Source organism: Triplophysa rosa, linkage group LG4, assembly GCF_024868665.1.
Source record: "Triplophysa rosa linkage group LG4, Trosa_1v2, whole genome shotgun sequence".
NCBI lineage: Eukaryota > Metazoa > Chordata > Actinopteri > Cypriniformes > Nemacheilidae > Triplophysa > Triplophysa rosa.
In genome coordinates this window covers 17,121,031-17,177,463 of record NC_079893.1, presented here as the reverse complement: position 1 = coordinate 17,177,463, position 56,433 = coordinate 17,121,031, and the positions used below count along the sequence as shown (strand labels likewise).

At 39.4% G+C, this 56,433-nt stretch overlaps 1 protein-coding gene across 2 annotated transcripts; it reads right to left on the bottom strand.

The window, feature by feature from the left end:
- Positions 1-15,877: 15,877 nt before the first annotated feature.
- anos1a (anosmin 1a) lies at positions 15,878-40,249 on the bottom strand. Of its 2 annotated transcripts, XM_057332471.1 has the most exons (14): positions 39,886-40,247; positions 35,973-36,020; positions 25,101-25,163; positions 23,198-23,420; positions 22,715-22,899; positions 22,449-22,578; positions 22,062-22,258; positions 21,224-21,365; positions 20,961-21,077; positions 19,519-19,607; positions 18,886-19,057; positions 18,473-18,690; positions 17,996-18,140; positions 15,878-17,777 (listed from the first exon to the last, which is right to left on the bottom strand). In XM_057332471.1, exons 1-14 carry the CDS (start codon positions 40,063-40,065, stop codon positions 17,728-17,730), a joined length of 1,959 nt encoding a protein of 652 aa, XP_057188454.1. In that variant the 5' UTR covers positions 40,066-40,247; the 3' UTR covers positions 15,878-17,727. The 2 variants fall into 2 exon arrangements, with proteins under 2 accessions (XP_057188454.1, XP_057188455.1); XM_057332472.1 differs by lacking the exon at positions 15,878-17,777 and having other exon boundaries at positions 18,023-18,140; positions 18,460-18,690; positions 39,886-40,249.
- Between the last annotated feature and the right edge of the window lie 16,184 nt (positions 40,250-56,433).

Genomic DNA, 56,433 nt, shown 5'->3' with positions numbered 1-56,433 from the left:
ACAGTACTTGCCAACTGCCTTTTATGCCGTCTTTACGTTTTTTGTGTAGGCTAGTCTAGTTCTTCAGACGTGATGGATTCTGTCGTTCAAGTTGTGAAAGTTATTGATAGATGAATGATCCAAGTGTGTTAACAACCCACTGGTGAAATAGTTGTACTGGTTTAACCTAACTAATAACGCAAGGGTAAGGCAAACAAATATTTTGTGAGTACTAAAAGAAATTTGCTTCCCAAGACGTTTGGGCTTGTTTTTTGCATTAAACACATCTTATACGATATATACTATCATATGTTTTCATATCCAGGGTAATAATGTGAAACAGTCAATGTAACACATTGTCCAGTCGATGGCAGTATCAGCTTTCTGACATGGGCGGTCGGTGTGCTGGTCATTATTTGCTATGTGTATTTTACTATATGCGTTTTTTTCCAACCTGACACACTGGTGCATCTTAAAAATATGCTAGCAATAAATCACTGAAGGTGAGTTCGGTAGAAGAAAAACTCTGCTTTACCATTTGCAAAAACATAACTACAATTAATTAAATATCTCAAAGAATGTGCATTGAAACAAATCTATAAAAACAGAGCACATCTTAAATATTCCTGCTCAAATGAATAAAAACAATGTTAATAATCATTAGCAGTTTATCTCTTCTCCAGTATTACTCAATGCATGGGGGTCTAGAGGCTTTCCTGTGGAGGCTATCATCTCAGCAGGTAACAGGTAGACCCCTCTAGCTCATGTTTGTGCCTAAAACAGCCCACCCAGGTGGAAGAAACCATTGTATATCATGTTAGGGTCCTGCACCACCTTCATGCTTGGTGATCAATCTTATCAGAAAAATGCTGTGAAAGACTGCGCACCTGCACCTGAGGGCCATGAATGAAAACAGGATAGTTAAAAAACATTTACAACAGGTTAGTAGTTTACCAGTGCTTATTATATTTAAGAAAATTACATTTAGTTCAAGAAATTGTGTTCAAATAATCAGTTTGGTTTTGTTTTCTCATTCATTGAATAGAAATACATGCTTTGTTTTTCCTCTTTCTTCAACACTCTGTCTAAACAGACCCTAGCCCACATCCTCACACTCCAATATACACTGATTGAATAAAAGCAATTTGTCAAACATAAGTGAATGCTTTGGGGGAGATAATAAGGTAGAGATAGAAAAAACAAAGCATCTAATACAGGAGCCCTCACAATGTGCTAGAAAAGGGCTTTTAAAAATGATCAGATGGTTTAATCTTGTAGTAACATGTCTTTATTGTACTGTACTGTATAGTCTGTGGAGAACTTCTTGGTACAATATTGTTATGAGATAGATTGTCTATAGTACTTGCAATGTTTGAACATCTGTTTAAAACATCTTTAATCAAAATTCAGTCAGTGCTTATTCAACTGAAAGACAATGATGCATGTTTTTTCCCCTTTGAGGTAGTAGGGCTTTTAAATATAATTTTCTGTGATTACTGTCAGTGTTGCATAACGATTTTGGTATCTTTTCAGTGAAAATCTTGTTTTGAATAGAATTTTGAACTTTTTTTATATACTGTAGATAACGTCCACATTTTCCCTATCTCAGATGACTTTGGGGATTCATGTGAAATAAAACCCTTAACTTGGGAAAAACAGCAGCTAAACAATTTGCACTAACAAAATGCTATTTAACAATTTTGTAAAATAAATAGCCATATAAAATGTTTAGTCTTGGGCAAGCTATTGGCCCGCATGTTTATGTTGCATTTCACATATTTCACAGAATGAATAGTTTGTTCTAATAAAATAAATTGGGCATACAATGGTTTTGTGGCTCTCATGGGAAACATTTGTTGTGTATGGGCCTTTGTGACTGGTAGGCACAATACTGGCTTGCATCCATAGCTGTGACTTACAACAGGAACCTACTCCATTAAGTGTAACAACAGATGTCAAAGACGTCAATTCACTTGATGAGCTGGGAATTTTGTAATTTTTTGACTCAAACCAGATATTGTTTGCCACCCACTGGTGCAAAAACCACAACCAAAATGTCTGTATGGTTTTTGTAAAGATCTTACAAAAGGATAAATGCAATCATACTGTCATTTATCCTTGGATTAGAAGGGAAAGCAAGCATGGGCCATCACAGGTGATTGATCTCAACTACTCAAACTTGTGCACACAATAATTGTTATTCCTAACTTGACAATGCCATACAGTTTTCTTAGAACAAGCCTTTTTTTATATTTATTAATTATTTGAGACTGAACACTTTCTCAAGCAGTTTATTTGTGTAACAATGCGAACTGGAATCAAATGAATGGTCATAGAAAGGCCCACTCTCTTTCAGGTAAAGCATCTTGTGAGTTATAAACCTAAAAGAGAAAGACTAAAGCAAGCACAGTCACTTCTTTTTCTCGCAAAAAGAATAAGGCAGAGACAGACAAGCCTTTCTGTCTCTATTAGATGTCATGTCATCACTTGTCACTTCTTGTTGGTTCTGCTTGGGCTGAACTCTCCCTTTGCTGCTTTCTCTTTATTTTTCGTTGTTTCTCATGTCCATTTCTGCAATTTGTGCAAGGCACCTTACCCCTACTTGCTCCCTGGGCGCTGCAGTGATAGCTGCCCACCGCTCCGGGTGTACGTGTGTTCACGACTTGCTGTGCGTGTGTTCACTACTCACTGGATGGGTTAAATGCAGAGGTCACATTTCGGGTATGGGTCACCATATCTGACAAATAGGTCACTTTCACAGCTTGTTAATAGTGAGAAATGGTCCCTATACTAAAGTGTTACCGAAGGTTATTGCAGTGTTAATGCAGGTCAACATGCCTGGACAATTGTGTGACACATAATCAAATAAATAGGGCAGCAAAGTCAATATGCTAAATATCAAACGATTTCGGGCTATAAACAGTAACCCGTGCCCACCTCTGGGACCCATTTTTAGTGTTTTCTAAAAATGATGCAATTTAGTGTTTTTCAAGCTTGGACTTGTATTTATTATATTTTTATTATTTGTCATTATTTTTGTTGTCTGTTATTTGTAATTAGGATTGACCCACAGCATGTCAGTAGTCGGCCACCAGTAGTTTCCGGCACACGTCCAACATTAGCCAAAGCAAACCACTTGACTTGAGGAGACATTTCTGGATATCCCTTTGAAAACAAGTGGGTTTCTCCCCCATATTTCCTCTCCACAGGGCCATGCCACAATCACAGCACTTGAAAGTGACACCATTAGCACAGCATGACATGCAATTCATATTTTTTCTTGTATCCTTTCTCGTACCCTTTGACTATTGAATTTTCTTCTCTGTGTCTTTTTGCAATTTAGACTACTGGGTTTTATTATTTAATGTTGTCCACTCATCCAGGAAGCTAATGATCCATTCATTCTTTCATTAATTCATTCATTCAATCATTTGCAACAAATGCTGGCCATGTCCTTCTCTCCGAGCTGAGATGGAACAGAGGTGTAGCTGTACAAGTGACAGAGCCTGTCACGCTGTCAACTTTGACAACACATGTTTCTTAAAGACACATGTGAATTGATCCAATGAAAACTGCCAATGAGGTCTTCAAAGCTCAATGGGCTCTTTGTTACTTTTACATAAATGCTCTAATTGTCAGTGTGTTTTGCCTAAGGTGTGAAAGTTGTTAAGTTTTTTTAAGAGTATAGAGGTTCTGATGCTTGCTAGAGGGCTAAGATGTTGTGTGTACATGTGGTCCTGGTGAAACCACATAGTATTACCAGTAGTTTTTTTTACCTTGTGGGGACATTACAAAACAAACTAAATTATGTTTATTTGGAAATGTAAGAAAGGCAGGATGCTATCTGTGAGGTTTAAGAATAGGGTTATGCTTAGGAAATAGAAAATACAGTTTATAAAAATCATTACGTCTATGGAAAGTCCCCATAAGACATGGAAGCCCAACTTAAGTGTGTGTTTATTCCTCACTATGCGTTTTTCAAAATGGACATGAGGTTGTGAGAGATTGTAGAGTCTAGATACTTGAATATGGCTCTATGGCTGGCGCAGTGCTGTTCTGTAGGCTTTCTCCAGTCTTTTGAGTTTGTTTAGCTTCGGGTTGTTTTGACTGCACCTCTCCTCTATTATTCAGTACACTCTGTCCCCAAAAATGTTTCACCAAGAACACTGCCAAATACTGTAATCTATTTGGTCTGAAAAGATTAACAAATATATTAATTGTATTATTATTTTAGTGACAATGTTGACACTACATTGTTTATTTTCTCCCCCCACGGCTCTAAACTTTAAGAAGTTTAGAACCGAGACTGATTCCTTTTATGTACTGTAGCTTTTCTAATGTCCTAAGAAGTTTCTAAATTCCCAGGCTTCATTTCCACCGCATTTTTGCCTCCAGCAATGCTAACTGGAACAGCATACAGAGTATGCCAGTTTTGAGTGGTGACTGGCACACATGTTGACGTAGTATTATGTTTTCATCACCTCAAACCTCTGCCTTCTCGCAGCTTTAGCAATTCTATAAACAATCATACAGGTGTGGAAAGAACCAGGTGCCCATCATCTAAACAGCTTGTCATCAGTTCTATCAGGTGTATATACTTTGATGTTTTTGGAGAGCGCTTCCTCCCATAATGCTGATCTGTTACTTGTTGCGAGGTCAATTTGGCAGTAGTATTGATTGTCAAAGTCAAGCTTCTGAAAAAGTCCAGTACAATTGTTACCATTTTGCACAGAAACAATACTTTTCAGAAGCATTTTTCTTTTAAACATCGCAAATTCTCCTCTTTTATTTTTTTTAATGTCTGCTTTTCGTGTAAACCTTGGTGAATCTGACTACTGAACAGTCTTTGGTTACTCTACACAATGTGCTATTGATCATTACAAAACAAGCTAAGCTATATGCTAAAAGTTAGTGAAGGATGGCCATCTTCTTTACAGAACTTACAGACTTCAAGGCCAGACTGAAATCATTCATCGGGTCTGCTTTTACAAACCTTATTGCTTGATCTGAAATCGAGATGGCCGTTCTTTTGACCCACGTTTCCAAGCTATGTTGACTACATTGAAAATCCCGAAAAGTTGAGTGCAGGCTACTTAATTGATTGAGTTAACCCGTAATGAAGTCTCCCCAAAAGGGTATATTTTAGTTCACTTTGTGCTTATTTGAAGCTTAATAATTTAATAACAAAAATTATTGAACAAATTCATGCCCAACTCTGTCAACCATTGAAAGAACAATTCTCCACAGAACTACAAATAAAAATGCATTTTTTGTGGGCAATTCAAGCATTATGGATGTGACATTTTGCAATATGGATGTGACATAAACTATCTCTCAGAGAACATATTTGTTATATTGAATCATCTGTTTATATTTTACTAAACCCCTGTTGATAGAGTGTAAAGGTCAGAAAAATATCAGTCTTTGCACTAGTTCTCTATTTAAAAAAGAGGAAATAAACATGCATTATGGATATGACAAAAAGGATAATTTTTGAGAGACTACGTTGAGAGAAAGCTCTTCATAGAATATAAACTGTTAGATGTTGCTTTAGATTTAGCAGCATATTACTGTAAAAATGCACAGTTCAATACCGCATTTCTACATTACAGTAAAATTCTGCAGTTCGTTATGCATTCTGGGTAATTTTGATTGAGCGGGAAAATTTTACAGTATATTTTGATCTTGCTGTAACCATGCTGTAGCCTTGCTGTAATATGCATGGCAATAATACAGGATTGACTGCGAAAGTGCCCCACCCATCGTCAAGTCACACAGAGCACAACTCCTGGCGGCAGCTGAAGGAGGATGTTAGATTTCTGGTAGTTTGGTTTATTTTATGTGTTTCATGCAAACTTACATGTGTATCATTTAGTTTTAGTATTTTGCACAATAGTTAGTCACAGTATTGTTTTAAACGTGGACTGAGACAGAAAAGTTTGCCAATGAAAGTTGCAATCTCCCTCAGAAATGAAACCTATAGAGTTAGGTGTATATCTGCTGCTTATACCCACTTTTCACATCTTAATCAATGGATATAGGGTTATTTTAACCTATTGAGGGATTTGGTAAGTTTATTTTCTGTCGAATTGTTTGAAGTGTGTTTACAAAGGTAAGCAAGATAAAATGACTGTCTTTGTTATTGGATAAATGCCTGTTTGTGTTTAAATGTATTAGTTGCATCTTCTTTTAAATGTACAAAAAAAATACTGTTTGGATATATGTATATATATTTTCAGTAACACTTACAATAAGGTTCCATTTGTTAACATTATTCATCTTAATACATTTCAACATTTTCTAATACATTTTTTAATCAATTTGTCTCTGTTCACATTAGTTTCTGCACAATGAATATGAATTAACTAACATTAACAAATAATATTAAAGCTAAAAAATATTGTTCTTCATTAGTTCATAATAGCTAAAGCATTAACAAATGTTAAATAAAACCTTATAGTAAAGTCTTACAGATTTTACTTTCACCATTTCCTACACAATTTGTACTTAATTCTACTACTTACATATTTTGTTAAATGTGTCCTTTTGTGTTACAGTCTCACCATTGCTTGTTTAGCTGGATTTGGTCATCTGTAATGTTCCCAGGCAAGTCATCCCAGGTTTAGGATGTCCAGCTTCGACTGCAAGTCATGCAGTTTCTTGACTACGTTTCAATGAAATGATTTATTAAAAATATTTTTGATACAAACATTGCTTGGATTTCCTTTTGATTCATAATGTAATTCTGAAGTATAGTAGTTTTACAACATCAAAACTATATATTTATATACTTAACTACTTATAATATATAATATTATTTGTAATTATTGCAATAAGTAATGATTAGTAGTAATGTGTCAATATAGGTATGACAGTAAATTACAGTATTGTAAAAATGCAGTACAAATAGACCAAAATACCAAAATACAATTAAAATACAGTAAAGTACAGTTTTGTAGCCATACAGTAATATTTTGTGTACCGTATAATATATTACAGTACAGGTACTGTAAATTGAAATAGAGTAACTTGCTGGCAACCCTGCTGCCAGTAACTTACTGTAAAAATACAGGGAAATCGTTTACAGTATGAATATGTACTGTTATGGATGTGACGATTCTAAAAATGGCACTTACCTGACTAGGGAAAATCATGCTTTAAAAGGGGGATTCAACAGTGTTTCATGCATCCTAACATCTTTATAGGTTTAGTAAAGTTTTTTTTTCAAAAATGAAATTTCATTACGTAACAACTTTTCTTAGTCACTTATTGGACAATTCTCCCGGAAAAGCCTCTTTTCGGAAATAATTGTACAGATGTATTCGTCTTTTATAAATTTGATCAAACTAAATACTCTTCAAAGATACGAAGTATGCAGTACAACTCTATAGGTACTCAAGATTAATATGAGATTGAGTGTGTTACATCCGCTTTAAAAATAAAAAAATGCTTCAAAAACTTTGAGACCTCACGTGATTAGTTTAACCACCAAACGTTGACATTTGTGCTATCAGCATGTTGAAAACCTTTGGTATAAACTGGTAAGGTTGACATTTGCATGAAATTACCCATGTACAGTATCTTCAGAATGTATTCAACAGTGTGTATGTTTACCAAAGCAAACACAAATTATCTGAGCCGTGACTTCACAGAAAGCTACTTATCAACAAAACTGAAATGAGTTTAAACTTTATTACCTGTTATAAACAACAAATGTCCCATTGGTTCTTAACCTTTGAGGAAATGTCATGGCTCTGCTTCCTTTAGTCATGTTTTTCTTGGTCCTGTAGCAGAGCCATGACAAAGCCTTTGGTTATGTGTGGAGAGAAACATATTATTGTCCTTTTGACAATAATATACGTTCTCTCCAGTGTCTCGTCATTGGCCCCGCCCCTCTCATTTCCTGTATTGTTTCCCGTCCGTGTCTGATTACCCTCACCTGCCCTGTGTCGTTACCCTTCGTTTGTCTTCCCTATTTAATGCCCTCTTGTTTCATTGTCCTGTGCTCTTGCGTTGTGTATGCATGTATACCGTGTACCTCGTTCGTGTGCTCCTTGTCTCGTAAGTCCAGCCTTGTGTTTTGATGTTTTGAAGTTTGGTCGTGTTAGTTCTTGTTATTTTGGTCCTGCTGTTTTTGCCCCCTCGTGGGAAGTACTTTTGTTTCTGTTTTTATATTTAGTTCGGTCTTTGTTACTCCATTGTGGGTTTTTGTTTTGTGTTTATTTGTTATTAATAAATATGTGTTTAACCCCTTCACCACCGTCTGCGTGCATTTGGGTTCTTTCCTGCTTTCCGTGACAGGAAACATAAATAATCATAACATTCAGTGCATTTTGCATTGATAATTTTAAGGTCATTAGACTTACAATTTTACAAGTTAAAAAAACTAGTATTTTTTAAATTACGGGTCTTAAACAAACTTTAAGTGATGATTACTTCAAATTTTTAAACACAAAAAAACATGAGGGCATACAGTTTAAAAAACAAATCAATTTCCACAATACTGATGGCATTGGGACATAAAACAAAAATCTTGAAACAGTAAATATTTTCAGCTGTTTTCTGGATTGGCAATATTAACCCGTTTAACCGGTATTTTAAATATGGGATGAAAGAAATATGATCAACCTGGATGGATGTCAAAAATATATCTTTTGAAGAAAACTGGAACATTAAACCACATCTTTAGCATACAGGAAAGAGAACTATGGAGTAAAATCATAGAAGCATTAATCATAAAGAGTTTGACAGCAGCACCAGCCGTGAGTGAATGATGATGAGCCAACATAAATTTGATCTCTGCTCTCATCACCGTCTGGAAATGTCAAACTTGTGAACTATGATTGTTTGGTATACAAAATAGCAATATTGTGACAAGCGTGCAGTCTTGTGAGGTCATAAATGACACATGCACTACAAGAAAGACTGATTAGACTGAACTATAAAAAATATACACTTTAAAAAAACGTAATTGTTTTTATAGATTTATAGACGTATAATGTCCAAAAACTATAATCTTACAGAATTTTTGTTGATTTTTAGAATACGGTCAAAAACCATCAAACCACAGAAAAGACTGCACATTTACAAAAAAAATTACATTTTTACTGTATTTTTCTGGCGCCCCAGCTGCTGGAAAAATCCTGTTTTTTTACTGGATTTTGTATATCGTCTATTTTTGAAAAACTTAAAATTACAGAAAAACACTGCAAATTTACCAACAAAAAAAAACCAAACATGGAAGACGTAATTTTACAAAACAAAAACATTTATTTTAGTTATTTTACAGTATATTGACCTTTTTACTAAATTTTTCATTTTTTTACAGGATTTCTTTACAGTGACAAAGAACCATTTAGTCAAAGGTTCTTTAAAGAACCATCTCTTGCTTACATTTTAATGATCTGAAGAACCTTTTTTTGCCACAAAGAACCTTTTTGTTAAACAGAAAGGTTATTTGGGTGTTAACGGTTCTTTATGGAACCATTTAGACAAAATAGGTTCTTCTATGGCATCGTGAAGCACCTTTATTTTCAAGAGTGAAGGTGGCAATTTTGTATGAATTGATATAATGTGATTTGTACAAAACATACAATTATTGGAAAAAAGCAAGAATGAACCCCAACACCACGCCTAAGCCTAACATCACAGGGACTAAAGCATATTGTACTCTAACATACAGATTGTATAAATTCGTTCAATTTAGCAAAATTGTTATGATTGCCATGAGTGTGTTAAATTTCTGTATTTTTCGTGTTAAAATTTCTCTCAGCAATAATGTGATGCGCGACGTGATGAACCACTCATCTTTCAATCAATGATGCTAAATAACCTTTACATTTGTTACGTGTACCTGCAAAAGCCATAACATTTTTCACAATTTTTTTAAAATCATTTAAATCACAGTGGTGTCAGACTTTCAACGTGGAGTCAGATGTCAACTGCAGTGGTGAAATCGAGATGCTCCCTTAGTGTCTCATAAGTTAGTTTTAGCACTGTTCATTTTCCTGGGCTTTGGAGGTAGATGTCCAACGGGAGTATCTCAGTGCAAAGCTTCTCACTCACTTTAACAGAGTCTGAAGCTGGATTTCCCAGGAGCAGTGCTTTCAGTAGGTTTGCCATGAAGTCTGGACGGGTATCTAGGTGGTTGCCAAAGTCTCCGACTTATTTCAAAGGATCCAGCAGTCTCTGATGAGTCAAAGCACGCAATATTCATGAAAGTGTGTGCATGTGCGTCTGTGTGCGCTTTAACACATAGCACTCTGTTCCTGTTCACAGCCCATCTGCTGCAGTGTTCTTCATAAAATCCAGAGCAGCATGGGGAAGATGGATTGAGTGTCAGATGGTCTGTATGTATGTATGTGTGCATGTGTAAAATAAAAAAAATCTGCTGTGTAACTGAATAACAGTCTGGGAATACATAAAATAATATTAAAATGATTTATTATGATTAAAATGATCAAGAACGTCCATCCTTCACAGGCTGTTAAATCTGAATCAACAGTCTAGATTCTATGTATTGAAGAGGATTGCAGAAATAATCACATTTGAGTAAGCTCATGAAATCGTGAAATGACAGCGTCTCAATGGAAAAAGGTTTTTGATTTGATGATAACTGACATTCGAGTTTATTAGGTTCTTCAGGATAGAATAACTTCAGCTCTTTGCTTCATATGTCCATCAGCTTTTCTATTTCTATGGAAACATACACAAACGCACAACATTATGTTGCCCCACACTGTTCTGCCCCAGACTGGGCTTCATTCTCTGCCAACACCTGCACTGATCAATACTAATCCTAATATCATTTGGTTTGAAAATTGATTTGCAGCCTTGTTTGCTGGTTGTAAAATAAATTGGACGATGGATCAATGCTTTCAAGGTTGGTCCAAACTCCATGTTCCATTAACTGACATTAGCTGAGAAAATCTCCATTTATAAAAGGCATTTATGCTTGTTGAATATGTCTCTATAAAAATACTTTAGCCTCAGACCAATAAAATCAGGTGATTGTATATTTATACTTAAAGCCATTAAAAAATTGACTGTGGACATTGTGGAGTAAACATACAAAAGAAACGGATTAACTGGGTTTTTTATAAGATACATCTGATATAAGTCTATGGTCCTGTGGAAAGTGCCCTTGATTACATATTGATTTTCTCCACACATTCAAGCTCTTTGTAATGAGACTCATCTAGATTGTCAATCACAGTCCGGGTTCACGCCAACGATCCTAAAACCTGTATCTGTTTCACAACATTTGATGAAATTATTCATTTAAATGTTATTGGTATGATTTCAACACAACTTTAATCTTAGTTTTCAAGAATCATTATTGTGCTTATTCATACAGAGTGCAGATGTCTGTTTATGAAACCAGGTCGCGTAGCATTTGCATTATTACGTAAAATGCTAATGCAGGCTATAAATATTGCACATAGCAATGTTCAGGTTTCTGTATATACATATAGAATTAGAAGGTTCTATCTGACATATTGTCAAAATTTAGCTATTTACATATATTGATTAAACTAAATTACATATATAGTAATATACTAAAATTAACATCTGTACAAAATATTTGGCACTGCCTTTTATGCTTAACCTGAACAAGACAAAAAAAATTCATCCTAAAACATGAAACAAATGTCATAGACAGCAACTTTTTGTCAACATAGTATTACAACATTGTTTTAAAAAAAAACAACCGTTTGTGATTCTTGAAAATTATTGCGTCAGGTGATGTTTTGCAAGATAGAACCTTATAATTCCAAATAAGTGGTTTTTAGAATTAAAAGGTTCTATCTGCATTTGGCCTGTTTAAAAAATCACCATTTACAAATTTGAGAGGAGTTTGTTATTGTATATTTAGAAAACATTTAGAACCTCAGGCTTTTTTATGTATGAAAGAGATTTGTTCTAAATATAATTTTTGCGATATGCAAAAACTTTAAAGCTCAATATCTCAAAACTGCTCAGAATTCAGCCTTATAGACAGTTTCATTGGACGCACGCACAGTTTAGACACCCAAAGTTAACTTTAGGTCTGTGTTAAGTTATAATGCAAAAAATATTTTGGGTTTAATTTCTATTAACATTTTATTGAATATTAATTGTATTAAATAAATAAATAAAACTACTCAACAGTTATATTCTTTGCGAAGATCTACCTGAAGTTACGTTTGGGCCACACAACGTTTGGTTATGTTGTTGTCACTAAACCGTCTATAATTCCTACGTGATGATTTGACTATTATGGTCTACTAGACTATTGTGAAATAATTATTCATTTTATAATCAATAGAGTGTTAAGTGTTCTACAAAGTGCACTCCAAACCCAAGTGATTGCAATAAAGGCATGGCAAGGAGCCCTTAGCTATGCTTTCATTGCTGCAATCCGTAAGCGCCACTCTGCGTTTGCTGTAAATTTATGTCTCCCATCTCTGAAGTGTGATTCCACAGGCTCTGCTTTTGATTAAGCACCGATGTGTGCCTCATCAGCACTATCAGAACAGCCATCTCTGCGGCTGTCAGCAACACCCACACACCCAAACAACCGTGTTCACTTTTGCTCTCGTGCACACACAGATATGCCCACTGAGGTAATATATCTCTCTCTTGGCTGTGAGTGAGGTTGGCCATCATTTGAGGGAGTCCAGACCTAGAGCGGTGGGCGATTTAAAAGGGCTGATTGTTGTTGACACCGTGTTCAAAACAAAAGGAAAGTCTGTCTGGCATGGAGTTTGTCCTGGTCTCATCTAGGATCACGCAGACAGCGCTGTCGTTTCAGTTTAACGACTCAATCATCCACAGTGCTGGTCCTGAACAACACCGCACTTGTTCGCAGTCTTCCATGGTTACTGTTGTATTTTATTTATTTGCTCAACAAAAATATTACAAATCATGTTAATGGCATTACGGATGATTAATGTATCACCAGTGGAATACAACAAGGTGTTGCCACGGCAACTGGCTTGGGAAAATAAATAATTCAGAATGTGAATGAAAACATTCTGTGTTAATTTGCCATGCTGAGTTAATCCTTAAAGAGATGTAGAAAAACACAAGCATTAATCTGGTATTTTGTCATAGCGGATCTCCTAAATGAGTGTGGAAATTCACTCAGTCAGTAGAATTTTCGCTCGAGGCCATCAGAAGGCTAGAACTGCATTGTTAAAAAAATTATGCGGCTTTGCTGTCAGCTCTGCTACCACTAGTCCAGTCAGCTACAAATCAGATTTTTCATTGACACATAGGTTTCTTGCAGTGCCCACAATGCAGCAGACAAAAATATCTTGTTTTGCTGCTATTTTGTTATGGAATTCATTGCCAGTAATCCCAGTGCAGACAACATGCATAATCCATATTAAAGAGGATTTAGACAAGAAATAAAAAGACTCGACGGAGCCTGACAAACAAATTCAGTGCTGTGCTCCGCAAAAACAAAGTTTCAAAACATTAATCCTCATGGAAGAAGATTCAAGGGGCCCCAGATGTCTATATTGAACCATAATCTCTTTATCTCAGGAGCTTCCCTCGAACGTTGCCTCATAACGTCACCACATCACTGCTCTTTTTAGTAGATCTAATTTAATGGCGAAGTGTTTCTTCATAGAAAATATATATTGCTTATATTGGATAGCATCAAATATACAGTGCTACAATAACGTCTCCCTGTGCTGGGTGATGATGGGAGAAAACAGCATCAGCGCAGTGCCATAAAACTGAGAGTAATAACTGCACATCTGTTCTCATAGACAAAAACATACTCTGAGGAACTATAATACATACACGTGCACTTGTGCTCGCACATACATTTTAAAATCTAAATGGGCACTTACCACACAATGTAGAAAACATAAACAAATATGTGTACTCTGTATTAAACGGCTGTACACACATTTAAGCGATCCTCTTATTTGTCCGTGTCCCACTTTCTTATTGTATCCATCAGAGAGGACACTTGCGAGATGACGACAACAACAACAACAGGCTTGCAGTAATAGCCAAAGGTCTCTCCCTGGAGCACGGCAAGGCCCGCTTTACAATCCAGAGCACATTCTATTAGATTAAACTGGAAAATTGCATTACATCTCATTGATGTTGACTTCATTATCTTCCAAGCAATTATTATTCAATCATATTTAAAGATCGTATTTAAAGGTCATTACAAAAGTGTACTCAATCCCGAACACTCATTTTCATTTCAGTCAGACAATGCTGAAAATACAGGAAGCTATTATCCTTTGAACCACATATTTTTGTAATGATTTATTCTGGCAGCACTCACCCGTGTAATCTTCTAAAGTGGCTCGGGATATGCGAAGGCCACATTGCAACATTCGCAAGAACACATTGTACCTTAAAACATGTTGCACTTGGAAGTGTTGCCAAAATGAATAATGTAAACAAAAACATTAAGCCATCAAACACGATATTTTGTTCGTTGTGGTGCCACCACATTTCTTGTGCAAATTTCCAGGAAGGGCGGGAAATAATTTGTTAAGCTGTAAATTATATTTGAATTGTTTTGAGTGTGTGTGATTGTTCTTGCAAAGAGTTCAACTCCATGCTACACAAGGGTCTTCTTCCCAGAAATGTTCATAATTTAATAATATTGTAATCAAACAATAAATAATAAAAATCAAAGCAGTGCTTGATGAACAAACGCTATGAGCTCAGAGCTTTGCAGATTGGTAGAAAACAGCATTCACACAAGCTGCTAATGAAAAGAAGCTGGGTCAAATAACTCCATCACAAAGTAAGTCTTCCATGTTTGGATTTGAGCGGTCTCTATGTTAAAGAAGACCCAGAAAAGGTTTGCTGTAGAGTTTCTGGAAAACAGAAAAAATAAAACAAGCTAAAGTAGTTGGTACTTGACGGATGCCTATTAAACAATTGAAGCCGTAAGTGAGAGTTTAGGCCAGAGTGCAGACATTTTTTTAAATGCCTCTTATGTGATTGGCAGTTGTGAGGCAACCCATGGGAAAGTGGAAAGAGGAAATATCACATCTCCCTCTGGCTTTACAAAGTGTGAACTATGTTGATACATATTTCATCTACTCACACGTTCAGTCCCTAAAGTCATCTATTCTCTCTTTCCCTTGCTGTCCCTCGATCTTTTGGCTCTCTCGCCTTAAGATTTCCTTTCTTCCTGATGCCTTTTCCCTTCCTCTCCCTTTCTCTCAACCTCTTTCAGTATCATTCTCCGGTCACTCTCTGGAGCATTATAAATGTGTTGCAAGCGGATCGAGTCTTCCCAAACTCCCCAGCCCCCACTTTTTCTTCTAAATCCCTGTCTCTGGGTCACCAGAGTCCAGGAGCTCTCATAAATCCTAAGGCACAGTTCAACACTTCAGCGGGGAAACTAAAGACACTTCCAACCAGACCGTTTTGTTTTCTAATGCTTTCCGTGAAACAGTTCAACTCCAGGTGCAACATGAAGAGCTCCGTTGATTTACTGAGACACTCGTTGTATCATTTATACTAACATTAGGCCTGGATTCAAACAACTCACATTAGAATATATTCTACTTAATTGATTACGATGAGACGGCATTGACAAGATAAGCATTACCTTGAGGTTTTTACAATGTGTTATTGCTATGAGGTTGAGGAATAAACTGAAAACTCCCAGTTAAAGCAACATTTTGGAGATCACTTTAGGAATGTGTGAATCTTCTGTTTTTGATGTACAGTATATTCATTTTTAAAATGATACATGTACCACAAGAAGCAAAACTGATTGAGATACAAATATTGTATATATTATGTAAATATTATAAAAATATTGTAACATCTCAAATAAAGTTTAAAATAAAAAAGTCTTACCCCATTTGATTTTTCTTGTTTAATACAATCATATTTTCCCAGTTTTTAAATATGCAAGATTTCAGGAAAACATTTCATAATATATCAAGCTATTTTTTCATAAGTAGATTTATCTAGTTCCAAGTATGTTTAAATATTGTTACTGGAAAACAATTTAAAAAAAAAACTAAATTTTCCAGTGCGATGCTCCCAAAGGGAGTGAAATAAGAGACATATTTCATAGTCTTATAAAGCCTACCCATAAAGAAAAAATAAATCAGTGCATCAGCTTAAACCAAGCACAAACACACATAGTATACACGAAAATTACATGTGAGGTACAGCATATGGAAGTCATACTAGACTATCCAAACAAGCCACATGTAATATCCATCCCATGATACAATCTAAATGTGTGTAGATGTGAATTATGTTAAGAAACAGCTGTAGGCTAGTGCATCTACAATATAGAAAAGCTTACAGAGGAAACTAATGGAGGCTATGCTGTATATGCCATCTATCTGCTATGGCATTATTGTAAAGGGTAATGACAACAGGACATATCGATATACTATATTATACAAACAAGCACACATGCACATGCTTCCATGTGACATAAGGGCCAGGTGTGGAGCTGAATTCTAATGAAAGTGACTAGACAGCCACAAGAGCTGCCTGCATAGATATGTGTATGTTTGAGTAACAACACACTTGTCCCTTGAGCTTAGGGCTTTATGACTGCTTGGTTTGCGCGTGCACACTGAACCACAGAAATAGAGGCAAAACCCTGTCTAGCTGCATCAACAGACTGTCTCTTTCCATTGAAAAGTAAACCCAATTATGTTATTGCTATAGGCTGGAAGTTGTTTGCCAGTGCAGGACAGAATATGATTGTTTTGTATCAACTGGAAGTGTTTTACTAGCAAAACGTGTCAATGTTCGGATGGAATTCATCGTTTTATATGGATGTTCTTAATGCATTTTTAATGGTAAAGATTTGACTGCCATGTAGCTCGCAGTGTGGATTCACGTGCAATTTTATATTCACACAGGCAGCACTGTTACAAAACACACGACCAGTATTATGAAGGGAAAACAAGGTTTAACAGATTTAATCATATAAAATATGTACATCAATTTGTATCATCCATGGGAATTAACAAATATATGTATACAAATTATCCTTGCAAGGGTTTGTTTGCGAATGATGCTGGGGAACCCGCACACAAGAACACATACATTCATGCACAGACGTACTGTACATCTTCACACGCACGGAAAGTTACAAATCCACGTAACACATTTGTATTGCATACATAAATAAATAAAAAACATATAGTATATACAGGAATTACATGAATGCAAACACACATTTCCACAGCATATTGAGCACACACCACATTACAACCTCATAAGAACTCCTTTACCAGAACTGCAATTCATTTCTCATCGATACCTCATTTGCTGCTATTGACGCAAACAAGCAGAAAAATTCCATGCTGAACAAACACATGCAAAACCACAAACAGTATTGTGTCAGGCTTATTTACAAGTCAAACCAAATTAGTCATCACATGCAATATTGGATTTGCAGTGCTTCGGGTCATTTTTAGGAAGGTGCGATTAACCACAAGGGTACAGTTTCAAATCCATTCATTTCTGTGCTTCAATTGTTTCTTGTTTTATCATATGGCTTTTGGTATTGATGCCCAGATCTTTGTTGCATATTCAATTCTAATTAGTTTGTGGAAGCCCCACAGGAAATTACTGGACCCTCAGATATCATAACATCAATCACATCATTATGATCTTCTCATTACAGCAGGTCCCCATGATAAGTTCGGAGGCAGTTGACTGGCTCAGGTTGAAACGCAACCTGAGGAGTCTTCCTGAGGAGTCGGGTCTGGTTTTTGATGAATCGTTGCAATGTGGTCTTCAGTGCCGTTCTATCACCGACCTAAAATGGTGTTTCTTAATCCGGGGTTCTACGGGGTAGAGTAAAGTGACACTTCAAAGTTAAGAGAGAGCTATTCATCTTCTATACAGAACTTATTCGTTTACCCTTCAAACAAGAATGTCTTTTCAGCCCTCCCCATAAAGATTTAGACTCATGGCTACAAGCTTCTCATATAAACTGTGAAATGAGTAAGGGAATGAGTCCTCGCAAGAATCAAGAGCTGTATGGTGTAACTAAAAAGCTTACTGTAATGCAGGACTGGCCTGCCTTGAGCTAGTGTCTGGAAGGTTCTGGAAGTTACTGGTCCTTGTCCTCCTGTAGTGATTACCTGGACTTCAAGCCTATAGAGAGACGCAAGCTGAAGACCAGAAACTACCAGGATGTTACGCTCCTAAATGCAGGCACGGGGAGAAAGTTTGACAAGTTAGATGATTCGTGTCTGTGAAGTATTTCAAAATCAAATCATAATGTCTGTGAAGTTTTCAAAAATCCAATTACGCTGTCTAAGAACTTTGAGGCACACAGTAAAAATAGATACAAACTTCAATGAAATAAAATAGATTTTTGGTTATTAAATTTAGTAGTTTCTATGGTAACCTACAGAAACTATGGTTTAGTTTAGAAGAGCTGGTTTATGCTGACACATCAGCGTCGAAAACCCAACATATTCTGACAAACACAAACATTTGATTGTCACCAACTATCTTTACCGTCGTGACTTACAGGAGGCAGGATTTGAGACTGAGATATGAGACTGTTGGGCAGATTATTTTTGCGGCTCTCTGTGATGAGCTCTGCCCATGTGACCTGGTACCCCGTGACTTGCTGTGGGGGTTGAGGCATCCCCACCACCCATGAGAAAAGGCCAGTCACGTTTCCCATGTAGACAGAAAATGCTGCTGTCAGGTTCTCTGCCTTGATCAGGACCTTCTGAGGAACCACTGCATTAAGAGAACACACATAATCACATAAGAATCACGCAACACAGCATAATGAATTTGTTAGTTTAAAGGCACATTTGGTAATATTCATAATAAAAAAACACAAATTTAATCTTCTGAAAGGAATGGTTTTGTAGATGAGAGTAATAATTTTAGCAGTACGGTCATCTTATTTTATTAAAATCTTTGAATAACCTGAGGCAGTGGAACAGGGAATGGGTTTGGGGCTCTTGCTTTGAATGGTTGCACATGACGGTGTGTAGAAGGTTGTGCTCTCCGCCTGTGCTCGAGCCTTTGATCCTACAGGCTGGATGATCACCTTGTATTTGCAAGAGAACTGAAGACCAGGAAGGCTGGCAAAATTCTCCTGCTCAAAGAAACGAAAGCAAATGTGAAACTCCAACTCTGCTGAGAAGAATTTAATAAAGAAATATGATGACTAATCACCTGTGGCTAATCGCAATTCAGATGCAATCTGCAGTTCATGTCTTGCAAAACACAGGAAGAGATTTCACAGTTTCTATGCTGATAAAGATACTCGTTTTCCATTTTTAATGTGTCATAAAGTTTAACATCTTCCTCTCTTGTGATAAATCATGTTTTTACACTGAAATCCTAAAAAATGTCCTCTTATGTTTCTCTGAACTGAAGGTAGCTTTCTAGAATGGGTGCATAAGGGACGTTCCCGCACATGGTTGAGTCATGCACCATGAAAGATCAATGAACAACACATGAATCCTCTCTCTGGAAATCCATCTTATGTATGAGCTGTCAGAATGTGGCCTCACACCAGTAGGGAGGATGGAAGAAATGTTCTTGACTGGTTACCTGGGTGATGAGCTTTTCCTGGGTTCTGGATCCATTGTGACTGCAAAACTCTGGAGACCACTGTACACGGTAACGATTCACAGTGGGATCTGAAATGAAAGATTTATTAAAGACTCTTGCTACATCAGTGAACAATGCCAGATTCATCAATCCCTTTTGATTTTCTAAGATATTTATACTGCATGTGGGTCCAAATTCTGCAGTAAACATGTCATGTTCAATGTATATGATTGTTCCATGTTTTTTGTATATGTGTGAAAGCTTATCTAAACTTTCCATTAGATCATTTCATTGCATTATTTTACATTATAGGTTTTAAAAGGGATAGTTCACCTTCAAAATGAAAATTATGTCAGTATTTACATGCCCTCTTGTCATTTCAAACCTTGTTTCTTCTGCAGAACACAATACAAAAGAAGATATTTCAAAAAATGTTGGTAACAGAAAACCGTTGGTCCCAACTGACTTGCATTGGTTTTGTGTCCATACAATAGAGGTCAATGGGGACCAAAGTTTTTTTTTCTCAACATTTGCCGAAAATCACACAGGTTTAAAATAACATCAGGGTGAGTAAATTATGACAAAATTTTTATTTTGAAGGTGATCTATTTCTAATCAATACAGCCATAAAAATGTATGTAGAGTAAAAAGACTTTACTATCTCAATTTCAAGCAACATAGACATCATAAATGGGTAATGTCATTTGCCTCTATTAAATCACTATGCTATGCGTTTTTTTGTAAAAACATAGTAAAAAAACCTGACATGAGTAAAAAACACGTTTGCCCTGAATAATAAAAAGTGGTTGAAAAAACTAAAATCATATAATTTCTTAATTAAAATTGACATTTAGTAAACATTGCTTTTTACATACTGTATCCTGAGAAAATCAAGGAAATACAAGCAAAACCAGTGCAATGCAAAACAAAGTAAAGTATGCAAAGCACCTGTAATATTATTGTACGTAACAAAACAGTTTGGAAAAAAAACTTAAATTAGAATAATTAATATTAGGGATTTGACATGAGACATCCTTGCAAAGTATAATGTGAATGTGTATGTGCACCATTTTGCAAGATTTGGCATGTATGAAGTAATATGTTTTCATTTACATGGCAGCTTTTATTTTTAAGTTTAATGAACGATCAACTCATCACTCATTAACAGAACGAAACTATTGAATGGTAAGCTGACGAATGTAAAGTTAGGCCAAGACATGCCTCATCAATTCATCAGCACAAAAGCAGATCTGTACTTATTTTAGAAAGTTGTTTTTATAACTTTCAATGCAAAAAAATATTGTTCTTTATTTATCTACACAAAATCAAACCTTTAACGAACAGAAAGCATAGCTCTATGTGAGAAATTAAATGCAGACAGTAATACAGTAGAAAAGTTTTTCTTCCTAGAATAAAGACATGATGTATTGCCTCTGTCATACCTCCCTTTTTCCAGTAAACCCGGACCTGAAGCTGTCCATCTTGATAAAACGGTGTGCCCACGTCTAACAGATCTGACTGGGGCTTTACGAAAACTGGGCTGAATGTGGGTTCCAAATCTGTGTTACATCAAACATGGGGAAATGTATAACGTTACGAATGGAAAACATTTACAGCTGTTTTTCACTGTACTTCACAACACCCAAATGAGTGCTATTATGTACCGAGCAAAATATGTGCAGCAATTATAAGAATAGTTTCATACTGGATTGTCTCTGGTTTGTAGTAAACTGAAGTATGGCCTTGGATCCCTTGAGGGGGACCTGACCCCAGTATGAAACTGCCTGCAGCTCCACTACGTAACTCCTGTTCTCTCTCAAGCCATCCAGCTCAGCATAGGTAGAGTCCTACACAAACAAACAAACAATAGCATGCATTAACTGAATGACAACATATGGCTCCCATATGAGAATGAAAAATAATCCCATCATGTATAAATGTTAACCACCCTGTAATCCTATAAAATGGGATCTAATCATGTACAAGTATAAAAAAACTACTCTAATAATTTGTATGATATGTTATACATTATGCACTAGTGTACATTCAGCAAGGTTCTTTATAGACTAAACTTCCAAGTCCCTAAGGACGCAGTACAACCATCTCTTGGATACCTATAGGGAGAAAAAAATAAACTCTTCAAAATGATCTCACTCAAAGCTAAACAATTCAGCTGTTATTGAGAGATTTCCTTTTCTCAAACAGAACTAGAATGGATATGTTGTTTTTGGCTGCATATCACATGGCGCCCAGAAGTGTTTGCATTTGCCAAGAAGGGTGATGCAATGCTGTACCACCCCAGTTCGACGTCTGAAGCTTTCAGATTAAGGGCTTGGTGTGATCAAAGGCTCGATCTCCAGTTGTTTATCTTGCACCATTTGCACCGAGATATCTAATTTGTTGTCGCTTGCAGAGAGAAACGGGTTGGAGCTTAACACTCAAGGGGTTTTGGGAACAATCCAGTATATGAGAAGGTGAGAGAGGATGAGAGAGAGAGAGGGTGGGCAGAGAAGTGGAGTGTGCGGGGCGATGATATGAATTACCCCATTGACTGTCTGTCTCCTTTTGAGTTTGGGCAGCACGGTGTGGTCGGAATAGCTCCAGGATAGTTTAAAGTGATTGACAGGGATGTCCAGGTCTGCAGTCATAATCCAGCTGAGGCGGACGGACACAGAGCGATCTGCACCAGAGGTCATGTCGCTGACGTGGAGGTCAGAGGGCGCCAGAGGAGGGGCGGGATCTGAGAGGGGGGTGACACTGATGTCAATTCCATGCTAGAAATACTACTTAGTAAAGTTACTACATGACATACAATGAAATAATGCAAACATTGAACTTTCCTAATGTTGTTATATTAGCAATCTTGGAAAACTGCTTTAATCATTATCAAGGACATAAATCAACCCCTTATATTCAACACACACACACACCTTTAGAGGATCTGAAGTGTCTACTGGGAGTGGTATATCCTCTGGTCCCATGCACATTGACTGCTGCCACCCTGAACTGGTACCAGCGACCGGGCCGAATGTCTGTCAACCACACACGCTCCTCTGATGTCTACACAGCAAAATCGCCAGTGTTAAAAAGGGTCAAATTAACTCTCACAGTGTTTATATAATCCACACTTTGAGAGTGTGGATTATATATACACCGCGAGTGTTAATTTATACATGAAACGCATGTTCAGACTTACCCGTGCCACCACCTGCCACTCAGTGGCTCCGTCTTCACTGGGGTGGATGCCGTAGTTCCATCTCCTCTGCAAAATGTTCAACACCGGCTCCGCTGACACATTGAACTTCGAGGACCAACGCACCTCCAGTGCACCAGACTGTAGCTCCTCAAAGACCAGCTCCTTTCTGGGTTTAAGAGGAGCACCTGTGGATCATAGCAAAATGAACAAGTTATGTTATTAAATCTGGACTAAACTGGTGCATGTTGCGCACATTTATGATATATATAAATATATTGGTGGTTTACTGATAAAATGCTGATGATGGATTTATATCCTATTTTTTTCTAGCTGCAAAAGGCAAAACTATATACAGTATATAACAAGCTATTGACCCACAAATTCTGTATCAGTGTATACTTTATCTACAGTCGTACTACTGAAAAATACTGGTAAAACATATCCATGCCAGTTGTAGCTGTGGTTAAGCCAGCTGGTTCTTACCCCTGTAAAGATTCTTTGGGGACTGACAAGTGTGTCCACAGCCGTTCGGGCAGCACTTTTTTTGGGATGAACACTCTCCGTCGTCTTCACATCCCTCCACGCAGGCAGCAGCAAACCCGCTGGCTCTCTCTGGCGCTGGGCAGTCACCCTGTTTTACCACCATCACTGAGCGCAGAAACTCACAGCTGGTAACACATTCCCCGTGACGCTTGGGAAACGCGTGCTGAGGACATTAGAGATCTTTTTAATACCTGAGTCTAACCTATTAAAGGAACAATTAACCCAAAAATGAAAATTCTGTCTTCATTTACTCTTAAATTGTTCCAAATCTGTATACGTTGCTTTGTTCTGATGAACACTGAGAAAGATATTTGGAAGAATACTTGTAACCAAACAGATCTTGACCACCATTGACTACTATAGTAGAAAAAATTGCTTTATAAATTTCTTTGTTCTGTTGAACAGAAAATAAGATATTTTGAAGAATGTAGGTGAGCAAACGGTTCTGCGGCACTTTTTACTACCACTGTCATTTTCCTTACTATGGGAGTCAATGGTGGCTGAGAACTGTTTGGTTACAAGCATTCTTCCATTCCAAATATATTTCTCTGTGTTCATCAGAACAAAGACATTAATATAGATTGGGAACAACTTTAGGGTGAGTAATTGATGACAGAATTTTTATTTTTGGGTGAACTGTCCCTTAAGGATATTTATTCACATCACATTTGGTTGTAGCACTATGTTCATTACAAGATGGTTACGAGATGTAATGTGTTTAATACATGTGTTGGTAATGAATGGCTCATTTAAATTTGTGAACACAAATGTCTGAAATGATGGATGAAGTTTCCAATCAGTGCTTCTGGCAGATTGAAACCCCACTGTTCTAAAGTGGAACAGCTACTTGACAAAGATAGGCAGTCGTGGCCTAATGGTTAGAGAGTTTGACTCGTGACCAGAAGGTTGCTGGTTTGATTCTCAGGGCCAGTCACATTTTGGGTATGGGTCACCATACCTGACAAATAGGTCACTTTCACTTTAAAATGTATTAAAAGCTGTGACTGTGCCACAATTACAGGACACGACAAATAAAATGAAAGGTATTCTCAGATTTTTAAAAAATATTTTTTTTGTTTTGTGGTCGATGTCGGACAACAGAGGAATAAAGTTAATTATGCCATTACTACTTTTCCCTGGTTGTCCCTCTGTTGTCTGTTGTTGATCACGGAATGGGACCGGGTTGGACCTGCACGGTTTCGGCGGGTGGGGCTTCCTGGGTCGCGGCTCATGGGCTCTCCCTGTTCTTCGTGGACGTTGCTCGGTGGCTTTGGTCGGGGTCACTGAGTGCAGCTATGACATGTCAGAGGAGATCTGGCCCTCCCGGCTGAGCCTGGTTTCTCCCGAGGTTTTTTTTTTCTCCATTATTCAGCATTGGAGTTTGGGTTCCTCGCCACAGCAGAGCAGTGCAGTGTTGGCTTGCTCACCGGGAGACTGCATTTATTTATTTATTTATTCATTTATTTATTAGATATTATTTATTATAATGATCTTGCTTGGTCTATAAACACCATGCACTGTGCTGTGTTTTACCTTTCTGTGTTTTTCTTATTTGCTCCTGTAAAGCTGCTTTGGAACAATGCACATTGTGAAAAGCGCTATATAAATAAAATTGAATTGAATTGAATTAATTTCAGAGTAGAACATTACACGTATCATTTCGAATAATGGAACTGGCAACCCATATGCCAGCTGCTACTATATGGTAGCCAAGTCTGTCAAGACAGACAATGGAGAATTAATATTTGGAAAACCAGAACAGCAAGGTCATTCATTTTGGATCAAAATGTACCCGCACACCTGCAGAAACTACTAGATCTGTGAAGACTGCTGCGGTCTGTACCTCACATAAATCTTGACAAGGTCCGTCTTTCAACTCCCAGGAGTCTTTGCATGGCTCCAGGCACTGTGAACAGACAGGAAAGGTCTGAGTATGAGAAATATTGGTTATAAGGAACTCTTCTTTTACATACAGACACACTCAGGAATGGTAAAGCAAAAAAAATCTATCATCCTGAAGAGAGATTTTCAACCAATCTAGAGTTCAAATCATTCATCCGGTTCATATTAGTTGTTTCTGATCATGTGCGAAAGGTGTTTGATGGCTGTTGTTACACACCTTTTCTTGGAAATGCCAGTGGAGAGCAACCTGGAACGTTTTGTGATCACTGACATTTGGATTCAGCATTGCAATATTTCAAGCAATGCTGCTCTTTGCACACATGCCAAAAGTCTCTCGTTTCATTGCCTACACCTGACTCTCTCTATCTCATTGTCCTTCACTCCCTCGCTCATCTTCTATTCTCTTTTCCTTAAAATTGACACTTCACTTCCTGCATGACTGAGCATGGCCGCCGCCTCTGGGGAATTCACATTTCCAATTTCATGCCACGATGAGACACAGCGGTCACTGTGGAGCTGGGGCTAAATACTGCACCGCAGTAGCCTGCTGGGTAAGAGATTGTGAACACTATACATTATGCTGATCTAGGAGCTGTCTTTATTCTGAAGTTCAAATTTTCGATCAGCATGAATCGTCAACCTTTACCACCACCTTTGCAAAACCTGCAAACTTCCTTCCGAAGGAGAAATTCTGCACGTGTCAGGTTTTTTTCGAGAGTTTTGCATTACGATGTTAATCCAGGGATTTAATATGAGGAAAGTGTTCAGAATGAGGTGGAGGCATATTTCCGTCGGTGAGGAGTATGTGTGTGTGAATTGTTAATATATGTGTGTTTGTGTGACTAAATCATGCGGACTGGGGTTATCCTGGGGCAATGTTTCGGAGTGAAAATGAGGGTGGGAAACACATTTATCCAGGAGGGCAGTGAAAATGCACACCTTTTAAAGACAGCGCAGGCTCAGGGTGGTGCAGTCATCGGAAACTATGAATAATGGGAGAGGCACAGGGGCAGTCAGAGGCCAGGAAAGGAGGCAGTTTTATTGAGCTCAGAGCGGCCAGAGCCCTGCTGTGATCGCCTGGAGCTTGAGTGCTCTAACCACACGAAACACTGTCTCGGAGTAGCTTGAGAGTGCAGCTGAGAGAATAGTGGTTTGTTTCCCGTACAAATGAAATCAACTACCAACTCATCGTGCTAACACCACATTAAAGGGAAAGTTCACTCAAAAATGAAAATCCAGTCTTCATTTATTGCCCCTTATGTTGTTTCAAATCCGCATGACTGTCTTCTCTTCCGTGAAACACCAGAGGAGATGAGGGACATCTCTGTTTTATGTACAAAAATTGCAGATGATGGACATTTTACTTGACAGCTGTGGCCACCATTTACATTTAATTAAATCAAAAACCTTTAAAAAAATAATATGCTTGGATAGTATCCTTTCAACAAGGCCTTGCATAGATAAAAATGTCAGACAAGTTGCAGGTTTCACAAGGTTTGGGGTAAATAAATTATTAGTTTATTAAAAAAAGGCATTTCAAGCATTTGATGACTGAAGAATAAATTACTGACAATGCTGACATTGCATGTTACATGCAAGTGAACTGAAGTTGATTAACAGTTACACAAAAAAGAAATTTTGTAAACTAATTCAATTTTACAATATTTATGAACTTAAATTACATTTAACAGTGTACATATCATTAATCATTTTAAAAATTAAGACTATGAAGTGTTAAAAAAATTGGTGGCACATGATCTATGATGCACATCTTATACTCTGTGAATGATTTACTCAATGTAGAACAAACATCCACAGGCTTTATAATTTATCGGACATAAGTAATACCTTATATGACACAGTAGATTAATTTCCCTCTTTATAAACTATACAATCTCATTTAACCTCTACCATTGTAAACAAAAGCTTATTCCGAGGCACGCCACATTCAAAACTCCGGTCCCATTTATCAGTCTCTCAACTGCACCACACAATGGTCCACTCTCTTTGTGAAACAGCCCTATATGATACATTGCATGGTAGAGGCAAAAGCACAGTACAAAGAAAAACTATTTATCACGTGAAGTATTCCAATTCTGGGATGGTGGGTTAAAACTGCTGCCTCTTTTTGCAAAAAGGATAACCTTTGTAAAGTCAACCCACACCATTCGCTGGTCCGCTAAGAAGCACCTGTAATTTCCATGAAAGCTCTCTCCTCCAGTGTCTTTATTATACCCCAGTGCCAGTTAGTTTTCCGCCCCATTTCAGGCTCAAATCAAGCATTTCCATCAAGCTTAGGAAAAAAAGGTTATTTAAGAACTGCAGACGTGGAGATTAAGCCATTGATGTAGCTCTAGTTCAGCTAACATGCATCAATGTCATGCCTCTGAAGAAGCTACACAAGCCAGAGGCTTAGCTATGCATGTTCTGGACTTTTAGCATTACGTGAAAAAAATGGATCTATTTCATGAATTCGATCATGATGATCTTACAAAAATTCAAATAATATCTTTAATAAAGATCACATAGAGACTCCTGCTTCCTTTTTTACATTTTCGGTATGTCAACAATTGTTCCATTGTGTCACTTTAGGAGAAACATATCAGCCAAACTCAGAACAACACTAAATCTGAAAGAGCACCATGTGAGCAACAGAATTGTCTTGGGATGACCTGAATGACGTCTGTTGAGGCCATGCATAATGCTTGCTTTGGGTCCAGTACAGAGACATCTCATCCGTGTTGAAAACCATGCCTAGATAATAATGTGTTATAAGCAAGAATCCCACCCATGTCTGTGGCTGATTTTCAGACAAATTGTATTTGCCTTATTTAGTCTTTAGCTCTGAGAGGTTTTCTCATCAGCCTCAGCGATTTATTTACAGTGACTGTAACTAATGTAAAATGTAAAAATATTGTTCATTACAACTGCTTTCTCTCTCGATTTCACACTTGCAGTGGTGCCCCGCAGCGCTAATACGTCAAAACAGCGATGAAGAGAATTTTCAGGACCCGCTAATTATTTCAATGGCATTTGAATGTTAAAAAGGCCACTTGCTAAATCATATTCAAAAGCAGATCTTTCAATTAGCTAGAGGGCTGCCTGTTTACTTTAACATGTGTAGTGTCCTTCGAAAAGGCAAAATTGCAGTAGGCCTGTAGTTATAGCATGCTAAACTGAAGCATTCTTTAGGTGAAGAGCTTGTCAAGTGCTGTCTGAGTATGGATTCAAAATGAGTCACTCTGAGAATCAAGAGGAGGCCATTGGCCAAACTGTCAATTTGAGGCCACGGGTCTCGAAAGTCTCTTAAGTTCCAGGTAATTCCATGCAAATGTCAACCTTAAAATGAAAAAATCTAGGTTGAAAGATCAGATGTCAATGTTTAAGTGGTTTAAATACCCATGTGAAGCACTTATTTGTTTTTAAAGCTAGTTTTACAGTCAAGTGAATTGTCACATTCATAATGGTCCATATTCCTCATAAATGAGCAGATTTTAAATAAAATAACTATCTTCTGGTCTATGACGAGCCATCCTTATTCCATTTGTTGGGTATTAATTGCTTCTGGTTTGTACATTTTAATTCACAGAAATCCTATAAAGCATGTTGTCTCTCAAAAACACGCATCCTTTTTGTCACATCCATAACACATGAGTTGTTCTCTTTTTAAACTGTATTTAAAATAAAAAGCTTACACTGATATTTATCTGATGTCTGGAATCAGGGGTTATCAGGGGATTAGTAAAATATAAACAGATAATTCAATATATTGATAATATACATTTTCAGAGAATTTATATTTCAAGTTTTGCCTGAAAATGTACACTACCAGTCAAAGGTTTTTGGACACTTCTCACTTATGTGTTCATACATTTTCCACAATTTAGAATAATAATACAATTAATGGAATAAAACAAAGGGAACTAAGGGAATTATGTTGGAACTATAAAAAAATCTAAACATCATCTTTAGTGTAGTCACCTTTTGATTGGTGTTTGTCATTTTATCAAGCAGCTTCTTGAGGTCTCACCCTGCACTGTAAAAATGAAATGTTCTTTGAGGAACCATTTGGGGTTCTTCACATTGCCACACCGGCGGAACCCTCAGGGGAAACTCAAGGCACCGCTTAATGAAGGGGGGCGGTTCTGTGAGGAACCCTCAAGGCTTCTTGGGGATCCCTTTTATTAAAATGTTCTGGAACCATCTTTGGTGCTTCAAGGCACCATTTCAGTTTATATTTGCTATTCACAATATTTTAATATGCAGAAATACTACTAAAAGCAAATACAAAGCAAACAGTTTATTGATAAACAACAACAATTTACATTGAATAAATATTCACAAAATAGTAAATATTGTACATTACAATTCTAAATTCATGAAATCAAATGTATAATTAATACTGTGTTGGTTTGTAAAAAAGTCCAGCAAAAAAGTAGTCTCTCATAGCAAGGCCTACACCCATGGTAAAGTTGTAATTTGCCAAAAAGCAAATCCTTGCGAGCAAGAAAAAAACAATGCTGTTCTCTCCAAATGGGTTTCCTGCTATTACCAGGTGGTGTGAGGATCCAAAGTCAAAATAATTTCTATAGTGCATTTCACAATTATGTATTGCTAAAGTAGATATGTATTTATGGCAAAAAGAGAACAGGAGCTGCGACTGTTGGCCTTAGGTGTCCCAGGCAGTGCAAGGATGAGCATCAGGGCGGGCTGGAGCTGGGTCTGTTGGCCTTGGGTGTCCCTGGGAACAAGACATGGATACAAAAAAGAGGGATTAAGATAACATCTCAAAACATTACATTTAATCATTTAGCACATCACAAATTGGTTTACAAATGTAACAATAAACTAAATATTACAATGCCTGTTAGTCACTGCTTTGGTCTATGGTTAAGGAGTACAGTAGGCTATTTATATCAACAATCCACTTTATTCCGATTTTTTCATTGTCAGTGATAGGGTTGCACGGTGTTCCGGTGCTACGGTAGCATCGCGATGCTAAAGCTTCAAAATACCGGTAGTATCGTAGTACCGTAGTTAATGTTGCATATGCGCATTCATATTTATTTGAACACTTACATCTGCATTTTTGCGGTGTTTATCTCCTAAATGAATGTGTTTTAAATGTCTCGGGCGAGTTGATGATTCAAATTGGCGATTTGAACGAGTTGGTTAAATGATTCACTAACTCAGTGGAAAATTGACGCCACCTACTGGCCGTTTTAGTTCTGCATTTAAAGTAAGCCTAATATTTCCCTTTATAAAGACTGCTGTATCAATTAAATTTGTCCAACATTTGAATTAGTTCCTACGTGAAAAATGATCTAGTGTACTTTAGTATTTACTACAGTAAACTACTAAAACTCATAGATACTAGTGTTTTTGAGTCTTATCATAGTAAATATTCAAGTATACTACAGTATACACAAATGACTAAATGTAAATGTTTTTGCTACAATTTATCAAATTACTACAGTTAATACAACAACATATTCTAGTGCAAAGTATAATACAGTTTACTATAGTAAATACAAAATGTTCAATCTAAATCTGTGTTTTTGTGTATAGATTTGAATTATATGGCACAGCATCCTGATACTACTTGGTCTCGCCACCGTTTGCATACTGTTTTTGCACTATCTGCCTGACCGGGGGGGCTGCTTTAGAATCTTAAAGTTTTACTTAATTAATATTGCATATAGGAATTTATTATCTGTTATATTTGACCTGTGCTTCTCTCTCCTTTATCCTAAATGTGTGCTCTCACTGAGCGTGTGTGTGTGTGCGTACTTGTCTGTGTACGTACGTGTGTGTGTGTGTGTGTGTGTGTGTGTCTGTGTCTGTGTGTGTTGGTGTGTGTGCGTGTTGTGTGTGTGGAGTGTTTTGTGTGTGGGTGTGTCTGTCTTCTGTGTTTTCAACCTTTTCTTGTTTTTGCAGGTACAACTTTGATTGTTTTGCTTGTAGTCAATGTGTCTCATGTACAGCTGCTTTGTAACAATGAAAATTGTAAAAGCGCTATATAAATAAAGTTGAGTTGAGTTGAGTTGAGTTGGTATCAAGATACTTCAGCTGGTATAGTATCGTAAGACATGTTTATGGTACCGTGACAACCCTAGTCAGTGAGTGTTTTTACATGTGCAAATATAACAAATAACATAACAATAAAAAAATCATAATAAATATAATACTTACTTTTTTGTCGACACAACTGGAAAATACTGAAAATTCTGAGGAAAAAGGATAAAAACAGAACTGAATATGATAAAAATATTTAATTACAGGCAATTTATGTAACATGGGTGGGGAAACCATTCAACACAAACAACAAGAAAAAAAGAGCTATACATTCACTAAAAGTGAACATAATAGCTAAAAGTGGCTAAAAGTCATTGTTTGTCATTTAACGTTAGCCCCACAAGCTTCATTATTAACTTATATTCGTTAGCATCTCGGCTAAAACAAGCGCTGTCTACACTGTATAAAATAAGTAAACGGTTTAAACAGCCAAAAACGGCCATACAATTAGACGTGTCAGAGTACACATTTGTATAAATAGTATATAGTTAATATATTTCAGTTATTTATATATTTTTACTTTACTTACCTCCAATGGGACAGACGAGAGGTTGTTGCCATCCGTTATTTTGAATTCCCGCCTGTGGCGCGAGAGGACACACCGGTGAAAACTCGTAGGCTCGTGTGTGCCAGTCAGATGTTTGATCGCAGACGAAACGGCGTATGGCATCAAAGCACAGTGAGAGCTATTTGTGAACTGACTGCCCTGTATGCTTTAGAAATGCTATTCTAATGCCGTATGCGTTTTGTCATAAGGTGATCGGTCTGCGCAGAGCTGGAAAAAGTTAAACACACATATTACTAACGAAAGCGCCACATGCATTGACGCTGCGACACTGGGCCAACAGCGCCACAGTACTGTGGAGAGCGAGACTGCACAATAAACACACAGAGCAGCTGCAGTTTGTTCGAATGGAAAACACAACAACATTACATTTTCAAAAGATTTCAGTGATTTAGGATCTTATGGAATGAATAGTTATTGAATGATAGTATTGTCTCCAATTAATATAATATCAATATTAATAAATATAAAAGAATTAAAAGCAAAATAACATTTAGCCTTTTCTAATCATGTGCATGATTTTAAAATGTGTGTTCACATAGCAGGGACCACAAACCAAACTTTGGCCTATTCTTATAAAGCATCAAAATGATCAGTCTAAAAATCCCCATTTCATTCAGAATTTTGGGGAGTTCCTCTAGATACTGTCTTGTACAAGAGAGATTCTTCAGGAACCACTTACAAGTTTACAGATCTTACAAGAACCATTTTTTAGAATTTGAGTTCCTTCAATAACCCGCAAAGCACTTTGAGGTCCCAGTGTAGTGAAAAGGTGACTCCAGAACTTCACAACTGAATGTGGGGTTATTCAAGAATCTAATAAGTTCCTGGAAGAACCACAAAGACTATAAATGGTTCCACCAATAACCCTATTATGAGAAAAGGAGCTTTGAAGCACTTAAAATAAGGTTTAAGGTTCTTTGAGTACACAACAGGATATTTGAGGCACCTTTTATTTTTACAGTGTGAGATGCATTTTAAACAATATTAAAGGAGTTCCCATCTATTATTTGCTCTTATTAGCTGTTCTTTCTTCATTATTCAGTGAAAATGTCATCCATTTCAAAAACATATTTATTAAATAAAATGTTAGTTTTTATATGAAAATATTATTATAATCTAATTATATTTTTGTCTACTAAACTAATGTCAGAGATTTATAGGGCTGAAACGATTCTCGAGTAACTCGAGTAATTCGAATACAAAAAATCATCGAGGCAAATTTTGTTGCCTCGAAGCTTCGTTTAATCCTTTTAACTACAGTACACACGGAGCGCTGCGTTTCCCCACGGACCGTTATTACTGACGCACAGCTCGCTAAACTCTGTTCATGTTACAGGGCTCTCAAGTCTCCCGCATTCACCGTGAGACACACGCATTTTAGTCTGTTCACACGCTCACATGTGTTTCTCATGCTGATAAATAAGTGATAGCTTATTGAAATGGTGAGCTGCTATTTTACTGTTTTAGTCTATTTTGCGAGTGAAACTTGTTTTCCGGCTGCATTGAGTCCATCAAACTAGATGCAGACTTGTGGATGCAGAATCCTGTTATTTACACGTCATCTGGCTGTTCTGCTCATGAATTTGTCTGCGTCTGCGCTGAATGAGGACATGAACTTCACCTCCAGAGTTGCTCTGAGAGTTTATTTCATGAACATGTTATTGTTTGAGTGAAGAAACAGACATACTAAAAAATAAGCGTCTTCCGACAACCTGCCAAAATAAAAATCATAGGCTATATATTACTATTTAATAGTAAAAAAACGAAACTAAAACTAATTTATATAAACTAAATGCATGAGCTGAAGTTAGTTGTTTATCTTTGAACTTATTCTTTTTCTTTTTATTCATGTTTCTTATTTATATATTTGTATTATATTGCATTTGAATGTAATATGGCAATGGAATGTACTAAATGGGTTTAGTTTTCACAGATATTAATGTATGCAATTTCAGCAATAAAAACTTTAATTGTTCTAAAAAGGAAAAACAAATTAGTTGTTTTACTCATTTTAAGAGACCTGTCTTATTTTCTCTTGTATATTTAGTGTTGCTTTTTAATAAAGAAAAAGTACTTATTATCCGAATACCCGATTAATCGATGGAAAAATCAGTAGAATACTCGATTACTAAAATAATCTATAGCTGCAGCCCTAGACATTTAAGCATACACCTTCAGATCAAGTTTTTTTAATAAGGAGAAACATTTCACTCAAGTGTCCAAAAACTTTTGTCCGGTAGTGTAAATGTCACATCCATAATGCTGGAATTGCCCTTCCCATTTTGGCACCTAACTATCTTCTGAGAAAGAACAAGGTTTGAGATTTTGAGTTGACATTTTTTGACATAAATCTAGTTTGTAATCCTTCTGCTGCAATAACATTTATCAATGGTTGTTTGTGTACATGAGCTGAATGAGGGATGCACCATCTGGCCCGATACCAAGCTCATATACTCATACTCGTAAAGATACACTGATACCAAAGACCGATACCTCAAGTGACACCTGACAGAGCTGACTGAAATTTGTGCTTTGAAAGTTTGTAATAAAGAAGCTATTCTATTTTTATTAGTTTTAGTGTGTTGTGCTTGGAAAATTGCTACCTCACCCAAAAAAAAAAATCGGTACAGGCATCGGTATCGGCGACTACTAGAAAAAAAATATCAGTACTCTGTCTTTAAAAATGGTATCGGAGGATCCCTAAACTGAATGCAAATGTCAGTTACAAGATGCAATGGTAAACAAGGCTAGAAGAACAAAGGCTGCTGTCTGCTTTGTGTGTGAATGCAGTCTGTGATGATATGGATCTTTAATCACACATGCACACTTTCTTGTGGGATTTTCACAAAACAGAATTAATGATGTTTTGAAGCTGGTTCACCTGAATGCGGTTTGAAAGCCAACAGGTGTGAATGCATTGAGCAAACCACCAAAGTTATGTGAGAATCTTTATCTTAACGGGTCTAGCTACCATGAATCCCATGACACATATACAGTATTATTGGGAACTTACTGACGCACATTTCTGTGTTCTTGGAGCAAACAACTTATAAATAGAAACAATGTCTTAATTGAGAAGACGACTGAATATTTTGACAGGACATATAGTGCCTTTTTCATACTCCTTTCCACATAGTACTAAACCTAAACTGATCTAAATGGTTCTGCATAATGAAAAAAAAAACAGTTTTATTATATGCTGTATTACATACATATTGCTTTCTGACTACTAACTGAATGTGGATTCTGTATAATGTCCAGAAAGTGTTTAAAAAGCATTGTCCTTATTTGAAGCCAATAGAGAAAACTCTCTGGAGAATGCAATAAAAATCTATGAACCAGTTGGCCAAATGTTTTCATGGATCGTAGAAGAGAGGTCAGAACTCTGGCTGTTCAACAGAACTTACCCCGGGGGTGATATGAATACACGTGCTGTGCTCTTTCCAACCATATGTGCACATACATCAATGCATACAAGATCTCGAATCCTTAAGCTATGAAAAGTCTGCTTAGCCGCTTAACCATACATGCACAATCATGAACTGTTTTAAAAGATTTCCAAACGTCCAGATGTACATTCATTTGGGTGGCATTGTGCGTGTGCGTATTGTTGCTTATGTAAAGGAATGCAGGCATGGCGCATTGATGGAACAGCCCTCATCTTCAGCAATACATCAAAGGGAGCTTTACATAATACCACAGTGAAATGTGTGGAAAATCTGCATTGGCAATATGTCAGTTCCATTCCCCTCGTGCTACTGGCATATTATTGTTATTTAATGACGGCTGCTAGAGCATGTTAATGTCCTCATTAGGAAAAGTGGGTTGAGTTTTTTACTGAAATTAGCATATTGCCTGGCAAAAAAAGTCAAAACACTGGCTGTATAATATAATATGAATCAAAAAGCACAGTGTTTCAATTCCATTTGTATTAGTCTCATTACCGACGTGACCTCTAGCATTGCTAGTGAATCATAATCTCATTTCTTTATGACAACCTGGTGGCTAGATATAATAGTCCAAGGCAATAGCTGATACAGTAGCTTTTACAATGATGTATGATGTCATTACGGGAGGTATACAGGCATAGCAATGTTTTAAACTGACAGATCTGTGTTGGCTTTTATGTCAAGCTGCTGTGAAATTCTATGTAATTTTGACAGAAATTACCTTTGCACACTGTTTATGGCTCTGACACCATCCAAGGGATCCATTACTCTGTGGACAGAAGAGGCAGATGGAAATGCATGTGAAAATTCTGTGATCACCCGTCACACCAGGCAGGCTCGTTTTAATATGTCCCTTCTGAGCAGAGAGCCTTTTAACAGATATTTCCTATTATTTAGTCATTATTCTTATTTATTAAAAGCAAAACAACATTCGTGAAATTGCACATTAATCAGAACAGTCATTGTAAATCCCCTCACTTATTGAAGACGGCTAACCCTCAGCACTTAAACCTCAGATACAGTATCTCTCATCAGCAACACACAACCTGTTTGCATAGCAGATCTCAGAATGTTCTATACTGTAGCATGTCAGGAGCTGTCAAAGCCTTTTGCTCCTCTGAAGAACATGGCTGTTTCAAGCTTATTTGTAGGTTGGCATGAAACAGGATACCTATTGTGTTCAGAATAATGGGTATTGAATACAACATTAACAAAAGGCTGTATATTTTATTGCACATGGTGTGAACACTGAGGAAACCACACAATCATCCCTGCCAGATCGGGCAGCTATAGCCACTATAGGGAATAGGTCTAAACAGATAAATTTTAGCCTGTGGTGGAATCGGTGGATCAAGTCTGGAGAATGGTTCTGTCACGTGGACATGACACATGTGCTCGCATTGAAACTACACAAATCTAATTCCTCAAGTGAAAAGGTATGTGTGAAAGCTATCTGCAACTATTATTCCTTTTATTACAGATTGTGTGTTTCAGTGACAAAAGCTGCAATGTACAACTGAAATACTTGCATATGCACTTACTTACATTTACATTTGCGCATTTATGCATTTGGCAGACTTAAAGGCGGGGTAACTGATTTCCGAATTACGCTTTAGACAACCGAGTCGGGCCGAGTTCCAAAACAACCTTCAGCAGTAAGGTGCACAGTGCACAGGACAGACATTAGCCGAGCTGAGCACTGACAACAGTGCAGAGGTGGGTAGAGTAGCCAAAATCTTACTCAAGTAAAAGTACAAGTAACTAGAGAAATTGTTACTCAAGTAAAAGTAAAAGTCACTATTTTAAAAATTACTTGAGTAAAAGTAAAAAAGTATGCAATGAAAAAACTACTCAAGTAGCTAGTTACTTAGTTACTTTGTATCTGATTATATAGGCCTTCTACATTAAATTAATATTAATGCCAATATTTTAATATTACATTTTAATCAATATTTTTAATTATCATAAGCAGATATCTTTGCAATATACTAGAGAGACTAAAGAATAGACAAACACAGAAGAGACAAGCATTTCTGTAAATTTCATCTAGTCCTGATGTCAATGTAGTTTACACAACTTACTTAGATTAATAGACCATGTCAAACTAAAGCATGAACTAAACTCAGGGCATTTCCTGAGATGATCTAGATTCTAGAACATCTGCAGTGCTCTCTTAAATGAAAGACACATTTTTGAACAAAGCTCATGTTTTCTCGCGTTGTGTCACGTGTGTTTTGTGAAACGCTCTTACTTGTAAACAAACAGTAAACAGTGAACCACACGCCCATCAACAAGTTTTCTTCCTTCTGTTCTTCAAATGTATATTTCTGCAAGCCCACGTCTCTGTGTCTGACAGGTAACGCGCATGTTGCTGTGTCTGACGAACAGGTCGCGCGGGTGCGCGCATACGGCGGGCATTTATCATTGCTGGCAAACAATATGACACATTTGCAATTTTGATTGTATAGATATAGATTAATATCCACTTCATCCAACGCTCTTTGTGTTCTGCGTGTTCTTAAGTTTCGCGCTACGAGGAGTGAGTAATCCTGCTTCAGATGATTCAGATCGTGCAGCGAACTGAACAAATCATTTGAACTGATTCATTAGCCTATTCAAATGGTTTTGCCCATTGTTCAATTAATGCTTTCAAAAGAATCGACTCAAAAGAATCGATCACTCGGGAATGCCCGTAAAAAGAGACGACAACCTTGAAAAAAACAACGCATTTTAAAAAGCATATTTTAAAATGAAGGAACGAAGGAACGTCATGCAATGTAAGTTATGTAATGAAGTAAAAGTACAGATTTTCTATTAGAAATTTACTCAAGTAAGAGTAAAAGTACACACTTTTAATTTTACTTAAAAAGTACATATTTTCCAAAATGTTACTCAAGTAAAAGTAACGAAGTAAATGTAGCGCGTTACTACCCACCTCTGCAAAAGTGAAAGATGGGGATAGGGGTATGTTTGCTTTGGTGATTTGAACATCAACAACGGCTAAGAGAAATAGGACACCCCGCCTTTAACCAACAAATATTTTCAGAACCACATTAAATGCTCTGATCCCATAATCATTAATCACCGGTGATAGCTCCCAAAGACTCGATTTTATGCCACACCACAGTACAACTTGACATTCAGCTCTGGTTGTTCAAATTAACCCACGACCCCAGTCTCCATTTGATACTAGAGGAAAAATGGTAATTGCCAAAATGGCTTCCCCCTTGGGAGACAGCATGAGTGGGCTTTAGGGATGTACAGTGAACACGAAGACAATGATCATCAGATACCAAAGGCATTCATTTTAGTTCAGCTCCTGCTCGGACAGCAGAATGAGAGCAGCTGTTTGAGAACACTAGCCGCTGTTCGAGTTTGAGAGCTTAGGAATGCTTTGAACATATTGTAGTGTCAGCGTTGACACAATGAGGAGCTTCTAGACCAGTGTCTAATTTGATAACATCTCCAGAGGGACAGCTTGTCATAGAATAAAGCATTTGATAACAGAGACTGATGTGCATTGCTTCCCTCTGCACTGATGCCTGGCCCAGATAAACCACAAGACTGTCACTGTGATGAGCAGACAAGGCATTTGCAGATACAAGACTTAATTTGAATGGCTGTATGCATGGATTTGGATGTTTCACTGTTTTTGGGAGGATGGGGCGCTGATTCTTAAAGGTCAGTGTAATTTCAGGCATGGCTTCGGTCATGTAGAAACATTGCATTATATCACCGAAAAGCTTGCTGAATATTAATTAAATAATCTTCTAATACTACTTTGGAGGAAAAGTACTGTAAATGAATTCGGCCATCCAGTTGTCTGTTCTTGGGTCAGTGTCATTAAAAAACTCAGGATAAAGATCAGGAAGGAAATGAAGATTAATTTAATAACAGTAACAAGGGAAGCAGACGACCCCCACATCACACACACGCACACGCACGCACGCACGCACGCACGCACGCACGCACGCACGCACACACACACACACACACACACACACACACACACACGCACACACAGAGAGACAACACAAACCCTCATAAAATATAAGACGCACACACACACGTGCACGCTCACACACAGGAAGTCTCTAATACACACTCACACTCTTCTTCCACTGCACCCACACCCCTCGAAAGTCTGTCATAACCAACATAAACAGAGTTGCAAGTATCTTTAAACTTCTAATGAAAACCAGTGTTGATATTCAGACTAACAAAGATTTGTTTTCTATGTACTTATTTTAATCCTATACCTATGTTTGGTTATAGGCAGAATTCCACTGGGTAATGGTTAGACTTCTAATGGATGAGCTGGTGAGTGACTTTACCTGTATTCATTTGCTGCTGTACATCTGCAGCTCTACAAATAACAGTTTCACGTTACTGAAAAAGTGCAGGTGTAGAGTGATGTTACATTTACTCAAAGATTTATACATAATAGACACTATGCTATTTTTTTGTAGTTTTAAGAATAACACCTAACATATATCTGACCGTATAATATTATTATTATTATTTGCTTAAGAAGAACTGGGATATATTTGTATAACCGACTTTGTTATCCAGTAACGATATATTTAATTATACGCACGCAATAACATTTACGTGTTAACTTGATTTCACTTTACCTGGAAATGTCTTGTGGAGAACGCGATGCGCGTACTGTGAAGGCTCAGGCACCTGGCGGCGCACCTCGTACGGAAAATACTGCCAAGAGCTGAGGACGAGTCCTGGCGCTTCAAGACAACAAATCCGCTGTTCAGTAACAGTGTAATCCCAACGCATAGACCGGTAAACGCGCCGCGCATGTTGGCGAACTGCAAGTGCTATATTGACACGTCTACTGAAGCGCGTCAAAGTAAAACTGGACGTGTCGTGCAGGCGCTTGATGCAAATAATGAAAGTTCAACGAGCGCGTGTGGGCGTTGCCTGCAGAGAGACGCGGGCGGCTATTGGCCCGTGAGATGCGCGGGATCAGGTGCACCGGGAGCAACACAGCAGCAGATGTTTGGTGGTGAAGATATCGTACACCTTTTATGTGACGGAGCGCTGCGCTCTGTGGATTATTCACGGTTAAAACGCAACTGTCTGGTACGAACATTGGGTGTTTTAAGAAGCAACACCATGAATTAGCTATTTTTTAAGCATAGATAGACTTTGCTCAACCCGTTTGTCATATTAATTGCTGTTGTTTTGCTTAAATAATTTGTAACCTGTTTCCATTTGTTGTGTCTTTCAGCCTCTCAAACTATTAAACCTCCATAGTGTAAGTGAGACACTTGTAACTGCTGCCATCTTTTGGTCACAGCTTACAAGCAGACCTGAGAAATGGCACATGGAGCTGATTTCTGGTTTTAATCAGAAATAAATATTTTGGTTCAGTCGATTATTTGATTCGTCATGAATGAATTAAAGACAGATTATTTAACCTTGACTTGTTAACTCACTCAAACCTTAAAAACTACGGATGGATCATTTTTACAGTGGCTGTTAAAGTTTGCTTTGAGCCAAAATGCCATCCAATGCACACATTTTCCACCCTGTCTCATGTGGTGTTGAAACGCAGCTGTGCTTGTGTCCGATAGAAACCCTGCCACATTGTTGGCCAAACCCTGAGCCCATCTGGACTGGAGCAGGAAGCATTCAGGGAACCCCACAACTATTAAAAAGGTTTCAGTGGTAGCTGAGAACAACAACAGTTTTATATGCAGAACGTTTAAAACGACCGCTAACATATACCACAAGGTATCTCTAAACGTTCTGGCTCCGATCCTTCGCCCAAGGAATGGAGAAAATATGACGTGTTGGAAATGTTGAACGAAATGATGTGCTTGTTTCGAGCCGATGTACTGAATTCAGCTTCACAAGGGCGTTAATGAGACACCCGTCCTCCTCCCTACTGGCTTTTATGAAGTAGCAAAGTTTCCTGGTGTTGTGGCAGCTGAGCTGTCAGCAATTTAGCCATTTATTTTTTATTTTTTTACAGGTGAATAAAAATGACTTCCTTCAGCAGGCTGAGCTGACATCAGGCCTGTGGTAATTATCAACAGCTGATAACTGCTCTCATGCTGTGTCAGACTCCAACTCAAAATTTGCATTCAGAGGCCATATAAAAATATGATGTTATTCTCTGAATGGAATGCTCCTGGTGGTCGAGCCACACACTATAACCTTTTGGAGGTGAGATGTCACTCGGTTCTCCTCAAAAATGGCTTTTTGTGTTACTTAATTCCGAGTTATTTGCACTGCGCTCTTGTATTTCCTTGGTTATAGTGGAAATACAATCTTCAAATATAATATATAATATCAAATATACAATATAATCTTCAAAACTATTCATTATACACAATGATTCGCACTCAAAAAAAGTGTTAATATATTACATACTTTATTCTATGAGGAGGCAGGTTTGTGTTACTTGCAAGTAAAAATAACTGTCTATGACCTCTTTAATGGTTTCTTTACACAGTTGTGAAACTATGTATGTGTGTAGACAAGTATGTGTTTTTCAGCAGGTAGAGAAGCTGTGGTGTGTATGTGCGCATGTGTGTGTGTGTGTGTGTGTGCGTGCGTGCGTGTGTGTGAGAGTGCGTGCGTGCATGCAAGTGTGTGTGTGTGTGTGGAGAGTGAGTGTTAGTGCATACCTATTGCATAGTGCAAACTCTATTGCTGTGGGGTCTTCTGGTCTCCTGCAGCGTTGCACTGAACGGTGTTTCCCATACCCCCTTCAGCTTCCAGGGAAATGCCTTGGCCGTTGGGTAGCCCAGCTCGTAAAGAGACGTACATGGGGATCCTCGATGTTTATTTGGACTTGGTAGGGGAGGATGAGGTGGGTCAGTCTTGCATTTCCCTCTTTTTCCTCAGTATAAGGAAACAACCTGTTAATATGCCCGCAAATAACTTTTTATTGTTGTGGGAAAACTGCAAAAATGTGCACATGTGAATGAAAATGAGTCATTTTAACCAATGACAAATCAATCTACATAAAATCAAATTGGGTCAGGCCTAAAGTAACAACATTATAGCCACAAAAAAAAAATCTACTCTTGGTCAGTGTATTAGCAGTGTATTCTGACTGAGCAGAATTCGATATATGTGACCCCGGACCACAAAACCTGTCATAAGTAGCACATATTTTTAGCAATAGTCAACAACACATTGTATGGGTCAAAATGATAGATTTTACTTTTATGCCAAAAATTTGTATATTAAGTAAAGACCATGTCAACTTCGCTCACTGCTGTGTGCTCTATTTAAATTACCACTTACGTTTGGTGTCTATGTAAAATTAAGAATATCAATGTAACAAGTTCAACACACGAACAGGAAGGAAGAGGCTGGAATCAGGGATGACTACCACTGGTAGACTGAGTTTTATTCACACACAAAGTCAATCACGTAGCGGCACAGCACTTATTCACAGTCTCTTACGAATCCGTTCTTTCTCTACACCAAAGCTTGCAGCTTGCTTCTTCTAGCCACCATCTACCAGCAGTAGTCCGTGTCTCGCTCCCCGACCAGCTCTGCCTCGCTGGTCTTTATGCCTCCCCACGCCACTTGCTGGAATGAGACACAGGTGTTCGTGATTTTCGTCTGCCACACTCAATCACCGCTCGTCTCCTCACTCTCTCTCCCGCTGCAGACTTCGCTAAACCATGCCCCTTCTGCCACATACCCCCACCGCCCAACTCAGGCTGGGGAGCCATCCGGCCTGCAGCCTCCCCCCCCCCCCTGCCTGGAGAGGAAGTCGGCCACAGCCATCTGTGCACCCGGCCTGTGGATCACCTTGAATTTGAAGGGTTGAAGGGCTAGATACCAACGGGTGATCCGGGCGTTGGTATCCTTCATGCGGTGGAGCCATTGGAGGGGAGCGTGGTCCGAACAGAGGGTGAATTCCCGCCCCAAGAGGTAATATCTGAGGGTGAGGACGGCCCACCTGATGGCCAAGCACTCCTTCTCAATGGTGCTGTACCTCGCTTCCCTCTTTGAGAGCTTGCGGCTGAGGTACAGCACCGGCCGTTCCTCACCCTCCACTTCCTGGGACAGGACTGCAGCCAGCCCTCTGTCCGGCGCATCGGTCTGCAGGAAAAAAGGGAGAGAAAAGTTAGGAGAATGTAGGAGCGACCCGCCGCACAGAGCAGCCTTCACTTGGTTAAAGGCCTGCTGGCACCGCTCCGTCCACTGGACTGGCTCTGGTGCTTCCTTTTTAGTGAGATCAGTCAGCGGGTTGGTGAGCTCTGAATATTTAGGTACAAACCTTCTGTAATATCCCGCCAACCCCAGGAACTGTCTCACCTCCTTTTTGGTCTTAGGCCTTGGGCAGGCTGCAATCGCTGCAGTCTTATTAATTTGGGGACGCACCTGCCCGTGACCCAAGTGGAAGCCCAGATACTTGACCTCCACCCACCCAATCGCACACTTCTTCGGATTAGCCGTGAACCCGGCCTCCCTCAGCGACCTCAGGACCGCCCTCAGATGCTCCATATGCCGCTGCCAATCATTGCTGTGGATGATGATATCGTCCAGATAAGCAGCAGCATATGTCACATGGGGTGGGAGGATACGGTCCATGAGACACTGGAAGGTGGCTGGAGCCCCAAACAATCCGAACGGAAGTGTCACGAATTGGTGTAATCCGAACGGCGTGGTGAAGGCTGTTTTTTCTTTGGAAACTGGTGTTAGGGGGATCTGCCAGTAACCTTTTGTTAAATCCAGTGTCGAATAAAAGTGAGCAGCACCCAGCCGGTCCAACAACTCGTCGACCCGCGGCATTGGGTAAGCGTCGAATTTCGACACAGCATTAACCTTGCGGTAGTCCATGCAGAACCTAACCGAGCCGTCGGTTTTGGGCACCAAAACTATCGGGCTCGCCCAGTCACTGCTGGACTCTTCTATTACTGCCAAATCTAACATGGCCTCTAATTCTGCCTGAACCACCTTTTTTTGTGTTCAGGTAAACGGTAGGGTCTACTACGCACCACTACCCCAGGCTCGGTTTCGACCTGGTGTTGTATGAGGTTTGTTCGGCCAGGAAGGGGAGAGAACACGTCGGCAAACTCCGCTTGCAAGTGGGCCAGGTTAGTGAGCTGCGAGGGTGAGCGGTGGTCTCCCCCTGGGGCCAGGGCAATGGATTGTGGTTTTACATTTGCCTCTGTCCCGAGATCCTCCTCTGCGGACACCACCGTCGCCAGCATCACTGCCTCCTCCTCGCTCCATTTTTTCAGGAGGTTGAGGTGGTAGATTTGACGTGCCCCCCATCTGATCGGATAACCTCATAATCGAGATCGCCAACTTGCCGTGTGACCTCGAAGGGTCCTTGCCACTTTGCAAGTAACTTGGAGGAAGATGTTGGGAGCAATACAAGCACTTTCTCTCCCGGCGTGAACTTTCTCAGGTTAGAGCCCCGGTTATACAGACGGCTCTGTTTGTCCTGGGCCTGTAGCAAATTCTCCAGAGATAGCCACCCCAGTGTCTGGAGTTTTGCTCTCAGGTCCAAGACATACTGAATTTCATTTTTACTAGATGAAGGTCCGTCCTCCCAAGTCTCCTTCAGGACGTCTAGAACCCCTCGGGGTTGACGCCCATGCAGGAGCTCGAAAGGGGAAAACCCCGTGGAGGCTTGGGGAACCTCCCGTACTGCAAATAAGAGGGGCTCTAACCACTTATCCCAATTATTGGCGTCCTCGTGCACGAATTTAAGAATCATAGTCTTCAACATGCGATTAAACCGTTCCACCAACCCGTCCGTTTGTGGGTGAAAGACACTGGTGCGAATCGATTTAATGCCTAATAATCCGTAAAGTTCGCGTAACGTACGTGACATGAATGCCGTGCCTTGATCTGTGAGGATCTCGCGGGGGATCCCCACCCAGGAGATGATACGAAACAGTGCCTCCGCCACACTCTTGGCAGAAATGCTACGGAGCGGCACTGCTTCGGGGTACCGTGTTGCATAGTCCACCAGGACCAATGCAAAACAATATCCCCGTGCATATTGCTCTAATGGCCCGATGAGGTCCATACCAATTCTCTCGAAGGGGACCTGCATCAACGGGAAAGGGCGCAATGGCGCTTTTGGGGTGGCCGGTGGGTTCACCAACTGACATTCCCGTCAAGACGTGCACCACCTGCACACGTTGTCGTGAATGCCCGGCCAAAAGAATCGGGCCATGAGGCGACTTAGTGTATTGCCCTGCCCTAAATAACCTGCCATTGGGTTACTATGAGCCGCCTGGAAAAGCATTTCCCGACGGCTGTTTGGAATCAACAATTGGGTTATATCCTCTTTTGTCTGAGTGTCTTGGGTCACTCGATATAACCGATTATTCCTGATAGCAAAATATGGATAGGAGAGGGGACGTGCAGGCTGTCGATGGATGCGACCTGCTCAAGCGCTCGTTTCAGCGTCGCATCCTGGGCCTGCTCCAGGGGGAAGTCATCACGATCAACCTCTCGATCTTGCGTGCCTCCCCAGAGTCAGGCTTCGACGGGCCTGGTTCCACGCTGCCCGTGTGCACGCAACCTCCCCTACTGTGCTTCCTCTTTGACCAAGATACATCCGCACAAAGTAGTCCCAATAATTTAGGAAAAGCCGGCCAATTCGTCCCCAGAATTAGCGGATGTCTGAGGTGAGGATTAACCGCCACCTCCACACTATGCTTTTTTCCCCTAAATTTAATGGGCAGCCTCGTTAGGGGGTATTTTACCACATCCCCGTGCACACACCGCACCTGAACCAAGCTTTTACCCAGCGCCGCGAGACGAACCAGATTTTGGTGGATGGAGGTCTGGTTACAACCTGAATCCACCAAAGCCTTGTAGGTACCCCCCCAATACTCACGGGTATCTGGTACAGGCCAGCCGGACCAGGGGCAGCCCGTGGCGCGTCAGGGATCCGGATTAAGGTTCCCACTTCCATCATCGGGCAACAATCGATGAAATGACCCGGATCCCCGCAACGCCAACAGGCCGGCCCAGACCTTCCCGCCGCCCTGGTGGCAGTGAGTGGGGCAGACGACTGCCGTGGGGAGGCTGAGGCAGGCGGTGTGGAGCCGGGTGTCTCCATTCCGGAGGGTCTCGTCGACGCAGTTCCTTCCCCCTCAAGCAGTCCCACTCCATACCCTCCTCGTCCACGAGGAGGGCCTCTTCCTGGCAGAGGAGGACGGGTCCGGGGAGCTGGAACAGGCCTGGTCGGCGGTGGTGGTGGTGTAGGGGGTGTGGAGAGAGACACTGTTGGGAGGGACTCCCCGATTCCAGGGCACGCGACCAGGTGATCCTCCGCCAACTGGATGGCTGAGTCCAGCGACGCCGGTTGGTGGCACTGGACCCACCCCAGGCAGGTGATGAACTGTTCCAGTACCACTTTGTCAACGATGGAAGCGGCGTCGCTTCCCTCAGCCACCAGCCATTTGCGGCAGGAGTCCCGGAGCCGCTGAGCTAGCAGGTAGGGCTGACCGGCTTCCGCCAACCCCAGCGACAGAAATCGCTGGCGGTGTTGCTCTGGGCTCCGGCCGACCCCCTGCATGATGGCTTTCTTTAGCTCAGCATACACTAGGAGGTTCTCCGGGGGTAGTTGTTGCGCCACCACCTGTGCCTCACCGGACAGAAGCGGTATCAGCCGGAGGGCCCACTGATCCTTTGGCCATTCACTGGACACGGTGGTCCGCTCGTAGAGCTCCAGGAACGCCTCAGGATCATCGTGTGGGCCCATCTTCTGAAGCAACCTGTCCGCTGGAACCCCCCGTCTGAGCCTCCCGGTGCATCCAGCTCCGGAACGCCTCGCGGTTCTCCTACTGGGCCCGTAGGATCGCCTGGAACCAGCTATCCTGGTCTTCCCGTAGCTGTAGCAGGGCCCGATGTTGTTCCTGGTGAAGGACCGCGAGGGATGTAATCACCTCCGCAAATGGCGAGGTCGGCGAATTCATCGCACTGGCCGCAGCACTCCTGCTTCCTTCCATGAAATCCCGGGTTTCGGCACCACTGTAACAAGTTCAACACATGAACAGGAAGGAAGAGGCTGGAATCAGGGATGACTACCACTGGTAGACTGAGTTTTATTCACACACAAAGTCAATCACGTCGCGACACAGCACTTATTCACAGTCTCTTACGAATCCGTTCTTTCTCTCCACCAAAGCTTGCAGCTTGCTTCTTCAAGCCACCATCTACCAGCAGTAGTCCGTGTCTCGCTCCCCGACCAGCTCTGCCTCGCTGGTCTTTATGCCTCCCCACGCCACTTGCTGGAATGAGACACAGGTGTTCGTGATTTTCGTCTGCCACACTCAATCACCGCTCGTCTCCTCACTCTCTCTCCCGCTGCAGACTTCGCTAAACCATGCCCCTTCTGCCACAATCAGCTTTCGGGTTCATCTACTCTCCACAACATCATTACAGTGGTATGCCAATAGAGAGCGTTAAAACAAACACATTTCTTCTTAGCAACGGCCTGAGCGCCTCTGATGAACAACTTTAATTTTTTTTGCACCCACATATTCCAGATTTTCAAATATATGTATCGCGACCAAATATTGTCATATCCTAAGAAACCATACATCAATGGAAAGCTTTAAAAGAAAAGATATTCAGCTTTCAGATGATGTATAAATCTCAATATCGAAAAATTGACTCTTATGACTGGTCTTGTGGTCAAGGTTCACATATGGGTTCACATCTCAAATATTTGATTATATTATATCGACGCTGTCGGGCGGAAACCTCCTCTGTCCAAATTTGGTCCATATTTTTTCACAAATCGATGCTATTGGTCAGTCCCCATGTGGGTCTGTTATTTTTACAAATTATTAACCAATCTAAAGTGTTGAAAATAGCTTGAGAGCAAATCTCTTAACTCCATTGGACACTTCAACTGTCTGAGAAGTCTCCACCTCTTCTTCGCTCCGCTTGAGCCTCTCGGCATTACGTCTCCTGATTGACAATTACGAGTGAAAATAGTTAGGTTAGATACATTTGAGTAGGCCTGTTTTGTTAAAAATCGATAGCTGTAATGCTTCGGTGCAGAAGGAAGCCCGTGAGCCACGAAGGTAAATTTGCGAGCAGATTCGGCTAATTTCCGCCTATTAGACAGCCTAGTCAGCTCATCGTTTTTTGTATTACATCACTTATAGTTCTTAAACCTTTAAAATAGAGTTTAGGAAGATGCATGTAACCACAGTTGTTAGTTTTGGTTAACTATTGAAGCCTTTTCTCTTGTCAAGAGGCTCAATGGTTCCGCAGACTTTGATGAACACTGCTGGCAGCAGCGACGTCTGTGTCCTTACCATTCTTATCAATGACAGCGTAATCTCGTATCTCCCTGCTCCCAAATCATAAACATTGTATCTCCGATTAAACATGGTTTTGGGGAAATGTTGTGTTAATGTTGGTACACAACAGTATATGATAGCAATATAAGGTATAATACCAACTTTAACGATACAATGTTTAATAACTCCAAAAATATGCATATATGCAATATGCGAGGATTCCGCCCGACAGCGACGATATTTTAGATTAGATTATATTATACTTAATTACAATGAGCACTTTTTAGAACGAATTTGTATTTTCCTGTTTTCTGCCTTTTGATCACAGTTTAGCCTGTCAGCATTGTCCTATAGCCTGAGCCAGATAAAAAAAATCATGCTGGTCTTAGCTGCTCCTTTCAGCAGGGAAAAGGCCATATTTACGCTTGACATTAAAAGGCAAAATGTATCTGCATATTGTACATATACGCATTAAAAAGACCAACACTGGCATTGCCGATAAATGTAAAATAAAAAACTTTGTATAAACTTGGGGTGTGTTGAGCAATAGCTCATTGTCATTTAAAGGGACATGCATCGAAATGGGTCACTGTAAACCAGTTTCTCAAACTTTCCCCACTTTGGAGGGAGGGAAGGGTTCCGAGCCCCACCTGTCCCCAATCTCCCCAACCAAATGGTAATAAACTTTGTCCACTGTCCGTCTTGGTTTTGTCTGCAGAATTTCCGGTTTTATTTTGATTCTATTGTCACAAACCTATCCATTGTAGGGTTGGGCCATCGTCCCTCACCGATGGCTGATTGACATGACGATGTTGAGCTGGCATCGTGATTCCACTATTGCCCAACCCTAATCCATTGCTAACTTTCATACCCGCTACCGCCTCTCCACATTGAAGTTTTTGTGCCGCTTCAATTAACAATACCACGTGAAATCAATCTCGAAGGCTACAATGGTTCTATGTGACATTTTCTTTGCAGTCTGATGTTGTTTTATGTAAGGCTTACATTTAAATGTGTCGTTGATTTGTTTTGAATGTATGGTCAATAAATAAAGAAATTTTATAAACGCTGCTGTAAACAAAGCTGTTTTTGACATGGTTTTACACGACTATTGAGAAATTTTAACCAAAGTATGTTAGAGACATTTCATGAAGACCCTAAGCAATCTTACCAAAAGCTACCAAATCTGAACTCAGAAGACTACGGAGGGTAGACCGGACAGCTGAGCGTATCATTGGTACAACCATCCCCACTCTCCAAGAAGTGTACTCATCCAGAATGAGCAAAAGGGCTGGTAAAATCACTCTGGACCCCTCACACCTAGCACAATCCCTTTTTGAACTGTTACCGTCTGGTCGACGCTACAGAGCACTGAGCACCAGAACGACCAGACACAGGAACAGTTTCTTCCCTCAGGCAATCCATCTTATGAACACTTGACATTAAACGCGGAACACACAACTCTATTTTACATTATATATTCACCAAATTTGCACATATCAGACCTGTACATACATAATTGTCTATATTGTATATTGTGTTTTTGCTGTTTTGTACATTGCGTATTTCTATATTATTGTATATTATTTTTATTTTTTTATCATCTGTGTTCTGTCCTGTTGCTGTCTTTCTGTTGCACTGTGGAGCTTCTGTCACTATAACAAATTCCTCGTATGTGGAAACATACTTGGCCAGTAAAGCTCATTCATTCATTCATTGTGGATGATGTGCATCCGATGTCTCCTTTAACACTGCAGCCAAGTAAATATGTTTTCTGTCAGTAGATATATTAAGCAAACATGTTTTCTGTCAGTAGGTACAGTATAGTAGTCAATATATTAAATAAATACACAGAAGATGAGCGACATAGAACACAAGTATGTTAGGGGGTATGTCCTCTTGACACCATTCTGCCTGCCATAAAAAAAGAGCGCCTTAGCCATGCAAGGTTGGCATACATGTATGCATTAAATGACTGCCTCATGATAACACTTATTACAATATCAATAATTTAAGATATTATCATCCACTGCTGTCAGATACTTTGAACATTACACTGAGAAACACGCTAACAGAGGTTTGATATTTACACATAACCCCCCCATGACAGACACACAAACTGTCAGGCAGATGGCATCAATCAAGTATTTTTTTTCATAGTAGCTAAATGTATCTTATATTAAATTCATGCTGATTCTTGGTAATTCCTTATTTTACATGTATGTGTTTATGTATGTATGTATTATGTATCATTTCTGATCAATGAAATTAAAATATACGAAAATACACCAAATAACGTTTCTATTGTCTTTTTTATTTGAGCATTCTTTTCCTCATGTATTTTATTACAAAACCTTAAATCTACAGGCGGACTGAATATTTCATATTTCAGGTTAGTTGTGTCATGACTCTGCCTCATCTTGTCATGTCTTTCTTGTTCTTGTGGCAGGATCATGGCAGAACCTCTTATTTGTGTGGAGAGGGGCATGTTAATGTTGGTTGACATAGTGTGCGCTCTCTCCGGTCTCGTCTTTGTCCCCGCCCTCTCGTTTTCTCATTGTTGATTGTTAATTATTTCATGGCCCACACCTGTTCCCCTCTTGATTTGGTTCCCTTTATAATGCCCTTGTGTTTGCTGTCTTGTGCTGGTTTGTTTGCTTGTACTCCTTGTATGATGTTTCGTCATTTTGACTCAACTTGTCACTCCTGACAAGCTGACCTGCGTATTAAACAGTTTGATGTCATCGAAAAATTATATGGCAGCCGTCATTAAGTTACATGTTTTTTTAAGTAAATAAAAATTGTAATGTTTATAATAACGAACTTTAGTAATAGAAGGCTATTATAACATTTTAAGGCAAGGCTCTATAGCATCATTTTAACTCAATCTCAAGGTTAATGCACAGATACAAAATGGATTTGAATGTGGCCCCTGTTGAAGCACATCTGACTTCTGATTCTGGAAGCTGGGTCTATTGTGGGTGGCATAATAGCTAAATGCTGACTCGCCTTGCTTTCAGTGAGCCATTGGTATTAATACTAATGAACTGAGAAGTCTATTAGGTTTAGATTCAATATGCAATCTGTTAAGTTCCTAGGCTGCTGACTGATTTATAGGTCAAATAAAGCCAGAGTAAAGGCCTGAGGACTGGAGTCATACAGTATGCTTGTGTTTTTTGGTTCTGGTCAGAATCCTGGCAGCAGCTTTCATGAGTTGCAGCTGTCTAATGGTTTTTTGGGAGGGCCAGTGAGGAGTTCATTTCAATAGTCCACACTGGTGATGACAGCTTGAACTAGTTCTTCAAAGTCTTGGGCTGAGACAAAACATCTAATTCTAGCTTTACTTTGTCAGTAAACTGATTGGCTTTATTGCTTTGACACGACTACAAAAACTAAGGACAGGCTCCATAATATTTATGTAAATATAATTTGTATGTATAAATACTTATTGTTGCAGTTGTGGCATCCAACAAAACATCTTCATTTGCCGTCTTCACACTTTAGGAGACATGAAACGCTCAGCCCTACAACCAAAGTAGCTCCTTAAAAACAAATACCGTATTAGGCAAACATGTCATACATAAGCTACATGATGTGGAAATATTAACACACCTTTCATTACTGGGTGATGATCTAATACGCTTCATCAGATTGCTGTGATTGCATATAATGAAATGTATAAACAGTGTAAGAGAACAGTGCTCACGTTTTAGAGTAAATCATCCTACCAATGTAGTACCAGTGTATACTGTACATGTATTTAGCTACAAATATAGGGTCGATGCTAAAGGCTGCATCTGGTAAAAGGCACATTTGATTTTCCTGTAAACCACTACATGGCGCAAAAAAAAAATGCTATAGCATCCAAAACATGCACTTTTCCCTCTGCATGTGGATCTTCAGTTGATCTCTGACTCGATCGCGGACAGCTGCGCAAAATTGATTTGGTGCTAATTTGATCTAATATTGATGTTTTTCCAAATGTTGTAGATTTAAGCAGTAAATGAGAATGGCTAAAATTATTCTTGTTAATGATTTTCAGTTTATTCAAGTCATTAGAAGCAACATTTTTCAATAACAGAAGAATATGTAAAAGTATTGGGTAAAATAGCATCCCTGCTGTTCGGGCTAAAGGCACACTAAAATATGATAATAAACAGCTGGCTGACGTTGCGATTTGTTGGCATGACATGCTAAGATTCAGATGTTAAATATCATATATTAAGTTGGGTCTCCACCTTAGAAATAATCACCATATTTATAATGAAACCATTTGATTTTAACAACGGGGCTGTTGAATTCTACAATCTAGTTGACTGACAAACGTTCTATGGGTATGCATTCAATTTCAGTAAATGCACACCTATGAAGGTGTTCCAGGTCTGCCGACCGCACAGTTCCATATCACTTAGCCAAGTTTAAATAACAGAAAGGTTATCCACAAGTTTCCGGAGCGCGCTACTGTAAAAATGAACGTGTGTACAACTTCTTTATGATATGTGCAACGTTTGCAGTTCGCTTTTAAATACAAAATATTATTTGTGATCTTTCGTATAATGTTTATCAGATTAATGGCCAGCTGATGATACAGCAGCTTTATGATACGTGTAACGCTTGCAGTTCGCTTTTAAATACAAAAAAAATAATTATTTACCACATCTTTAAAGGAACAATACGGCATTTTTAGGAGGATCTATTGACAGAAATACAATATAATATACAAAACTATTTCTTCAGAGGTGTATAAAGACCTTACGTAATGAACCATTAAGTTTGTAATACCTTAGAATAAGCTATTTATATCTACATACAGAGCGGCCCTACATACATTGAATTCGCCGCCATGTTTTGTACAGCAGCCCTAAATGGACAAACAACTCTACAACGCGTGTTTTCTCTTCCTCTCCGCTGCGGTATCGTGGTGAAACGGATCACGGGAAGATCCGTGATCCGTACGGATCGTGCTCTCCAGTGCGGAACGCATGTGATCCGCGGATTAACTGAAAGTTTATTCATCATTGAGTAAAATAATAAAACGCACTCCCCAGTTTCAGCTCCAACGCGCTCTCGCTCTCTCGCTCAAGCATCAGGATGAGTACAATATTAAAGCGGTTCCAGATAAACAATGACACTCAAAACTGCTCCGTCACACAGCTAATATTACAACAACAACAACAAATCTTGGTGTTACTCACATACTGATCCGAATCAAAGCAACCTCCTCGGAGGTAATTTTTAGATGATCTTTCTCTCCAACGTCTCTCTCTGCTGGAAAGTATCTCCATAGATATCTGTGAGTACATATCTGCTAAAAGCCTTAGTCCTAACATGTCTCTGCTATAAAGTCTTCGATAAACCCTGTACAGATTATTTTTAGCGTAGCGCAGGCATTTGACACAGAGTGAGAACGGTTTTAATATTCATTATCATCTTAACTTTCACTTTCTATAACTGTGAATGCGCAGCTAAGGAAAAAAACAGAAAAATTGAGAGGGGGGCCCTTGGAGGTGAATGGCCCTGGGGCCCTTTGAAGTCATAATCCTTCCTGATGCTAGGTAGCACGTTTTGTTTGCTTGCTTTTTGACAATGACAAGAAAAAAATCGGATTAAATTTTAACATGTAAGGTCACGCACTGTCTAGGACTGCGATTGTTTTTGAAGAAGTTAACTTTAACGCAAGGTGTCAGGGTTCCTGGTTAGTGTGTCTTTGTTTCCTCTCTTGTGTTGATGTTTTGTTTAGAGCTCATGATGTGGTTGACAGCCCGCCATGTGCTTTCTCGTCATTGTGGTGTGACCCTGCCCCCTCGTTACCCTGTTTCATTCTTCTCACCGTTACCCTGTTTCATTCTTCTCACCGTTACCCTGTTTCATTCTTCTCACCTGCTCTAATCATTGTCTCATCTCTCTCCTCTCCTGTCTCTCGTTTTCTTTATGATGTTCACCTGCTCTGCTCATTGTCTTCTCTCTCTCTCTCTCCCCTCCTGTTTCTCATTTAGATTCTGATTTCCTTCCCTTTATTTTCCCTTCTGTTCTACTGTCCTGTGTCATATCGTTGTGTTTGTTATCCCGTGTCGTCTTGCACCCGTACTGACTGCCTTAGCCTCAGTAGCCCTTAGCCATGTTTACCCACCTTGCCTTTGTGTTTTTAGTTTAGCCCTGTTTCACTGTTGTTGTTTTTCTATCCCAGTGCCTCAGTCCCCGTTAGTTTTCCCTGGTCTCCCTTTGGCATCCCGGACTGCTCCACCTACCACCACCAGGCACCATTCTCCAGGCACTGGATTATTCCCCAGAAGGGGGTAGACTCTTCGCTCTTTCACGTTGTGTGTTGTCGGGTCAAATGTTCTCCCCGCACTGGGATCTCAGGGGTTCCCGATCTCTCCTGGATGGGGGTGTCTGCTCTTTGGGGGGTCGAGCTTCTCCCCGCCGAGCTCTGTGCTGCCTCCCTTGGACTGTGTTGGAGCCACTTTTATGATTATGTTTTACTGTTGTTTCTCTTTCTGAGTGTGCTACTACCATCTGCTGGGCATACCGGTCACTGCACAGTGGAGAGAAACAGATATCAGCTGAATCTAATCGGCAGCATAGCGAGCCAGTGGAAGTGACACAGTTTTCAAACCGCATTTGGTGTTCCTTTGTTGTTTGTTACTTATCAATGATTTTAGCCTGGAGAAATCCTTCTTAAGATGATGTCAACAGAAAAGCCGGTCAGGACCTATGAGATTAATTACTTTGAGGTTGGTGATATAGAAGGAAATTCGTTGTATCCTTTATCCAGAGTGTATACACAGAACCTCATTCCTGTCTCTAAAGAGAACATTTTCAATGCTAAAGATCTATCAAAATTGTCTTACCTAAAAGATGTCAAATTAACAGAAATTGTAAACAGCATGAACAATGGACCGTATGCTGTGAGAACAGTCCTGGGGTGGATGGTAAATGGTCCTCTTGATTGCTCTGAAAGCGAAGAAGCAACTCCTAGTTGCTCATTAAACAATACAATCAAGATTTCTCTGAAAGACTCTACGATGAAAAAAGAGAAATGTCTGTTGAAGACAAAAAGTTTATGAACATTGTATCTGACAATGTAATATTGCAAGATAATCATTATTACTTACCTTTGCTCTTCTGCCAAGATGATGTGACTATACCGAATAATCGACAGATGGCACTTCAGCGAGCAACTGGACTTCTAAAACAACTGAAGCGGGATAAGATTTATTATGAAGAATTCAGCAATTTCGTGAAAGACATGCTGCAAAATTTGATTGTTTGATTGTACTTCCTCTTTCAGAGACGTTGTAGCAGTACGAAAAAGTGTGGAAATTTAGAAGGTTATTTTAATTATGTACCTTTTTCTTGAAACGTCAGAAAAGGCGGGGATGCTCGACAGTGGGCGGAGCGAGCAAATAGAGGAGAGCGTGGGAAACGAATAAAAGGCTAAATCTATTCTACCACTAGAGGGAGAGAGAGAAAAAGGTATGAGGAAGGTATGACGCTGGGTATGAGGCGAAGGGAGAAGTGGTCACGAGTGCCCACTTACGTGTGACCATTACGTGGTCATTACGTCAGAGCATGATGCAGTGACGTAATGACGCAGTGGCGCTGTCGTGTTGGCATGTAGCGACATTCACAAACACTCACAGAGTTTTCCTATAATCTGAAGCTAACCAGTTCTGATATTCCAGAGGATTTTATGGTTCGAGGAATTATGCCGGTCCGCTGCAGCGAGGTTACCTACTCGTATTGCTGCGGGGCATGGTGTTCCAATGACGAGGCCGGAATCCAGTGACGGAAACCAAAAAAGGAAAGGTTCTTCATATATCTTCTCATGCTGGTAAAAATTCAGTAACCCAAATACCTCTAGCCACATACAGACAATCACCTATACACCCCTTCACAAGCATTCAAACACAC

What these genes read in the sequence shown, in the direction of transcription:
- anos1a (XM_057332471.1), bottom strand. Translation starts at nt 40,065, where the DNA reads ATGCGCGGCGCGTTTACCGGTCTATGCGTTGGGATTACACTGTTACTG. An exon ending in CCCAAAGAATCTTTACAGGG is followed by an intron (nt 22,900 to 23,197) that starts GTAAGAACCAGC and finishes TATGATCCACAG; the next exon opens with GTGCTCCTCTTAAACCCAGA. An exon ending in AGTGGCAGGTGGTGGCACGG is followed by an intron (nt 22,579 to 22,714) that starts GTAAGTCTGAAC and finishes TTTGCTGTGTAG; the next exon opens with ACATCAGAGGAGCGTGTGTG.